This window comes from Oryzias latipes, chromosome 21, assembly GCF_002234675.1.
Source record: "Oryzias latipes chromosome 21, ASM223467v1".
Classification (NCBI taxonomy): Eukaryota; Metazoa; Chordata; class Actinopteri; order Beloniformes; family Adrianichthyidae; genus Oryzias; species Oryzias latipes.
Window position 1 is genome coordinate 23,659,769 of NC_019879.2, and position 72,089 is coordinate 23,731,857.

At 38.7% G+C, this 72,089-nt stretch overlaps 2 protein-coding genes across 2 annotated transcripts; both read right to left on the reverse strand.

Annotated features, from left to right (window-relative positions):
* Positions 1 to 11,745: 11,745 nt before the first annotated feature.
* On the reverse strand, positions 11,746 to 29,831 carry LOC101168002 (protocadherin-17). Its single transcript, XM_004081946.3, has 4 exons — positions 26,209 to 29,831; positions 25,020 to 25,078; positions 24,714 to 24,883; positions 11,746 to 15,398 (listed from the first exon to the last, which is right to left on the reverse strand). The coding sequence occupies exons 1-4, from the start codon at positions 28,675 to 28,677 to the stop codon at positions 14,821 to 14,823; spliced, it is 3,276 nt and encodes a 1,091-aa protein (XP_004081994.1). The 5' UTR covers positions 28,678 to 29,831; the 3' UTR covers positions 11,746 to 14,820.
* Positions 29,832 to 54,985: 25,154 nt separating this feature from the next.
* LOC101167157 (protocadherin-8) lies at positions 54,986 to 58,548 on the reverse strand. Its single transcript, XM_004081781.3, has 4 exons — positions 56,112 to 58,548; positions 55,963 to 56,033; positions 55,637 to 55,770; positions 54,986 to 55,511 (listed from the first exon to the last, which is right to left on the reverse strand). Exons 1-4 carry the CDS (start codon positions 58,470 to 58,472, stop codon positions 55,180 to 55,182), a joined length of 2,898 nt encoding a protein of 965 aa, XP_004081829.1. The 5' UTR covers positions 58,473 to 58,548; the 3' UTR covers positions 54,986 to 55,179.
* Between the last annotated feature and the right edge of the window lie 13,541 nt (positions 58,549 to 72,089).

Below are 72,089 nucleotides of genomic sequence, written 5' to 3' on the forward strand. Positions count from 1 at the left end.
TCAGGCGGGAGAACTATTGTGCTCAGGCACTCTTTAAGGCAACCGTGTCTAGAATGAGTGCACCTCAAGACTCCCTGAAGCGCCCCTTTATGATTTAAACAAAAAAAAAAACTGTACAGTTAAAGAAATAACAGATGATGAAGAAACAATAAAAGAATCATGGACCAAGTTCATGTTCTTTCATGCCTGCCTTTGTTCACGTGTTGATATACAACTGATTCTGCTTATCAGACACACCACAGAAATGTTTTGACGATGAAAAATGCAAGGCCAGAAGTAAGAAAAATAAATAAATGAACAAAAAGTATTTTATTTCTAACAACAGTTGATTGCAAATAGGATTTGGTACAAAAGCAATATCCGGAAAGTCATTGAAGGGCAAAGACTGCCTGAGGATAGCATGCAACATGCATGAACTCTGATCTCTCATGCATGGCTGAATCCAGAGCTACTTTTGATCTACAGCTCATGTAAACCGCAGAGCAAGGCAGTGGTAGAGGGGGAAAAATAAGAAATCAAAACATGAAAAGTGTTACCCCTTTAAATCTCTTAAGGTGAGCAAACCTAGAACTAATGCCTATATTTGGGGGAATCTGAGATGGACCATGATACATGTTGCTCTACAAACCACAGAAAACAATCTGGCACATTTCTCAAAAACACAAGCACCCAAACTCTTCTGTTATTTTATAAAACTCCAAGAGCAAGGCTGTGTGGAAGTTTGGAGCTGAGTCAGTGACCATGGTTAAAAAGAAGGTTACTTCCACCTCTTTGATGACTGTTTATGCAAAGAAGTTTAAAGCAGCATATCCTGCCTTCATGATGACATAATTTTCAGGACAGTCCACAGCAAGCACTTCAAAGGTGAGGATGGCATAGCAGAAACCTGTAGTCCTGACCTGTCTGCAATTTATAATTAGCATGCATATATAACACAAAAAACTACTGCATTGGCATATATCTGTAGACGTGCTAGCATTGCATAAATGTATATAACTGACTGTTTTATACTCTTTTAAATCGAATAAAAGTCTAACTAAATGGAAAAGTATGTTCTTTCCCACTTCATGGAGTCTAAATAATCTTTTTATAGTGGTTTGATGGTGCAGGGTCACTGATTTAGTAAAAAAGAAAAACGGGGACTATTTTTTTCAGAATTTACTAATTTTGGACTTCTTGGTGTCCCATCAGCTATGTTCTTTGATAATCTCCGAATAATAACTCTTAAGAAAATTCAAAGTGACAATCAACTGTCTCTTTTCGGAAAGCAAGCGTCAAGTCTTGTCTGTATTTCATGAAGCAGACGACCTGTGTTACTTAGTGTGGATTGAAGGGGGCGCTATAACAACACTTCATGTGTCAGTGACACCAAGAGTCCTTTTTAGCATCAAGGTAGGAATCCATGAACCCCAAAGAAAAAAGGCACATCTCTGAACTTCTATTTTCAGAGCACCCAGGCTTTTTTGTCACCATCAGTGTAACACAAAAAGACAGAAGTATTTAGAAATTCTTCTTAATGGAGTGTTTTACTCTTTAATGTCAGCAAGCACTGGCCTTTTTTTTTCCCTCTGGGGCAGTAAAAGCTGATCATTTATGTTGTCAGTCAGATAAGAAACATGTTTCTTGTGGAGAACTAATATTGAAGTGGTCGTTTGGGAGCATTCCCAGTGGATCCCTTAACATTTGGGCTGGTGTTACAGTCAGGAAAAAAGGGCTTATGTTCAGACAGAATTTTTCTTCAAACCAGCACCTTTAAAGAAAAAAATCCTCCCACTGAAGCTGCAGCAGATAGCACACTGTTTGGAGTGAAATAGTAGTTTGCCTTAAATAAGGTCTGCTACTATAATATACAAGTTGGTACCAACTGAACTGTTTGATGTATTCAATTTCCATATTAAAAAGAAATGGGCTGGTCGCGGGATGAAAATCTGTCGCACTCTGGCCCTGTGGAAAACTGATGCACAAAAGGCATTTCCATCTACCAAAGTTCAACTGTTCGTTGGCACAGGAGAAAAACACCTGGAGGGAGTAAGTAAAAAAAAAAAGATCATTTTGCTTTTTTCCTCACAGATTTTTTGCTGTTTTCATGAAACTTTTGGAATGTTCAGTTTAAAAACCTTTGAAGGAAACACAGCTCATGTCAGCAGAAGCCACGCTCTCTGGCCTTTTGCACAACAAATGTAGCTGCAGAGACAACTGAGTATTTTAGTGTAAAATAAAGCAGGTTTTGAAGGCAGAACTTCAATACAGATACAAATAAACCTAAAAAATGTTAACAATTTTAATAAGAAATTGATTTCTAAATATTACAGAAAAGCTCCCTATGTTTTAACATGGCAAAACAAGACTTTGCTATGTATTTTTAAAGTTAATAATGCTTTTCAGGTTAGATCAAAGACATCAATTAAACTTAAGTTGTCTTGAAAGGACATTGAGAAAGTACAATGGCCCTGAAGAGAACAAATCACTTAAGGCAAAGACAGGTTAAAATACACAACAAAAATTAAAAAAGAAAAGCAAATATTTAAAAAAAAATACATTTTAGAAATTCAAAACAGGACTAAAACAAAATTTCAAAAAAACAAAAGGAATTAAAAATGAAACATTTTGAAAAGGAAAAGTAATTTCCAGAAATCAAACTCATAAAGAAACCAGAAAAGGTAGGAACTATGGGTCATTGCTGGATTGATTATTTTGGTTGTTGTTTTTTTTTCAAATGCTTCTCCAATGTCTGCATACTAATAACAGTTTTATGATTAGTACGGATTATATTCAGTATCACTTCATACCAAATAACTTTCAGTTGAAATGATGGAGAAATATCATCATGCAATGAGCAATGTCCCATGGTACCTACCCTTCTGGTTTCTTTTTGATTTATGGAAATGACCTTTATTTTCTGAAACGTTTCATTTTTATTTTTGTTGCGTCTTTTTTTAATTGTGTTTTGGTTTCTGGAGTTTTAATTTGATTCCTAAAATGTTATGTTATTTTGTCAAGGTCGCTGTGGTGCAGAGGAAAGGCGACCGTCCTCTGATTGGACGATCGCAGGTTCGGTTCCTCAGGATATAGCGTCACATTCACCTTTCATTTTCTTTTTTTTTTGTTTTCATTTCGAAGTGTAATTGGGTGAGACACTGAAACTTAAATTGCCTCTAGTGGGGCTATAGGTTGGCACCAGTGTGTGAATGGGACTGTGACTGTAAGACTGTAAAGTGTTTAGGGCCTTCAAGGAAGGTATGAAAAACGCTATAAAATTATTTACCATTATGATTATTTGTTCTGTTTGTTTAATTGTCGTCTTGATCTTTAATATGTTTTTGTGTTGAGTGATTTGTTGGTGTGAACGCAGAAATCTCACACACTTGTATTGAGGAAAATAAAACAGCTATTACTGACTCATTTCTTTTGTCAGAATAATCAGTTTTGGTCTGGTGCCTTTACATTTTTTACATGTTCTTACTAGTCTTAATTTGTTTTCATGGTAAACTTTCTGTAGTACAATTTATTCAAGTTATAAACTGGTCAATCAAACATCTGACACGTTTGATTGACAGATTGTCCTGAGGCCGGTTTAAATGTAAAGGGGTTTGGCCTTCTAACATGCTGACATCTGATTGGAGAGAGTTTTTGGCATAGAAATGTAGACTGACATGGATCCATCATGGCTTACTGAGGATGTCCTGTTCCAACATAGCGACGGACATCTACTGAAGTATGGCGACTGAAATTGAGTTTATTTGATTGGAACTAGAAGTAAGTCAATTTCAAAGTGTGACGTCTTACTGGCCTTGTCCAGTTCTCTGTATTCAGTCAATTGGGGCCCATAAGAAAGACCCATTTGTCTCCAATGGTTTGGTTTTGGGAAATGCTGTGAACATAAACAGGCTGCAGACGAAAAATGTAGTATTTTTGAGTAGAGAAATGCAAAACAAGGCATGAGCTGAAAATTGAGGATCTCCCTGTGGGTTGTATTAATCCACTCAACTGTCATGGCACCTTGTCATGCTATTTAAAAAAAAAGTATATTTTTATCACAATTTCATCCCACTCTATTTACATAATTTCTGCAGCTTTAAAAACATTTTTCAACCTTCAGAGCTGACTGTTTTCTCCGGTCGGTTCTGGTCTGACATCATTTCTGGCGCATCCATCGTGCAACAATAAATGCACTGTGCATGTGAAGCCCAGCACTATAGGACAGCCATGTCCTGTCTGTGAGCTTCACAGTTTTGTTTTGTGTCTGATGAATGCCTTTTGTGAGACTCTATCATCAAGCAGCTGCCAGGGAAAATGAAAGGAGTGACGAACTCATCAATACGTGTACATAAATTCTACGGTCTAGTGTGTCACGAGATTACACATAATCATGGATTTCACAAAAATGTGAGCTTCTGCAGTAACAGTGATTGTTACCGTGTGTTTATCTGTGACGATAAACCCCCTGTAAGGGCTGAGTCAGGGGCAATTGTTCTCCATGGAAAATCTCTTACACAAACTACTTTTTGGCTCAATGTGTGAAACAGTGATCAGTGTCCTATAAAGGTTTATATAGACAAATGCTATCTCTTATTTCATTACAAGAAGCTTGACTTGCTGCAATATTTACCCAATGTGCACAGTGTTATGGTTAACCTACTTTTGTTGGTTCAACGGGGGAAGGGTTTCTGGCACCTTCCCTTCACAGTTTAATGCCAGAGGACTCATCTATCCGTGGGTGCATGCGACTCATGATGCGGGTGGGTTCAGATTTTCTTCACTTGTCAGATCTTTCACCAAAGGCTATCAAAGGTGCACGAAAAAAAAAAATAGCTCAAGTGGTTTAACTTTTCAGAATTACGAGTTTAGATGTATTCAAAAACAAAAGTGCTCTCAGTTTTTCAGATGCTTCAATACGGGAAAGTATTACTGCTGATGTCCTTTTGTAAGAATAAGGTTTTATCGTCTTTGGTCGGTAATAAAAAAACCTTAACGTATCATGATGCACTAAAAGATGGATTACCAAAAAAGACAACAAATCTATTGAGTATTATGGGTGAAAAATGTCAGATGAAAATAGCAATCACCCCAAAACCTATTGTGCAGCAGAAAAAATGAACGTATTAAAGAGAGTACTGGTGCAAATGTCTTTTTAGGGGGGTAGAGTTGACTGCCATTGAAAAATGTTAAAGTTCTTAAATATCAAACTAAATGTTTTGCCATATTTGTATTAATGTATATTTAATATTTAATAAAGATTAAAATCTTTGTTTTTGGTGTAAAGTATGATTTTGTTGCAGTTGCTAGCCTCGCTCTCCAAAAAAGGCCCTGTTTTATTTGGAGGATTTTAGTATATTTCCTAATGTCCGTAAATCTCTAAAATTAATTAGTCAGTTTGGAAGAAATAATACCACAACCTCTTGAATTTATAAATATTGTAGTGAGGGGTCTTTGAGCGTGAGACGGATTACAGCAATGTTTCTTGTTCCAAAAGGATATTTATCCCGTGCAGCAGTGGATGCAGTTTGTTATTGACAGTGAAATGCTGCAGTCCTGGTCAGCCAACTATAGGTGACAGATTTTTAAACAAAAAATAATAATGCAAATATAATCTTTTTTTAAAGCTGCTTCTTAGGCCTGAAGGTGTTTAAACTAAATGAGAATAAATAAATAAAAAAATGAGGATTAGCAATGGCCTGTTTGTAACAGATTTGTAACTACATGGAATGAAATTAATCTGATGTGGGATGCTGTTTCCACATTTAGTTTGAAGTAAAAAACATTTGAAATTATTTGTTACAGGAGCTGCAGTGTAGATGTATTTAGCTTAAAGACCCACTCTAACCGTCATCCATTTTACAAGCCTTCCCAGTGGAATTTTTATTATGATTTTGCCATTTTTAGGCAAAATCAAAAACCTGTGTTGTTTTCTAGGACACAGTTTCTGCAGAGCGGCAGTCGTTCATTAGAAATCCGCCCATCATATTTTCTACGTTACTACTAGAATTGTTACAAGTCTTTTTGCTCCTGATTCACAGCTATTTGAATCAAAATGGTCTAAAGAGTCACTAGAACAGCATGTTTTGATTGGAGTGGGTCTTTAACCCTTGTGCCATCCTAGGCACTTTAACATTGGGAATTGGGTCATCTAGACCCACTAGACAGTGCGCTGAACTTTTTTCTTCAATGATTTGTGATCTTCACTGGTGTCCATGGATTACATGAAATCCTCTCCACCTTTATCCACCTTTGTCATGGTAGGGAGAACACGTCAATGGTCATCTTGACCCCGTTGGATAGCACAAGGGTTAAATTTTTACCAATAGTCTCAATCCTGTCTATTTATAAATGTATTGAATCCTGACTGTGTTTCTGTGAATGCCAGAAGGTAACTCTCATACAAAAAATAGGCTAATTAAAAGACACCCTCTAAGTGTGACGCTTGGTTGTGAATTTGTTAAATAAATCAACCAATCTGAAACCTGGATTCAAAACATATGTGGCATCATTCAGAGCTGCTCATGTTGGGCAGGGATTGACAAAAGAAATAAAAACCAATCTGTTTACAATATGAGCTTTTTGAACAAACGCCAAAAATAATGTTATTGGTAGTACTGTATGTGTTGTCATGAATGATCATAATATGGCCTCTTTAACTTTGTTTTTTACACCCAACCTTCAAAGAAAGTGCCGATTTATTGGGAAATTGATGTTTTTAACAAAGACTGGGGACAGAATGACATAAGGTGTAGGCAGACTCTTTTGCAGTTATGGTGACGTATCATCTGCTCTAATGGGCAGAGCTTGAGCAGTAATTACATGGGGTCTCCAAACTCTGTGTACTAATAATCACAAAGGTGTAAACTGACTGACTCCACAGATACAGAAAAGCTGACAGGAGACTGAGAGGGATGTTAGTTGAGCACTCATCTGTACGCACCCACTCAGTCCTCAGGGGAGGTTTAATCAGCTAAACACATGAAAACATCTGTGTGGGTGGATCATGGGTGTTTAAGGGCTTCAATCCTAATAAAACTATTGCTAAACACTAAACTTTTTTTTTTTTTTTTTAATGCAGCTCTGCTCTATCAAACGCTCATGACTGCTTATCTTCATAAATATTGCACAGTGCAGATCACTGAAATCATGGGTGGGATAGGCATAAAAAATACATTGAAGATGTTTATGGTCCCGAGGACAGAAATGTGAAAACATCTGAGGAACTTGTAACAACATACTCTGTGAGCACTACTCCTGCATATTGGAACAAATTTTAAAACAAATGTTGCCAGAGATAAACGAAAAAAAAAAAAAAGCTCAAACAAAGACTCTCAGTAGGAAGTAGAAATCTACATACTTTGTCGGTGGTAATGCTATGTAAACATATGCAAACCTTTAAAAAAATATGAACTTACTCAAACCGAAACCACCTCCAGCCAATGTGGCTGCATCATTAACTGCAGAGCTAACTTACAGAGAATGCTAATGAGACTTCTGCTCTTTAACAGCGATAAAAGGGAAAACGGTGAAGCTTAACATTCAGTGAAGCCTTGTGAAATTCCTGCCGTTTCTTCAACAATGTCACCGAGCTGAACCGGGGAAAGACTCGCTCAAAGATGCAACACCTACTCCTGCATGTCACTTAATCGGCCATCTTATTCACCATCTGGCACTTTTGTCTGACAGGCAGGTTTTGCGCTACACTAAACCGTGTATTGATTCAATAAACTGTCTATTGATTCCAAAAGGTTGGACCTTTTTTCTATACAATGCGTGGCTTTGTGTGGTGCTTTTTTCTTTCTTTCTCGCCTTATTTATGATGGCAGACAAAGCACTTAAAGAGCAAAGCTTTTTAGACTCGGGGCTCTTGAGCATTTGACAGAGCGAATTAGCTTTTCCACTTTATGCAGATATTGGCCCACTTTGTCACTAAAAAGGCATATAGATGACTATTTTTGCCCAATCCAAAGTGAGAAAAGTGTGTCATGACCCACTAACATGAAGGGAAACCTGTGTGAAGTCCTGCCAGATCCTTCCTCGTGCTCTATCGTTTTTTGCAGTGTTGAACATTAACAGTGATTGACAGATGGGTGTGTGTTTGAACTCCTCCCCAGAGGAGAAGGCTGTTGGTAACACCTTTTTAGCAAGCTCTCAAAAAGGAGACTGCTGTGTAGCTGGGACTTATCTGTCAGTTGGGGCTGTAAAAGGGGGTGCTAATTCCTCAGGTTCTAAATGAAAGCAAAATGTGTCTTTTAGGAAGTGGGGGAGGGGTGACACAGTAAGCATCCCAGAATGCCCTGAAAAACTCCACCGATTTTAAAAATGTGTTATAAAAGTGCCTAGGCTTCAACGCCACAGAGCCCTAAATTAAAAGCAATTCAAGTAAATCATTAATTAAAATTAAAATCAAGGATGCATAATTATTTTTCACGTCATTGATTTTTTGAGAATTAAGCAACAAATTAATTAATCTTTTTTTTCTTGCTGTTTTAAATAATCATCCAGAGAGAATGCAAAAACTAACTTTAAAAGAAGTAATAGCATTGCACTTTTTTTTTGTCTAAATGTATCCATTTATTATGTAAAATTTTTGTGGCAACTTTCAAAAACCAACTCCAATAAAAATTGTGTTTTCGGTGTTTTCAACATGTTCTTGCAGTGTTTTTTTCTGATGATGGAGAACACACGTGAAAAAGATGTAATTTAAAATTTAATTTCTGAGTATTTCCTTATTCAAACTGTTGGGAAACTGCAGTAGACGACAATATACAGTTTGAAAAAGAGTGTATTTGTTACCTTAAAAAAATATGGGAGCCCACAAGCTCCCTGCCTCGCCCCACTTTGATGTCTCCACTTGTAGACGACCATTTTTGTCGCACTGGTTATGTTAGGTTTGAGGTGTGATGCTAAGTACACACCGGGCTTGTGTGGTGCATTCAAAAACGTGCTGAAAGTGGGTTTTTGAACATGCTTTCACCATCGTGTTTGCACAGGTCTGTTGCTACACGATATTAGCGCAATTGTTAATGTTTCCTTCATGATTGATATTCAAACGAATGGTACTTCTGTGTTTTGAAAATGATGCAACCCACACATCACTACAAATACTGAGTCCTTGATTGGACAACTGGTTTAACTTCCAGCGCGTGTTCAGTTGCTGCACATGTACATGGAGCCTGAAAATAAACTTAAAAACCTGCACAGCGAAGCATGATCGCGAGAGTTTTGAATGTGGAAGACCGAAACACGCATATATATACATTTACAAAGACTTTTCATTGGAAGCTGTTGCACGAATGTGCATTTCCGAGTCAGTTGTGTACATAGCATAAAGAGGATCCCTCCTTCATGTGGACATCTTTGAGGTTTCTTCTTATTTTCCTCTGAAACCCGTTTTTTTAGGAGCTTTTCTTTACTGAGAAGGAGAGTCTAAGGCACATGTGTCAAAGTCAAGGCCCGGGGGCCAAATGTGGCCCTCCATGTAGTTTTCTATGGCCTGCGAGAGCCTACCAGTTTTTAATTTCTTAAAGTAAAAATAAAAATTGGTGTATATTTATTCATAACTAGGGGGAATCCAACTTGAAATATGAAATTGGTCAACTATAAATTAGGACTTAAACACTGTCCTTGTAACCTAACCTGAAAGAATCAAATGTAAAAGGATTTATGCTAAAGTAACAAGCAAACATGTTTTCCATGCAACTGGAATTGTCACTTCATAATAACTAAATAATGAGTTATTTAACATTAAGGAGTAGTTAAGTTTATTTTTCGTCATTTGGTTACATGTATAAGTTACATTTGGCCCTTTGAGGACAGCCGCTATCTGATGTGGCCCTCAGTGAAAATGAGTTTGACACCCCTGGTCTAAGGGAAGGGAGGCCCAATTTATCTTAGTATGTTTAGTTTAACAATTACCTATTGCATTTTATGATGGATTTGATGTTATTATACAATTACCGGTATTAAACCTGTTGAGACAACTATTGTTTTAATATTGAGCTATGTAAATACAATTTAATTTGATTTAATTGAGTAGCATAAAGGACTGTAAGCTAGTGGGAGAACATGTAAACAGACAGCCCTCAGTTATATGGATGACGGGAAAGGGAGGAAGGGTTGCTCTGCACCTACGGTCCTTCCCACAAGTCAGAGGCAAATTTCTAATAAACTCTTGCTGCTGTGCAGAATCTATGTCCTAAAAAAAGTTGGTATTTTATTTTTTGCACAAAATCATCCCTAAAAGACTACTGGGAACGCTTTTAAAATAGATGAAAAGATGATCAGATAGGTTTTTGAGGAGAGTCAGAGGCCACTCTTTGGCGATTACCTAAATCAAGAACTGTATGGATGTGCAGAGTGTTAGCACGTCCTTAAAAAATAAAAAGAACTTAAAAAATTTACACAGTAATTTAATTGCGATTCCCATTCTTTTCTTCTTTCATTCTTTTTTTGTGTTTTGTTTTCCTTTTCAATTCAGGTGCCTGTTTCATTGACAGCATCATTGAGAAAGAAAACCAGGTGCTCACTTTTCAACTCCAACTTGTACAGGGGTTGCAAGAATTTCAAGTGGTAAATAGCTGCTGTGTTTGGATCAGCACAAACTACTAGACAGAAAACATGTTTTCAGTTTTACTTTGAAAATAACAAAATCAAGGAAAGCAAGGAAACGGTAAAAGGAAAGAAGAAGATTGTTGCTCAACATCCTAAAATACACCTTGATTACCGGTATATCTATGCCTGCCCTGTTGGAAATGCTTTTATTTTTTACATTCCAAAATGATTAATTTGTCCTTTTTGGCCAGATGACTGGTTGAAAATAGAACATGCTTTTTACAAATAGTCTAAATTACTGTTTGGGTGCTTCCTTGGTGCCATTTCTAAAGCATTCTGCTCCATCCATTCATCTTCTAACCCCACTTTATTCCTTATCGTGGTCATGGCGATGCAGAAGCCTATCAAGCTACTAAACGTTAAAGGTGGGATCCACCTGGGACATTTATACAGGACATTACAGAGACAAACAAGCACACACTCACAACTAAGGGACAATTTAGAGTCACCAATTTACCAATGGAGCATGTTTTTTGGGCTGGGGGAGAAAGCTGGAATGCCTGGAGAAAACTCACGCATGCAAACTCCCTGACAAAGTCAGGATTCAAAACTACGGCCTTCTTGCTCTGGGCAGCTCTACATTTTGGTCTAAAATGTAACATTTTTGCTAAAAGTTAAAGAATAAAACAGTTTATATTTTTATTTTGAAAGTAGTAAACAGTCATGGCTTCCTGCTGTGTGAACATTACTACCTCTATCGTCGTAAAGCTACAGCAAACAGCCAGTTAATTTAGCTAAAAGACTGAAACACATGGATTAGCTAACCTCTAACCCTCAGGAAACCTGCAGTATGTCTCTTCCTCACTTTTGTAATGAGATCAAGGCATCATGTGTGAATTTCTCGTCTCTGGAGGGGATGGCAAACAAAATTTACCATCCAAGTGAGAGCCAAGCTTGCTGCTACCCTTTGCTTACTGTCTGCGTTGGGAGCTAAGCTAATTGGCTTGGAGCTATAGTGTCACATTTGCCATGCATACATGAGGCTGATGCATTTTTCATCAAAACTGACTCTTCGTAAGAAGACAATTTCTCGAGGATATATTTTTAATCCATGTTTAAATTCATGAAAACAACTAAACTGCAGGAAACATTTTAGTCCTGTCATGCCACATGAATTCTTGTCTGCCACTCGTTTTTTGTTTTTTTTTTTTGTTTCTAAAAAGGGGAAAAGTTCACAATATTAAATATTTCTGGAAGACTTTAAACGGATTTTATTAAAAATGAATACAGCCATTAATAAAATACAGTATGAGCTCAATATGTTTTACATAAAGTAACTTAAATGAGCATTAACATCTGAAGAGGCATTGCCTTTCCTTCAGCTATTTCAATTAAATTCCAACATTTGAGATGAACGTTCGAATAAATATATGAGCAGGCACTTTCAAAGTCGCCCCAAAGGCACGCTGACATCTCCCAGTTAAATGAAAACTACACTCTCAATATTGTTTATGTTTTGTGTTCACTGTTGTTTCCCCACCAACAGTTCTCAGCCAAGTGGAACCATCTCCCATAGAATTAAGTGGAGGTGGAAGACAAGCTCTTAATCGCCTGTGTTATTGAATTATTGAATTAAAAGCTTAAGTACTCCGGGTGAGCATGTCAATTTTTCACAACTGAATGGTACAGTGCTCATTCCATTTTCATCTGAATGGATCATTTGTGTATGTAAAATGTAGAAGAATGGAGGTATTACACAGATCAGTTTTATTGTCTGTAATTCCTTTTTGCTGTGGCTGTAATCATTCTGAGAGACAAGTCATATTCATCCAACAGCCCATGTGAGTGCTTAATCTGTATTCAGATCCCCTCAGCAACGCTGTACTTTTTTGTCAAGCAGCTGCGCTATAGACCAATGTTAATTAAGAAAGGGGTTTGCTTCAAGAAGGTTTTGTATAATTGTGGCACAAGTAGGAGTTTAACCTGCTTTTCCCCTAAGTGATGCTGCTGGAAATAGTCAGAGGAGCAAGTGTCAAAGCAAATGGTTCAGCCCCCATCCACTTGACATTCTGCTCACCTGTTTTCATCCCCCCTATGTTCTGAAACCCTGAGACTGATAAAGATAAAATAATGCGATGTTTCTGTCTGGATTTGAATGGGATGGGTTGCTGTGACCCACGCAATCTCCTTCTCAAAGAGTATTTCAACTTATGCAGATGAGCTCATCAGAGCAGCCTGCTGAGATGAGACGTTCTAGGTCTGGAATTGTGTCAATACCAGCACCAAAACAAATGCAAATCAAAATCCAAATTAATGTGTTTTCCCTGAGGAGAATCGGAGTCGTACTTATAGTCGGCTCTCAGTAGATGACAGGATTCTGTTATCCAAAGCCCATAAAAAAACAATGCATTTCCAATCTGCTCCCTGTGCCAGAGCACGAAAAGTCAGTGGAGGAAGAACCTAAACTCAGTGTAAAGAAATATTTGACTAACGTGGTTAAAAAATATTTTTTAAAACAGTCTTCTGATTTCCTAGTTTAGTGATCTTCGATGGCGTCTACAAATTTCATTGAGAAAAGAAGATGTAGCGAATATGCTGTAGGTTTTCTAAACAATATTAGTCTGGTCACACAAGTGCGTCTTCTTCTGGAATGAACAAGTAGCCCGGTGTTTGGAAAGCAGGTTAGGTTTAGATAGAAATGAGCAATCGGGGGATTGCTGCAGTCTGGCCTAATATGCCTACAGAGCATGGCCTGTCTGTCACCACATCTACCTTATTTGCATTTGACTGAATGGTAAACAGTGCATAATGCATACAACCGGCAAATTCACAGACGCAGGTTTGCAAATCTAATGAGGCTCACTGCAAATGATAGACATCTTAGACACATTAAAGAGGCACTGTTGAAAAACTTTTTGTATTTTTATTTCTTCTTTTTTTTTTTACACATACTGTACTTGTCATACTTTTAAATTTACTGTTACCTTAATTCATGGCTGCTTCAAGGATTTTACTCCATGACATCTCTCTCCCGTTTTTTGAAGTTTATGCTATCAAAGAATTAATTGCAAAAGACCTTGCTTGTGAATTCTCATTGAAGCAGTAGGTTGAGCATTTTTTTTTCCTTTTCTGTTCAGATTCATGTCTCAATATTTGTCAGATGCATTGACATTAATACAAACCTTCAGGAATACGGACATTTGAAAACACCACAAATGTATTCATGGCAATGATGTATACTTTGAGTGAAAGCTTTGTGCAGAGGAAGTCAACTCATCATCCGTTGAGTGCACTAATCCACAGTGCTTGTTTTTATTTGACTTTATTCAATATAAATAGCCGTGTAAAATGTTGGTTTCTGATTTTTCTTGAGAAGAAGTAGCTTCAACTAGCATGGTAAATGACATGTGTGGGCACACAGTGTACAACTAAGGGATGGCACATTTGCAGAGTTGCTAGTGCTATCTTTCTTGAACACATAAAAGCACCTTTTGCAAAGGAATGCGCTTCTTTCACACAAAACAGACAGCTTCAGAAGTTGTCACCAGTCGAAAATAACCCCTTCCCATGCACACAGTGTATACAAATTTAATAAAGTACACAACAAGTACAGTAGCCCACATTCACGTGTAAACCCAGCTTGTTTTCACATAAACTGCAGAGAGGACAACGACTAGAGTTACAAATACATTCTTAAAAAATTGTTTTCAAATGGTGTTGGTCTTTTTTTTTTTTATGAAAAGGGACATTCCCTGTTGCACCACCATAAACAGTTCATAAGACACTTCACTTTTGAATGTAACTTTACTGATATGTATTTCAGTTGCTTGTGATATTCAGAGAGAGAATCCTTATACACTAAATGGAGACAGAAAGCTTCACCGTACAAAAGCAGACAGGACTCAATAACGCAACAGTAGCAATTTGTTCAACAGCCTCACAAAATTGGAGTTGGAAATGTGTAAAATACAGACATCTAAATTGACAGGTACAGTACACCATGAAAACACTTGAAGTCAGAAAAGCACTGAGTCCCACCCCAACCCCCCTACCCCCCAAATCTTCACAGGAGTCAAGGACACATATTTCACCTAAACACAAGTCACAAAATAAAATAAAAAAAAATAAAAAGAAATAAAGGAAAAACATATAAAGCAGATGGTTTTTGGTTATACGATGTGTGTCTGAACACGTCTGTGGGTCAAAAATAAATCACCCATTGGTCATTACCTGGGATGTCCTCATCACACCCCCTGGCAGGTGAGGGGAGCACGATTGCCTCACCTGTCAGTTCCCAGAGTCCCTCGGGTTGAGAGTGCGATCCGACCCCCCGCACTCCTGGCTGATGACAGAGCTGTGAATGAGGCTGCTTGACAGAGACTTAGGCCTGAGCTCACAGGTCAGGTAGGAGGGCTCCTCCAGCTCAGTGTGCTGTGGGGAGCACTGGCCATCTGGAGGGCCATAGGCACTGCTGTCTGATCCACGGTCCCTCTCCTCTTTAGACTCTTGGTTGGCCAAGTCCATGGGCGTGCTACTCTTGGTGGGACTGCTGGATGCAGATGGACTCTCTTGTAGCGGTGGGCTTAGCGCACGCTGTGATTTTAAGTAAGGTTTGACATTGGCCACAAGGATAGTACTGTCCCGCTGCTCCTTTCCAAACGTGCTGAGGGTTTTTCTGCTGTTGCAGCTGATGGTGCCATAAATCTCTGTCTCTACCATGGCATCCATTCCCACAGGGATGAAAAGGTTGGTGCGATTATCTGCGCTGTCTGCTTGGCTTCCTACCCGTAACTTTGGCATCCAGCATCTGTCAGAATGTCCCAGTGCACGACATTCATCGGTGCAGTGGACTGATTTGTCTTGCTCTGCAAAAACAGTTAAACATTTTTTATTGGAGCCTGCTGGGGTATGAGTATGAACAACCTAGAGGAAAATGTAGATGACATTTTGAAGGATGTGCAGCAATATAAAAATGTAGCAAACAAACACAAATTCTAACGTTTTGCATACAACTTCGGCTGCTTTTCCTGACACATGGTTTTGTATATGTCATAGAAACTCGTAGTATAAAATGGCAACTTCTGCAAAGCTCAAATGTAACTGTTCTTTTAAATGTGCACTTTAGAGTACTAAAAAATAAACAAAAAAACCCACTAACTTCTCTTATTTTGCTAAATATAGAAAATTAATGATTTTTCTACTTAAGAGACACATTTTCCTGCTGTAATATCAAAGTTGTGTAGGTGTTTCCTGAAAAAAATAAATAATCTGGTGCAGAGGAAGTGATGTACTCCATTTGCATTTCCATCAGAAGCAAGAAGCGCAAAAGAAAAAAAAAACTATTCAGAAATTTACATGAGAGTTTTTCAGCATTTCTAAACCGGAGGCAAGATGTTTTTCATTAAATGTTGTTCACACTCAAGAGTAATCATTTTGTCACAGTTTTAGGCTCCAGACTTTCTTATTGACTTACTGGTACACTGATTCTACAAAACAGAGGCCAGTAAAATATTTCTGTGTCCCTTCAATTCCTAAAGAAGAGAAAAACTGACCTTTTATGTTAACCTCAATTGGTTCCTTTTTGGTTTGTTGGTTTTGTTTCTGGTATTATCTTGTTAAAAAACTGTTACTTCCTGTATAGAAAATACAATGACTCTCCTTCCAGATGTAACATGTTACATGTTTCACTTCCTTTTTACCCTATATAACCATTTTTAATATTCGATAGACACATTTCTGAGCCCACCATTTCATTAGCATGATCCTAACTTTCCTTACAACCCCAATGTATAGAATTGGGTCCAAGTTTTCTACCCTGTAGTTCACCAACCCTTCCACTTGAGGCAGTAGAAGGACTTTTCCTGCTCATTTCAAAATAGCTGCTTCCATGAAAACCCCAAAAAACTTTTAGTGTGAAAAGTTTTGTTCATTTTCAAAAACTTTATCAACTTTAACAACCTCAAAGCGGTATTTTGCTCCATTCACGCATCACTGAATATTTGTCTTAAAACCTGCTCTCTGAGCACCAACCCCTCCCAATCCTCCCAAAACTATCAGCTTCTCACATTGTGACGTAGATAAGTGAGGAAATGCCCTTTCCAGGAAGAGTCTAAGCTGCCAGCACCGCCCCCAGGCTAACACACAAACATCCACTTTCTCCACAGAGCTAGCAGTGATCGGCAAAAAACACTTTCCTTTTATGAGCACAATACGGACATCCATCGTTGTAAAAGTTTGGATGTTATTTATTTTCGTGGGCGAAACGCAAACACGTCGCCGAGGCCGGCTCTATGTTGGCGTAATGAAATGGGCGGTGTCCACAAGGAGTGAAAGGGGGTGCCTCAGAGATTGAGTCTTAATTCTGGATAGGAAGATAATCTCCCGAAAATAACCCATATTTTATAAGAAATATGTTCTTTAGTGTGCCAAAGGTAATATATTATCATATAGATATAGTTTATTGTGATAGGTATAAGAAAAGCAAGATATAGTTCCTTTAAATTAACTGTTGTGAGCAAAAACGTACCAAATCACCCAACACATCCTAATTTATAATCTATTTCTATAATTAAAAAATGCTATTTTTGTGAGTTTTATCAAAGAGTTTCAAAAAAATCTGAATTTTTAGTCAATTCCTTGAAGTAGGGGACTTTACAGGGTTAACTGGGTTTAACTATGTTTGCTCCTGGATATTTTCCTGTCACTTAAGTCCCTGTGATTATTTTTTTCTTTTTCTTTTTTTAAGCCTGATTTAGTCTAGTTGCGTGCTGTTTTTCAACCTGTTGTCCTTATCATGCATTTTGATTGCTATATGGACTGCCAAATTATCATCCATCCATCCTCCATACCCGTTTTATCTCTTAGGGTCGTGGGATGTTGGAATCTTTCCCAGCTGACATATGGTGAGTCGCAGTGTACACCCTGATAATGATGCCAAACTAATAAAATATCCAATTAAAATCGGGCTTTAAAAACATTTCCTCCCCTAAAAAACTAAAACACATTAAAGTTTTACCAATTTTCTAATTATTTTAAGAAGATATTTGCTGCATGTACAAGTTAACAATCTTTAAAAATGTTGGATTTTGATCCTGTTTCAAGCCTGTTGATTTTATGATGTAACATATAAAAGATTTAAAATGAAAATTTAAAATAATAGTAAAAAAGTCTTTTTGTCCTACTGCTTTATTGCAGCTTTGTAATGTTTTCACCACAATTTCAAAGTCAACACAAACAGAGGAGAAACAAACAAAAAAAGACTTTTTTCCTTTTGCTGTGATGTAGCGGGTGTCAGGTTTTTTTTTTTTTTTTCTTCTGGGGCCATTTTCACTAGGCTATCAAATTTAATGTGACAATAATGTACTGAAGTATTTTGCATGTAAAGGCATGAAGCAAAATGTCAAAAATGTCTGCAAATTGGTGGAAAATAATAGATTTCCTTCATTTGTTCCACATGAAAATGAAACGGTAATTTCATCCTCCTGTTGCTCTGTCTTGTGATTTAGCTTTACTCTAATAAATGAGTTTTCTTTGCTCTGATTTCCATGAGAGAGCGACAACGTTTTTGGTAAATAAACACATTTACGATAATCAATAAATATATTCAAATTTTTGTTACGCTTTTTTTTTTTTACTTTGTGCTTCCTGTTGGCATGTCAGGAAAGTGGCTAAATAAAAACTGTTTTTTTTAATGGATGCATCTTTCAGCAGGGAGAAAATGTTAGCTGAGTATAATCACAGCAGATAATGCAAATTTTCTCACATCTAACTGACATTTTGAAGTCACTTGACTCTCATGAATCTACATTGCCTTCTGACAAGAAATGCATCCAGTCATTTTAATGGAAATAAGCATCATAATTAATTCATCACTTCATAAATCTGATCAGCTCATCTCTGTTTTGCTCTCATGTTATGCCATGATATTAAAGTGCATGAACGCTGGAGGGATATTGAAACCTGGCTCAGATGACAAGTGTGTAGTATTTATAGGAGGCTACAAATGACGACTCTCGCTCGAAAAAAGTGGATAAATTATTCCAGCTGGCAAAGCTTTCCTTATCCTTGACCAGTGTGCATGAGGAAATATAAAACCAAGAACAAACAGATGCCCTCCCGGTGCCACAGTTCCCAGGGGACGTGGAAATCAGAACCTCGATACCACACATGCAATGCAAGCTCATTTGCAAGGTACATGCAACAGCTACTCTATACTTATGCTAGTCTATTAACACCCACACAAAAGCTCCCACTCTTGCCACGGGATATGATAAAACTGTTAATTATGCTATGACTGGACAGAGCTAAATCGCATTGTTAATTTTACATAAGAACTGTTAGTACTCAGCAATTTTTTTTTAATGGGAAATACATTCCCCCTTTCCTCTGAAAAATATTAATGCATCAGATGGGTTAAAGTTGTGCCTTAAGGACATTGTCTCATTTATCTATAGACTTTATGTACATTATAGCTTAATGAGTCTCAGTTGACATCCCATTATCTCCACTATACTGGATAAAACCGTTTTTTTGTAAATGCAAACCTTTTTGCAATGTTGCAATGTGCGATGTTTTTCTGACAAAAAATTCAAAAGATCTTGCAATTTGTCAGATACAGAAAAAAAAAATCTATTTCATATGCACTGGAAGTATTTTCTGCATCTGTGTTCAACGGAAACAACACACTGACTATAGAGTTGGTTTTTCATCCATAATGTGTAATTGTGCTGAATGTCCTTGATCTAAATACAGGTGTCTCCTGCTTCATCTTTGGATGCTTTGAAAGGAAAGTGAAGAGTCTGAAGAGGTTATATCACTTATCACATCAATCTTGTGATCTTTTCTTAAACCTAATTAATAAGGTTGGGTGTTAAACCCTCCAGGTGTCAAAGCTTCAAATGAAAGCAATTTTTAGATAGTGGCCTTATTCTTGATTGGCCTTATTCTAAATTTTAGAAGCAAAAAATCACAGATTCGAAGGCCAGTTATTTTACAAAAAAAATACATTTGAAATCCAAACAAAAATAAAACTACACCCATAAAATTCCAATTTCATGTAAATATTCTTCCTTTTTTTATCTAAAAAGATTAGGTTAACCCTAACCCTCCAACCATAAACTTTTAAGCGTTCCAAAAACCCGCATTAAGACTAGAGGAGATCTGTCATTTCAAGCCGTTGCTCCTCGTCTTTGGAACTCCCTCCCACTGCCGTTGCGTCACATTAACTCCATTGAGTGTTTTAAATCTCAGGTCAAGACATTTTATTTTATTGATTTCATTACTTGTTTTACTTCGTTTTACTGTGTTTTGTTTTATTGTTATTATTATTATTGTACTTTATTACATTTTTGGGTTTTGATATGATTTTATGCTCTTCTTGTTAAGCACTTTGTGATTCGTTCTGGGAAAAGTGCTAAAGAAATAAAGATATTCTAATCTATTCTATTCTAGGTGTTTTTGACGTGTCCTTGTGTCATTTATCTAATGGTATTAGACATGCATAAAGGAAATTAAGCTCAAAATTGCGTTTTTTAGTGTTAGTGTGTAGTGTTCTTACTGTTGTATTCAAATTGTTATACATTAGGAGTAGATGAAAAGATGCAGTTGGGAAAAGCTTGCAACAGTGACATAGATCCTACAATCTGCATCCACAAGCTCCCTGCTCCGGTCCATTCTGATGGATCCACTTGTAGTCAAATAGATCCATCAACATCTTCGTTTCACTCGTCTTTGCATGGCAACTGGCTCAAAATTGTATTTACCAATATTGCCTGCAATTTTTGTTGCACCGGTAATGTTAGGTTGGGGTTGTATAGGGTCGTGAGCTAGCAGCAGAGTGTTTTAACAGATGGATGTTGAGAATTGGGGCGGGCCTACTCCGTTCCAGCAGTCCCAACCACAACCATGACGTCTTTTTAATTTTAATCATAATTGGTCTTCTGATTTTAATCATAATTAAAAGACCTCTGGGACTCCTTTAACAATAAATCAAAAGATGATCTGAGTGGGAGTTTAAGACGCTTAGCAACTTCAAATGTGACAATTTATCACTTAATGTGTGTACTATATAACAGACTGAAAAATAAGGTGATTTTGAATAACTTGTTGATCCACAAAACTTCCCTTTTCAAAATTAAAGCATACTGTGGATCCTGGATTTTGCTGCCCTTGCCGGGCTATAATTCAATGAAAACTTGACAAAGAAAGTGAAACTCCATCATAAATGATTCAGGCAGGAATTATACAGCTAAAGATATGGAGAAAGAGGGGAAAAGTCATTTTATGGGAGCTGCAATCCAGAACCAATGTTTAAGTCACAGCTCACAAAGGGCAACACTTAGACTTACACAAACTGTAGATTATCATTAGAGCTCGTTTCATATTCTCACTTGATACATGGCCTTAACAAAAACCTTTTCCATTTTAGATGATAGTTTTAGTTGCTGGTTTCAGGTTATCTTCGGTGAGACTAATTATTCATGTTTAATAAATAGTTTTTAAAAAATGTATACACAACACTTTAAAGGCCACGGCAACCTTTTACGTTTGAAAGTGTGTCTTTAATTTCTTCAAATTATACACATTACTACTAATAAAGCAATTCAGGTCACTTTGATGGGGTTTTTAATGGCTCCATTAGTAAAAAAAAAATAACCCATAGTTTCTATTTATTAGGGTAACTTACTTAATGGGCTATTAAAATGTCTGGTATCTTTCTTTTTATTGAATATTTAGTTAGTCACTAAGATACCCATGAAGTATTATTGTAACTTGTTTGTCAATATTTTCCTCTGATCAGTACTATTAGGTTATCAGACATATCAATCATTTGGGAACCAGGTCGTTATTGTCTCTAAATGAAGAGAACTTTAATCTTAGATTAGCAATAACAATAACATTTATCTAATGATGAAATAAATACTTCCTGTCGTGTTAAATACTAGCTCACAGAGTATCTCGCTGTAATTCAGTATTAATTATTCTGACAATATCTGGGTTTGTGCTTAAGGGAGTATTAGCCTAAATGGTAGCTAGATTTGGCAGAACCACAACACTAATTCTGTGCTTCACTGTGCGCTACACGCATTCATGTTCACCCATATTTCTTCTTGGGCAATTGTGAAAAGCATTTTTAAGCATAGATACACAAGGCAGGAAGAATAAGCATAAGGAAGGAGAAGTGGGCAGATGCTGAATTCATTTCCATGGTTCCTGTCTGTGGAGGAGCTGGCAGATGACTAATGCAAAGGGATGTGTATGTGTGTCCAAGGTACAGAATACAGGTAGGGTTTTCTCTTGTCTTTGGAGCACATGTCCCACCATATAGGTAAAACACCAAAAATGTTTTTTATAAATCACTGAAAATACATTAAATGCTTATTAAAAATCGGCTCTTTATGAAAAAAAAAAGTTTTTCCTGTACAAAAAACATGATGTCTGCTAGGGCTGCAGGATTTGAGGAAAACTTGCGATTATAGTGATCAATATTGCGATGACAATATAACATGCGGTATATGAACAAATAGCAAAACTACCAAAAAAACTGTTTCCATTTCACTGGAACATAACAATTATCCTCCAAATGACGCTTGTCTACATAGGGGGTGAGCATCAAACATAAAAGGCCTAAATCTGATTGGTCAACAACGTGAAGGGGTGCATCTGATTGGTCAAATGCATAAATTGAATTATTTGATCCGTTAAATAATTCAAGCTGCCATAAGATTGTTTTTGCACATTTAAGGTAACTATTTATTGCAATTTTCTCCCTCTTTTGCGATATGCATATTGCACAGCTTGATCTCGCGATAACGATGAACTTGCGATATATTGTGCAGGCCTAATGTCTGCACAACAAAGCTACAGGAAAACTGTGTTTCAGACAGCTCTGTTAAAACTTTCAAATGTGAGTTCAAATGTGCAAATAAATTGTAACCTCTCATCTGTAACCCACTGCGACCCTGTCATATCCTCATATTTTCTGATAGAAACTGCTCCCACAAGCTATTGCTCAAATGTACTGACTTAGAAAAATAAATCTATCAGTTAGTAGCTGCTGAATTTGTATTAATAAAAAATAAAAGCCTCTAAAAGACGTACGAGGGAGAGAGAGCGCTTACATCTGTTCTGCTTGTCACTGCCTCTCCAGCACCATTTTACATTTCATCACAGCGTTTTTTTTTCTTTTCTTTTGATTTTAATTATAAATATTATTAACCTAAATTTCCGGAATGTGACCAACGAGGATTTTCCTAACTTTACAATAAAAAAACATTGTTAGCAAGAATGTAAATAAATATATTTAAAAATTAATAAATAAATAAAAAAACAAAGACTGACTGCTCATTATAAATAGAATCAGAGAAAGCCTAGCAACATGCCCACCATGCATCTGGTGTCTGTGAGAGTGAATAAATATTCAGAGTGCATGATAGTGGAAGCTGCACAGGTGCATATATTACCTGTATCAAAGCAGCCAAGAGACTAGAGGGATGGTAAAGGTAAAGACATAAAAGCAATGCTACTTAACCCGCAAGCTTTTGTGATGCTGCATTGGAACAAAAATTCTGCGGTGTCTCCATTTTGGATAATAGTGCTATCTTGTCTAAATCTGCAAAACAGCAGCTTTGTTGTTCAATAAATGTACCTGTATTTGTGCATTTGTGTGTGTGTGCATAGGGGACTTTAAGACCTGTGTGGGTTGGTGGCTGATGTTGTTTGTGTGATCAAGTCTTGGGCGTAATGCATAATGCGGTGGTTCCATCTTTCCGTCAGCAGACACTGACACCATTTAATGTCCAGCTGACCAACCCCAGCAGAGAAAGCCAATTTCATCCCACTGAGACTCTGGCTCCTAGGTCCATTTCTCACACAAAAACAGAGAAAGGCATTAGCAAAACACACTGATATTAAAAGTGACGCCTCACTTGATTTTATTAATTTTATCTTAGAAGAGCAGGTCTATAAATTAACTGACACTGCAGCCGTGTAAGCGTCAGGGCTGAACTGGTAAATATTCCCTTCCTTGCAGACTAAACAAATCTTTCGGTATTTCTCCAAGTGACTGGCCTTAGAACTTGGGTTGAATCAGATTTTGAAATGTACTGACAAAAAAAGTGTGATTGAATTTACACCTCCCACAGAGTCAAGTTTGGTCTGCCATAATTCCTGAAAGCACACACACAAACACGCATTCACACATACATAAAAGTGAGACAGATAGAGGGAGATTTGCAGATACTTCTGGCACCCACAAGAGTGTTTCCATCTCTGCTCTCCTGAGCATGCCGCAAACAAACAGTTCATAGCAATGTAAATGGTGTGGAAAGTGCCGCAGAGGGACATGATGACCACAGTCATTCCCTTGCAAGGCACAGACAAGAAAATGAAAAACATAACCCCTACACTAGAGTCCCACATTATTTTTTATCTTCTCGGTGAGAGTTGCTTTCATATTTTGAGTCCAAATCCAAAACAGCTAAATATATCGGTCTTTTTCAGGTTAGTCAGGTTGAAATAGATTGACAGTCATCAGTGATTAGACTCCTGGCTCAGTGGAGGGTTTCAGAATTGTGAAATATAATTTAACAAGTCTATTTTCAGTTTTTAAGAAAGCACAACCAATAGCTGGGAAAATGGTTCCAAGTAAAAAAAAAGAAAGGAGACTCACTGTCATGTTGCACCAGAAATATCTGTCATTTTGCACTTGAAGGTGTCATGCTTTCTTGTCTCGGTCATGTTTTTAAGACATGAATGCGATGAATCATATGATCAAAAGAGATACAGACTCAGGTAAGTTTTTACCATGCATTCGAGTCTCTTTGATGATTAAATCAGTCAGAATATGTTCCTTTTTTTTTTTTTTTACCTGCAGAGCCAATAGCCTCTTTAATCCCTTTAAACTACCATCTACCCTTCACTCTGGTGCCTCCATGCTGTCTTTGAAACACAGCTCAAGCTGTTTGCAATGTAAAGATGAGCAAAGTAGTCAGCTGCAGCAGCAACAGAGGCAGCAGCAGCAGATTCTAATAATGTTGATGGAAGTGTCTGCATTGACTGTTCCCAGAAGCTGGTAGACTTCCACTTAAACTCTAGCGAGTGGCGGACACGTTCTTGCTGCATTAAATACAAACAATGTCTGGTATAAGAGTCAGTTAGGCATCTTGAAGATGTCCACTCACCCTTGTCAAAAGGCTGGCCATTAACTGCCACCGCTTTCATCTTGAGGGCCTCCTTGGCAGATGTGTCGCAGTGTGAGCCTTTATTAGTATCCTGGTCACTATCAGCCTGGTCACTATCACCATGGCCACTGTCTCTGAGGCTTGCTCGTTCTGCATCCTTAAATGTTGAACTGCAGCCGAATAGAAGGAGGGAGAAATCAAACATAACGTGCCATTAGTTCTATGTGAGAACTTCCTTCTTTGATAGCAGGAGTTAGTGGGCTTGCTATATGTACTGGTCAGGAGGTATTTGGACCCTGCCCTTACCTTTGAACAAATGGCTGCCTGCTGCCAGAATAATTGGGCTCTGAGGAGAAATTTTCAGTCTAGAAATGAAAGTGAAAACAGTATTATGCAGGGGGACCACATTAAAATTCATGACAAAAGCAAAACACAACACAAGATTCAGAAAAGAAAAGAAAAGAAAAGAAAAGAAAAGAAATGCCCTCATCTTAATCTGATACCTTAAAAATGCGTGCAGATCACTTAGATGTTATTAGAAGAATCACAGGGCACCTGTCAGTAATGGCAGGAAGATAAAGTGCCGACCTACACTGCGACCATTGGACCATTTCCTTGGCAAAGCATATGGTCCAAGCATTGGCCACTGTCATCAGCATCCTTTTGCCTCTCTTTTGAAAGTAATGTGTTTGTGTTGATCACACCCACATACACTAGTGACTGGTGACAGTGCCAGGCCTTGTCATCTGTGTTAGTGTCTCCAAATGAGACTGTTTGCGAGACTGTCCTAGATATTTACTTCATTTACAACAGATAATTCTGTTGTGCTAAACACTACTACACACCCATGTTGTCCAATTTGCATGTTAGCTGGCTCATGTGCTCAACCCTGCCATCTCTACAAGGCAAGGCTGGAGCCTATTAATGGCCCCATCGTGCCAATTTTGGATGCGGATGGTTGGATCTGGCACATATTTGTGGAGGGGGGGGGGGCAAAAAATACGATTGTAAGGTTATGCTGTGTGCATCTTGCTGTCTGGTGCACATTGGTTCAGTAATGTGATCGGACAAGCTGCTCAAACACCTGTCCAATTCCACGTTTCAGGCGAGATTTTCCTTTTTTTTTTCTTCTTTCACTCTAAAGCTGTGAATCTGGCAGGGTCACTGCAGCCTTGTTCAAGACTCACACTGTTTTCATGTCTAACTCAGAAGACTTTCAGGTTATGAAGACCAACTGTGCCATTTTTGCAGGAGAAGACTGAGAAGGAAAGAAAAATTGAAACTTTTTTTAAAAAATAGATGAGTGCATTTCAGCACAGGGTTACCGTATTGTGCTTTATATTCAGAGAATGTATAATAAGAATAGTAATAAGTGAATTCCAGTCCTCCCTTTTTTGCAATTCCTTTTCTTTTGTAAGATTTTCATGTCAAAGCAGCATGTGCAGATGAGTGAGAATAATGCTCAGATGATGAATATGAAAGAGCATCCCCTTACCTGTATCACTGACATCCTGTTTCCTGAAGTGTCGGAGCTCAGCCCGGCAAAGCTGGAGTGGCACCCTGACCTAGGGACGGTCAGGCTGTTGGAGGTGGTTTTCAGGTACATGACCTCTGACCTGGGCAGCGTGAGCGGCAGAGGGCTCTGGTAGTCGAAACATATTGGTGAAGTGATGAGAGACGGACTGCTCACCACATTCATCCGACTGGCAGAATCTCTCTCCTCCATCTCACTCTGCACCAGCATGATGTCACTCTTGTTGATCCTTTTCTTTTTTCCCTTCCCCACTGGAGTGTTGGAGTACTCAGCCATGCGGCAGTTATAATTCCCACTCTCCTTATCGTGATGCTTGGACTTGACAGCGATGGCGGTCATGACGGCTAAGAGCATGACAGAGATAATGCAGAGGATAACAATAAGGGGCAGGGACACATCCCAGTGCTGTTTTTCCCCACTCGCGCTGGAACCCCCTCCTACCGCTGTCTCTGTGTTCACTTTAATGATGAGCTTAGCCACGGCAGATAAGGGGGGCTTGCCATGGTCAGTTACCCTCACCACCAGCTCAACTACTGGAGCAATCTCCTCCCAAAGAGCATGGGCTGTTCTGACCTCTCCTCCCACTGGATCTATCTCGAACAGGTGGTCGTCATTTCCCTCTGTGATTTCATAGGTTAAATGGCCACTATCTCCATGGTCATGGTCCACTGCTTTCACTGTAGCTACAATGTACCCAATCCCCACGTTTCTAGGCACTGGGATTTCCGCTGTGTCATTTTGCAGAAGCGGTAAAATAATAACAGGGAGATTGTCATTCACGTCAAGAATATTGACTCGGACTGTGGAAGTACTTTCCATATGAGGGGAGCCGCCATCTTTAGCCTGAACTTTGAACTCGAAGGATTTGGTTTGCTCATAATTAAAGGAGCGAGACGCGTATATGGCTCCATTGGTGGGATTAACAGACACATAGGTGTACACTGACACATCTCCTATGTGTGACGGCAGTATAGAGTAGGTCACTGTTCCGTTTCGGCCTACATCTGGATCGTGGGCCAAAATAGAGCCCAAGTACTCCCCTGGGATATTGTTCTCAGGCACCTGCAACACGTACAATGACTTTGTAAAACGTGGGGCATTGTCATTCTCATCCAAAATTTTTACTGTGAATGACCTAGTATTATTCAAAGAAGGGATGCCATTGTCTCTCGCCACAATTGTCACATTGTATTCGTCTCTCGTCTCCCTGTCTAGAGGTCTATCTGTGAGCAGAGTGTAGAAGTTATCGTTGTTCTCCTGCAGTCTGAAAGGTACATTTCCCAGAACCCTGCACTGAAGTTGACCGTTACGGCCAGAGTCTTTATCAGTCACTCTGACAAGCGCTATGACAGAGTCTGGGGGGGCCGCCTCACTGATGGCCCCCTGCCGGACAGAAACAAAAGTTATAACTGGCGAGTTATCGTTTTTGTCCTGAACTTTGACGGTAATTTTGCAGTGGCCTGGTATCGGGTTGGGCCCCAGATCCTTAGCCTGCACATCAAACTCAATGATTGGATTCTCCTCAAAGTCAATCTCTCCCTGGACCTTGATGACGCCGGTGTTGGGATCTATTGAGAACAAATCTTGTATTCGCTCAGATGCATATCCAGTAAAGGAATAGACAACCTGCCCGTTGCTTCCCTCATCTTGATCGGTGGCGTTCAGATCTATAAGTATTTTTCCTGGGGGTAAATTCTCTGGGATCTCTATCACATACGAGGATTTTTCAAAAACTGGGCTGTTGTCGTTCGAATCAGTCACTCTGACGTTGATCTGCATAGAGCCTGATCTCGGATACTCCCCACCGTCAATTGCAGTGAGAAGAAGGGTGTGATGACTCTGATCCTCTCTATCCAGAGGTCTCTGAACCACCAACTCTGGATAAATTGTCCCATCACCTCTCACTTTTAAATCCAAAGAGAAAGTGTTGTAATCATCTCTTGTAACTTGATAGGTCTTTATACCATTTTCCCCAGAATCTAAGTCATGTGCAATGGTCAGAGGAAAGCGGGTTCCAGCAGCCGCATTTTCCGAAATATCAATATTAACATGATCTGAGGGAAAACTGGGTGAGTTGTCATTTATGTCCTGTATATCAATCTTGATCATGCAGATTTCCTTGTCGTTGGCAAACACCTCCATGGAGAGCTGGCACTTTGGGTTGCGCCTGCATAATGTCTCTCTGTCAATCCTTTGTTTGGTAAAAATTAGTCCACTCTCGGGGTCAACATCCACAAGATGAGGTGCCGAATTCTCCAGCACTCGGAAGTTGGATTTCTTCCCCCTTTCAATAGTCCCATATCCAGCATCTTTTGCTATATTACCTATCACAGTTCCAGGTCCCTGCTCCTCTGGGACAGAATAATTGAGATTTTTTAGAGAGAGGGCTTTAACCCACAAAAGGAAAAAAATGGGTACAGAGAGACGCATCCCTTCTACACAGCAGAGGCAGACAGAAAAAGAGGGGAGAGAAAAAAATCCTCGTTGACTTTCAACCTGTTGATTATGGCAAACCTAGAGAACTAAACCCACAACAGGCGTGTGGTTGACGCTGATCTCCTTCTAATTAGGCATTAAACCCATTCCTTGTCTCATTTCAATCGTCTCTTAACCTCTTTTCACGTGATGAACTCTTTCTGTAAACAAAGATGACCGCCCAACGACACCTGATGTATGAATTAAACATCAAATCCAGCACAGCGCTCCATGTATCCTCCTTTTTTCTTCTTTCCAAAATAAAAGACTTAATTAATAATCGATGAGAATAAAGTATTATTATTCCATAGTGCTTCCAAGGTTAAAGCGTTTGGATCTCTGTGGTGAAGGTTAGACCGCGGCTTACAAAAGCGCATTGCCCTCATGCGACATCTACACCTACTGCAAACACTGACATGGCTATTCAAAATGCAGCATTGCCCCCGATGTTACCATTCACAGCGCATCTACTTTTTTCTCCCCCTCTGTGCAGCACACTGTTGCATATGCGTTCCGTCCGCGTCGCACGCGCAGCCCGTCGGCGCCACAAAGTGGAATAAAAGCAGGATATAATGGAGCTGATCCTCCCGTCCGAGCGTTTTCTCCCTCCCCGTCATTCAAGAGCATCAACCGCACGGATGCGACTTTTGCCCGATGATTGTCCTAGAACCAGTCCAATAATCCCATAATCCAGTCCAATTGGATCCGGTGCTCCTGCATCCTTCCTTCGGACAACACTCCAGGAAAAAAAAAACATGCAGAAAAAGATGCGTCTTTTCTTTTCTTTCCTTCTTTTTTTGCTGGAAGATTTCAGATAATCTAAATCAATCGCTCCTCCTGCGCTCAGTTCTCTCCGCGTCAACTGTTGAAACCTGCTCCTTTAACAGTGAGCCGATCTGACCGGAAACCCCTCGACGCCCTCAGAACAGACTCCTGTGCATCTCTCGCAGCATTTAACATAGTTTCTGATCGTCTTCCAGCAAATGAGTGAACGGTGACAGATCTAGCCTCCGGGGGGTTTCTCCAGCACGTCTGGCAAGATCGCATGAAGAAAGGCTGTTCTAGTGCTACGTGATTCATTTACTGATGTGCGCGCAGCGCGCAGCAGCATCACAGACAGCGTGCTGCTGCTGCTGCTGCTGCTGGATGTTGCACCTAATACATGTGGATGGGGACGAGAGATTATATAGAGATTGATGAAATGTGCCGGGCAGGGATTTAAAAGAAGTAGAAAGGACTTGACAAGTGGTCATTTTAAGGGAGAAGTGGAACAGATGGCCACCGCAGTGTGGAAAATGTAATATTAAAGCTGACAAAACATTTTGTCAGCTTTGGAGAGTAACTGAGAGCTCTGTGTTCTCAGTATCTTTGAAGCCAAGCATCATGAAATAAATGTTCTGTTCTATTACTGACAACAGTAGGCTCACACCTGTCTCTTTTTCTGCTCTTTGTTGGTTTTGAGGAAATTCAATCATAAGATTAAAAAGGAAGACAGACTGTTGGTGTTTTTTCAAGATAATCTCTGTAAAGGACATAAGAAGGCTGCTTATAGAAAGGGGGGGGGGGTAAAACAGGTTTATTTCACAGCTCAAATATCACAGCTGTGTGTACAACCTGCCGTATGAAGCTATCACATTCGCCTACAATGCCTTATCCGCATCAATCTCATATCTTACACTGAAAAAGATGGACTGACATTTAGTGCGCTCAGCACTTCAACAATATGATATTTGCATTTTTGCTCTCTTGACCACGTCTCAGTGAGGCGTAGAGGCCTCCTCGGTGATGCAGGCCCCCTATGAGAGCAATTCTGCCAGGAAGCTGTGTCAACATCAGGGTAAGATCACTGTGGCCTGCCTTCCCATTTAATTTCTTGCTGCCCAGGATCTAAATCAACTTTGAGTTTCTCCTGAGTTCATTTTCATTGTCTGAAAACATGGCTGCTTTCCTCCTCTGGGGAGCCTCCACTTTGGCTGGTCGGGGTGCAGCCTGCATAAATTGCCCATTTCTGCAGGTAAGAGATAAGGACAACAAAGGGAAACTAATTATCATTCAGTCTAAGTTAAAACCTCAGGAAAGAGCTGCTATTGACAATTGTGTCCGCATTGTCACAGTCATACCATTTAATATGATCTGAATTCTGAATGCAATGGAGGCTCATATCCTTAATAAATGGGACAAATCTTAATGTGAAGCTCAGGCTGCTTTGTTCTCCTCCCAGCTGATGACTTTTTACCTCATAAGTCTTTCTAATGAGACCAGAGCCTGACGTGGCGAGAACTACATCCATTAGCACATCTTAGACTGGAAATGCACTGTTTTGCAACAGATTGTTGTTTGCATTTAAGTACACCTCACTCGTGCTGCAAAAGCACACCTGTTGTTGGTCCAGGTGGAAATGGCGAACCGTGGCAACAGTCTGCTCTATTTGGTCACATTTTTTACATCTTGACATCTCACTCATGTGATTCACTTACCACTCTGCACTGGCATGATTAAAGGTGAGATTAAATTGTTTATCATTCTGTTTTTGCCCCTGTCTCTGGTTGCGGCTCACTTCCAGCTGCACACCAGAATACTGATGGTGGGGAGTGGAAATGATGATCAACACAAGCCACAGAGTCTCTGTGAAATAAATGCATAAATGCAGGAACAAGTTGTTCTTGGAACAAATCTCCCCACCAGACATTTCGTAAACATGTTAATTACCTGATTGAAATAGAGGGAGAAGGCAGTTATAAAGGAGACACAACCGCACCGCAAAACCTCAGATGGTTAATAATTTACGCATGACAACAAAAACGAAGCAGCAAAAAAAAAAAAAAGAGGGAAGAGTCAGTCCAATAGCAAATTATTGGAATGAAGTGAAAAGTCATTATATATCTGCTCTGGCTTTTGTAGTCCACCACAGTCTGATTTCTATCTCGTAATAATGATCCATTTTTCTGCATATTCCATGTCATGACTCCTCTGGGGGTACAAGTTTTAAAGGGACAGTTCATTAAATCTAGTATTAAAAAAAGAACTTTCTGCTTTACTTGTAACTGTCTAAGCAGATTTCTTTCTTTTTTTAAAATTCTTTTATACAATTCAAGGTGTTGATAAGTTTTCTAAAAGTTTTGCTCTTCTTCAGCTAGCACAGTGCAATTAAACTAGGATAATAGTGCCTGGCTTCTACTTACAGTCTGGGTTGTACAATCTTTGCTTGTAAGGGACTAATCAGATATATTTGCGGAGCATTCTTTCTTTCGTTTTTTTAAGGATAACATTTTAGATAGCATTTCTCATCTAAAACGAAGCTAACAACAACATTCGGATTATTTACAAGTGCTGTTTTAAAAAAAAGAATTATAGAAATATTTTCTGAGTGAATTAGTAGCCTGATTTGGGCAATATAGTGTACCAACAGTCTGGTGTGGTGCAGGCCTATGACTCCTGTGAGATTTCCTTGTTTAACCCTTGTGGTATCTTAGATGACCCCACCCTTACATTGACGTGTTCCCCCCACCATGACAAAGGTGGATAAAGGTGGAAAAATTTCATGTAATCCATGGACACCAGTGAAGTTCACAAATCATTGAAGAAAAAAGGTTCAGAGCACTGTCTAGTGGGTCTAGATGACCCAACTCCAAATGTCAAAGTGCCTAGGATAGCACAAGGGTTACCCTGCGGTAACACTGAAAACAAACAGCTTTTAGAAGGTTAATAAAAGGCTTTGGTCTGGTCTCATTTAAAGACCTAAACCATTTTATTGTTTCAATTTTTTATTTAAACAAACTAAAAAGAACTTTATTTCTTTTTGTCTACAATGTGCTGTAATGCAATAGCAACAATTTTGTAGATATCACAAGTGGACAGTTTTGCATCCGACTCTAGATATTCAAAGAACCACTCCAATGAAAATTGTCTTTTTGGTATTTTCAACATGTTCTTGTGGCATTTTTCTCATCATGGAGGACATATTTTTAAAAAGAAAATTAGGCATAAAAACATTTTGTGGACCCGGAACAGAGAAAAAGATGTTGTTGGAAGAAGCTTGTATCTGTGACATAGGAGCTACGGTCAGCAGGCCACAAGTTCCTAGCTCTGCTCCATTCTGATGCAACCACTTGTAAACGACTAGATCCGCGTACGTCTTCCTTTTCCTCGTCTGAGCTGGCATGTGGCTCAAAACTGTACGACTGGATAGCTTTGATATTGCTTGCCATTAATGTTACCGGTGCAGGGGTTGGGGTTGTGAGGGGCTGTAAGCTAGCGGGAGAGAGTGTATGCAGATAAATGATGGGCTTTGGGGGAAGGTTTACTCTGCGTCAACAGACTCACAACTCTGAGATGAATTTCGGATGAACTCCTGCAGCTCTGCAGGACAAACATTGTCCTCAGTTTTTTTTTTTTAGTCTAAAAACAGCATGATCCCAATTAAAATACCTTTGGGAACACTTTTTACAACAGATCAAGAGATTATAGGAGTAGGACTTTAAGTAAAATGCTCAATAGAAACTGATTTAAACCTGCTAAATGCTGTATTCAAACACATTTTTAATCAGTACTGTGAAAAAAAAAAAAGAATCCATGGGGTTTTATACTGCCTTAAAAAACATATTCACACTGGCAAATTTGTTGTGTATTAATGGAATTTCAGATGAGACGAGGCTGACACTTGCTCTGGATGGCACGCTGCTTCATTAAGAGGAACATGGGAGCTGTTGTTTATTTTTAGTCAATCCCACATACACCACCCTGCTGTCATAATTCGCTGGCATACCAAATGTGCATTAATCTGCAGCTGAAAATAGTCCTCAAGAAATGCCCTATTTAACAACAAGTCCTTCAAACTGAACACCCAAATGGGTCATTTGTACCAGCCCTCTGAAACCGGCCATAAAAGCCTGTCAGCTATACAGTTGACAGGCCGCAGATAAGCTGCCGAGAGTATACGACAGTGTTGTGGTAAAGGTTTGTTTGTTTTGGGGATAAGACTTTTTTTTTCAGTCTTTGACTCTTTGAAATCCTACTTTGGAGTTAAAATGGTGCTGCCATCATTTCCCAAAGAAGTGCAGAGATAAGTGAGCATCTAAAGGATACAGAGATCTTTGCACCCTGTTGAATATGTATGATGTTTCCAATTCAGAGAACAATATTTTGGAACAAATCACCAGGATTCGGTTTGCTCAGAATTTAACCATAATTTACAGCTGAAACAGAGCATATCTTGAAGTTTGAGCTTGATGAAGCTGCATGGGTCTGCAAAAGGGGATGAAAATAGTGTCTGTTGCAAAAACGAAAAAAAAGATACTCTATATATTTCACAGAACCACTCCAATGAAAATAGTATTTTAACATGTTCTAGTAGGATTTTTCTAAGGATGGAGGACAAAGAAATAAAGAAAATAAAGCTTAAAATTGTATTTCTGTGTATTTCTCCACCTGGCCAGCTCATGCGTGCTGTAGCAGGTCTCTGAGATATATATATAAAAATAAAAAAAACGCCCCTCTCACCCTCCGCGGGTGGTTTCTCCTCCAAGCTCGGGTCCTCTACCAGAGGCCTGGGAGCTTGAGGGTCCTACGCAGTATCTTAGCTGTTCCTAGCACTGCGCTTTTCTGGACTGAGAGGTCTGAGATCTTTCCAGGTATCTGTTATAGCCACTCCTCCAGCTTGGGGGTTACTGCCCCGAGTGCTCCAATTACCACAGGCACCACTGTCACTTTCCATGCTTTCTCCAGTTCTTCTCTGAGTCCCTGGTATTTCTCCAGTTTCTCATGTTCCTTCTTCCTGATGTTCCCATCGCTTGGCACTGCCACATCCACCACAACGGCTTTCCTCTGTTCTTTATCCACCACTACAATGTCTGGTTGGTTCGCCATTACCATCCTATCAGTCTGGATCTGGAAGTCCCACAGGATCTTTGCCCTCTCATTCTCTACAACCTTCGGAGGTGTTTCCCATTTGGACCTTGGGGTTTCCAGTTCATATTCTGCACACATGTTCCTGTATATTATTCCAGCCACTTGATTGTGGCGCTCCATGTCCATGTATGCTTTCCCTGCCAGCATCTTACACCCTGCAGTTATGTGCTGGATTGTTTCAGGCGCTTCTTTGCACAGCCTACACCTTGGGTCTTGTCTGATGTGGTAGATCTGAGCCTGTATTGCTCTGGTGCTCAGGGCTTGTTCCTGAGCTGCCAGGATGAGTGCTTCAGTACTGTCCTGTAGGCCAGCCCTTTTTAGCCATTGGTAGGACTTCTTGATATCAGCCACTTCAGTTATGGTCCGGTGGTACATCCCATGCAGGGGTTTGTCCTCCCATGAGGGTCTGTCCTCCAGCACTGTATCCTCTGTTCTCCATTGCCTGAGACATTCACTGAGCACACTGTCAGTTGGGGCCTTGAGCTTGATGTATTCATGCATCTTGGATGTTTCATCCTGGATAGTGGCTTCTACGCTCACTAGTCCTCGGCCTCCTTCCTTGCGGCTAGCATACACTCTCAGGGTGCTGGATTTGGGATGGAACCCTCCATGCATGGTGAGGAGCTTTCGTGTTTTAACATCCGTGGTCTGTATCTCTTCCTTTGGCCATCTTATTATTCTTGCAGGGTATCTGATAACGGGCAGTGCGTAGCTGTTTATTGCCCGGGTCTTATATATATATATATATAAATGTCAGCTATCATTTTTACCCAAAAATTGTGCACTAGAAGGAGAGCATCCTAAACAGAAAGCTCTCAGTTAATTGAGGGGGAGGGGGGTTCTGCACCAAAGGTCTCGCCCACAACTTGTAGACAAATATCTACTGAACTACTGCGAGAACAGAAAGAATGTCCTAAACAAGTTTGTTTTTTTTTTATTGTTCAAACATGGCATAATCATAATTACTTTGAAAGTATTGCAAAATATCATCAGAGTGGGACTTTAACTCTTTAAATTTCTTTTATAATAGTTCCTTTTTGCTGAGGTAAATGGATACAGGAGTGGATTTATTTTTTGTCAGAATGTCTTTCAGTTTACAAGTGAAATGTTTTTTTCTTGGGTGTAAGTGTGAGTTGATGGTAATGTTTTCAAAAATGTCTGTATCCATGTCCTCGGTGCCAAGAATAATAGCCTTACGCCTAAAGCCTATCTCTGCCACGGTCAATGCGCTTACAGTTAGGTAAGTCCAAAAGTTTTTCCTTGTCATCGTTAGGGCATACGCTAGACTTTAATTGCTTCCTCACTCATGCATGTTGTCCAATACTGAATCATTAAAAACAATATTTATTTTCAGTGCAGTAATATCAAAGACTGAGGTCTAGCGTTGTTCACAGACGAGTTCATTTAACTAAACAGATCTAAGAATAGGTCTGGTAATAAAGTTCATGCTTATATGTTCTGTTGTGTAGCAACATCAAACCAGCTGCATCTGTATCACTGGTCATTTGCAGACTGTTCATTATCAACATGTCTGTCTGTTTGTGGCTCTAAGCTAATTTGAGCTGCTCCTGCTAGACGGCTTCAGTCATTATTGGAATGAGATGGTGACGCCTGCGTTTGGAGATCAGCTCGGATTTTCCAGTCTCACTCACACAAAAAAATTCACTTCCATCACCGATGATAAATATTTTTCGCCACATCTAATTTGGACTGCTTAGTGAGTCTGAGCTATAATCCTCCCAGATCATGATCACCAAGGATCATGGTTTAAGAGTAAATAAGGTTTACATAAACCTTAGAGGATTTTTTGTTATCAATAAGTAGCAAAGGGCTTGTTTCCCTTTTCTATTGTCAGAAAATTTGAACTTCGGGTTCAAAAGGAAATTCATCTCGCCAGGGTTCAGCTTATGCACTTTTGGCTGAAGCTCAGTCATTTGGACCAGTCGGCATTCTGGCAGCTGCATTCAGCTTCCAGGTGTAAAGAAAATTGACCATACTTGTGCTTGTACAAGCTATTTTCTAGTGCATCTATGAGTATCTTGAGAGAAAAAGAGGTTTCTTGTGCTTGATAGAGATGGAAAACTTTTCATAATATCTTTTCTATTTGTTCATTTATCCAAAAATCTGGTCTTTTTTTGAGGTTTTTATTTAAACCATTAAAGCATGAAATGATTCTGGGTTTATGGAGACAAATTCTAATCATGCGACAAAATGAATGCACAAATTTAAGACTGAATGGTTTCAGTGTTAATGAAAAAAAAGTCTCAATTTACATTTCCCACTGTGCTTCTTTATTCGTAAGCTTTTATCATATTAATAATTACAAATAATTTTCCTCCATGTGAGGTTTGACCAATGCTCCTTTAATTATGTGATCTGTTGCACTCTTCGTCTGCAGTTCTGGCAAGGGAATTGGCATCATTTTCATCTTTTACTTAAGTTATCTCTTTATTATTAGTAAGATACACGTGATTTAATTTTCCTCCACATACCTTCCATAAGTTGAGATGAGTTCAAATTTACAATATAAACTATTTTAATGAAGTGGTCCTTGAACAGCTGAGTGTTCGCTGTAGTACCGTAGAGTTTATTTCTACTAATGGAGAAAGATAAATAACAATAATGAGTTAAATGTGCTTCTGCTCCTTTCTATAGTGACTTCAGGATGGGTTTTATTAGCCAACTGGATGCGCTGTCAGTGGTTCATTGATCTGATGTATTGAGCAAAGTTCAGCCATGATAGACAGATGTTTGATCCAGTCACCTTTCATATGTCTTTTGAAACTGCCTGCCCTTTTCCACATAATGTTTCCGCAGACATCCTCCAGAACAGTTCATTAACAAACCTCAAGGCGTTTCAGGTTTATGGAAAGGTCGTTGTCAAAAGAAAGAATGTTGACTTGATCAGATTAAAAACGCAAATAAATTGACTTCTACCTTCTTCTTATTGTCCAGTGTTTAGACAAAGAATCAATTTACCTGGTGCTGCTTTGAATAAAATGGAAGGGTTTGCTTTTGAAGAATCGAGCTAATTCAGGTTTCAAGTCCATGCACCACATTCTTAACCATTTATATACAAAAGACAAGCTTCTGACTTCCAGATTGAAGTTCAGAAAGGGAAGTCAAGTGTAGTTCACTAAATGGCCACTAGGGGCTTCCTCCAGAAGGAATGAAGTTGCTGTTGTACTAATGTAATAAAATTTGAGATTGTGCTCTTTTAATTTAGATATTAATCTTAAATTTTTGCTCCACAGAACCATTACTAGATCCATTACGCTTGTTTGTACAATTTATTCACCGATTTTCCAAAAGGTCAGAGTTTGACGACATGTTGGCAGCAGAAACTGGATCCAAATTAGTCCAATTCAGACAAATAGATCACCATATCTAATATCTGTCTCCTTTACATGGTGCACTACCTAGGGCGTGCGCCCTTTTGTAGTGATGTCTGAATCAAAAAGTCTAAAATCTAAAACCCTAGAAATTTCCCAGAAGTCTCTGTGAAATACCAATGTGCATCGATGCTCACTAGATTGGGTAATATAGACCACAATGCACTGCATTTGAACAATTTTTGACAAAAAAGATTTAAACTTTTTTTTTTTATAATAAACCATCAACGTTTTCATCTTTAGAACACTGGATAGTTGTCGTAAAATGTTCATTTTGATTTGGATTTCTCTCCGTGCAGATAGCCTAACTTCACAAAAGAAAAACAATAACACTCAAAGCCACCCCCCCACCCTCATAAAAGAAAAACTAAGTTGACTTAGTAGTTCATTTAAATGTGCCTGAAAATTAAAGTGGCACTAGATATTTATGGATTTCATGACTGTGTTTTGTTTGACCTTAAGTTAGCACACAAACAGGGAGACACTCTTGCATCTGACTCTTTAAATTTTGCTCCACAGAACCAGAACTATCCATTAGGCTTGTTTGTACAATTTATTCACCGATTTTCCAAAAGGTCAGAGTTTGACGACATGTTGGCAGTAAAAACTGGATCCAAATTAGTCCAATTCAGACGTATAGATCACCATATCTAATATAGGTCTCCTTTCTTCCAATTCTACGATGTTTAAATTTCTAGTGCTTTGTTTGAAAAATCTTTCTAAGTAAAGCCTATTTGGCTTCATAAATATGCAGTAAAGAGATTATCTATAAGTTACGGTAATATATTATTTCTTTGTCCAAGCATCCATCTATTTCGACTCCTGCTTTAAAATATTTAGGATTGCCTGGGGCAGGTGTGCATTACAGTCACCAATCAGTCAAGAATCCAAAGACATCCATGCTTTCATCATCCACTGGTAATCACTAATTACCATACCTGTTTTGCAACAGAAGAATACTGATTTGTGTTTAAGTGTGTTGTTTGTTCCTGGGTTCAGACTTAAACATACAGATTTAAATTTGATTATTTGCTGTTTTTGCTGCTGACTGACAAGACACTCAACAGGTTTCAAAAATGACTGAATTGCTTGTACCTTAAATGAAAGAATATTTATTCTTTGCTGTATCCTCCAAGTTAAAAAAATTATGATAAGATTTTTTTTTTAATTCTTCTATATAGAATTGTTAAAATTGTTAAATTGTTAAAATTCAAAGCAAACGCATAAAACAGGGCTTTGTTGCGTGTCATTGTGCTTGTTTCTCTCTGTTTCTCTCCACTGTTCAGGTGCACCTGTATAATAAACACAAACAAGTTAAACAGAATGAAATAATTTATGGATACAATTCTTCTTCCGTTATTCATTTAAAAATTCAGCGCAGTCAGATTTTAATCTTTCACTGGTAATAGTTAGTCTTCCATTTCTGTAGCTTGACAGTAGGCGTGCGGAATTTGTAAATACACCTAAAAGGCAGAGCTGCTGCTGCTTTGCCTGTTGTTGTGCAAGAAAAGCTGCCTCACACATCTCACAAGCCTTGTTATCACGATACATATTGAATAAATTATTTTTGTTACAGAGCAGCTGCATGTAAATGCAAATCCTCCAGAGTCGATGTGCCAGTTTTCCAACATTTTTTATTTTATTTTGGTAGAAGAACTCAAGCTTTCCTCACTAGAGTGCAAGGGTTAAGGAGTTGATGTTTTTTGCTTCAGAATTTAAAAAAACGTCTCCTTTGAGACTCAGAAGTTGAGACCAACCTCTGCCAAATTTTCAAAACTTAAAACTTGACTTGAAAGCATTGTGAATTCTGAATGATAATCAATGCAGTTTCTGCTGGTGGTCTCCTTAACAAAATGTGCAAAAAAACTATTTATTCTTTAAAAATATTAAGCCAAATATGGTAATCAAAGAATTGTTCATCAATCTGTCTGGTGTGTGAACAAAAAAAAACAGACTTTTTTTTAACAAAGTTCACAATAAATAAAACATTTTGCATTGGAAATAGAATAGAGTAGTATATTATATATACCGGTATATATATATATATATAAATCAACCACATAACATTTGGTGGGTGCGTGCATCTATTTATTCATTACTCCTCTTTTTGTTTATTTTTAAAATACAAAACACATTTTCAATTTTCAGGTGATTTATAAATGAGATGGTAATGTATTGCGTGTTGTTGGTGCGACTAAGCACTCGCACAATGTATACATACCAGTAGATCCATACTATTTATCATTTAATCATTACTGTTAAATAAAGAGTCTTGCATTCAGTACAACAAATTGGTGGTTTAATTGTAAATTGCCCAAGTTGCACAGACTATACAGTAGTGCAAGCAAAAAGAGGAATTACTCCTGGACTAAATATATATTGATTATTCATTCCAGCAATGACCTCGTGTCCTAGCCTGTTAGACCTCAGCACTTTCAAATCCACCACGTAGACTCCAGTTACTGCTCAAATTTCGGAACAAGCTCAGAACACATGTTTGCAATCTTTGATGATCGAACAAATATCATTTTGTTTTGGAATGTTTGCTTTAGTCTTTCACATCGATTTGTGAAGTGTGCAGAAAGCCACGTTTTTCCCTCTGATAATTCAAGTCATGGCAGCTTCCCTGAAGCATTCAAGGTTTAAAAACTCTTCACCTGACTTTCATTGAAATTCAAACCCCCCCTTCCAAAAAAAACAAAAAACAGAGGACACTCCCAGAGTTGGATATTGAAGTGATACTTCAATTTCATGACACTGCTCTGTGGGAACATTGTGTTGTTGCAATTGTGAGGACAAAGGACAAAAGACTGAATGAACAAGAGGAGCAGATAAAATCGGCCGTCTGTCGACACAAGATCAAAATCGGAGCAGGATAAAGGTCATAGCCCAGGAGTCAGGAGATAGCAGGAGAAAGATGAATGAGGCTGTACACCTCTCGTGCTATATGTTACACTCTTTGGTCGTATGGCAAAATGAACTAATATCATAACAACCGGAAAAAAATACGCAGTGACTCCATGAGCAGCACGGCTTAAATTACACCAGCACAAAATTCTGATGAATCATCCCAATTGGTCTCTAATCTGCAAAACTAGACTGAGTTATCATTCCAGTGTCAATTTTACTCATAAAAAATCATAAAAATATGTATATCACCAATCTTGATGTATTTATATACATGCTCATAAGTATGCTCAATTCTAAAATCCACAGATATCTGCAAAAGCTCATCCGTATGTACATGTTATATATGTGTATGTATATATGCTTATACATACTTCTGTCCACTTAAATATCTACCCAACGTCAACACTCTACCTCATTGCTACCTTTTGCACATAATTTGCACACAATTTTTGTACGCAATTAATTAATTTAATAAATTTTGTACATACTGATATATTTTATATTGTATTTTGTTATTTTTGTCTTGCACTGAAATGGCGGTGCTGCAATTTCATTGCACAATGGACAATGACAACAATCTCTGTATATGCATATCTGTCTGTCTGTCTGTCTGTCTGTCTGTCTGTCTGTCTGTCTGTCTGTCTGTCTGTCTGTCTGTCTGTCTGTCTGTCTGTCTGTCTGTCTGTCTGTCTGTCTATCTATCTATCTATCTATCTATCTATCTATCTATCTATCTATCTATCTATCTATCTATCTATCTATCTATCTATCTATCTATCTATCTATCTATCCTAAAATATAAATATGTGCTTGGGTGGTTAATGAGAAATTCTGATCTTTAACTGAATTTGTTTGGCACCAAATTGTAACTCTTGTCTTTTCAAGTTGATTTCATTCCCCTTTAAAGACTGACTCCCATCAATATTGTGTTTTTTATGTCTCAACCCATTTTGTGGTATTTGTCTGATAACAGAGGACGTATTTAAAGAAAAATAAGCTTTAAAATTGCATTTTTTACTTGTCTTTTTCCAGATTGTTGTGGACAAGGAGCTGACAAAAGGAATACCATTTAAAACAAGATGGTATTTGGTACATAGAAAATATGCTGGGCTGAGGGGAAGAGGGGCAGGGTTGCTTTACGCCAACAGTCCCGCCCACAACTCAGAGGGGAAGAAACTACTGTTGCTCTGCAGAAACAATGTCCTAAAAAAACGACACAGTTTGTAAAAATTAGGCTAAAAATGGCATAATCATAATCAAAAGACCACAGGAAATGCTTTTAAAATACACAAAAAAATTATTGGAGTGGTTCTGAAGTTATGTTGTTTAGATTTACAGTTTTTCTCAGTCGCTTTAGTACAATTCTCAGATCAGAATGAAATTCCCAAAACTATTTGTTCAATCTTGACATCATGATGTCACTTGTGCACATCATATAAGGAGTTTCTCACTTCTTTGAACAAGTTGCAATTGCTTTGGTACATCCATGCAAATGATTATGTACAATTCTCTGCTCTTTGCTACATTATCAATTGTTTATGTCATGTTGATCAAAATGTATTATATAGTTCACTGTGCAATTGTCTTACTCCTCAAAACACCTAGTCATTAGTTCATCGTATAAGTCATTAACGGCAAAATGGTTGACCAAGTTGTCATAATGTGACAAACATATTTCACTGCATTGCAAGAGAGGATATTGGCTGTGATATGGGTGAGAATTTGTGGCCTAACATACAGGAACGACAAGAGGTGTATGAAGACCACACCAATTCCTACTGCACTGCCTGCACTGTTGTACAGAATATTGTCCTATCTTTCTTTTCCCTTTGTGTTACTGTTTGTAGTGGGTTTTTTCTATGTTGGTATGGCATGGTCTGTCAGCAAATTACAATATGAACAATAAAAGTGTAAATGTGAATCTTGTCCAGTCTCTTGCAATCAAACAAAAAAGGTGTAACTTACATTTCACAATAATTGTCATAAAAACTTTAGCAATATTTTACATCAGAACCTCCCTCTAAAGTACACAGTTATATTGACAACATGACTAAGTCATTTGACTGTCTTGTTTGTAGACAATGACACAAGGACTTGACATTCTGATGGCACTGACATGTTCAATGACATAAAGACTTAGTTTTGAGAGATGAACTAAAGATTTTGAGCAAGTTACAGGCTTTTGCAAGAAATCCATAGTGTTTTGCTGTTTGTACAAATTGTTTTGAGAAATGCACACACGTATTTGCAAACTTCAATTCTGATCTGAGAATTCTACTAAAGTGATTGAGAAAAACTGTATTATTTGACTTCTTGAACTTGTGCATTAATTTGGTTCAGTTTCCCTGCCCTCTTTGTTTATTTCTTTCTGTTAATTGTTCCCACCTGGCCTCTGTTTCCTCAGTTTCGCTGCACCTGCTGCCTGTTTCACCCTAACCTCATTCAGCATTTAATCGGTTCGTTTTCAGTTTGTCTGTCACTTCCTTGTGTCTGGGTTTTTGATTGTGTTGCCTGGTCATGCTGTGTTATGATTTTTTTAGCTTTTAGTTTGCGTTTTTGCCTTAGTTCCTTTGGTGTACCTCATCTTACTCCGTAAATTAATTAATTTACCACCTGCCTGCCTTCACTCTCTTGAATTGTGGGTCCTCCAGTAACCCAAAACAAGCCACTCTCCTTTTAAATATCAACTTTGTAAGTGGCCGGAGTGTCTCTGGTTAAATTCATTTTTTTTTATTGGTTTGAAAAAAACATAATAAACAGAAAACTCTGGCTCATTTCTATAATTTAAACCAATAAAAATAGTCTTTCGTAAAATGGTGCCGACTGTTGCACTCCTCTAATTTAGACAAACCTTTCCTAATCTGGAGCAGCGTGATAACTGTAATATTAATTTAATTTGCTAAATAACACTTTACATCAACTAAGCAGAATAAGCACAACACATTCTTTTTTGTTGTCACTGAGTGCCAATGTGTTCCCCTGGCGATAAGAAGCAAATAATTTCTTGGCTTTTTTTAAATTATATAGAAAAAAACACAAATATCTCAATTAGTGATGGTGCTGCTCAGGGTTTTGTGTTCAGATGTACACTTTTTACTTTTTATTATTAAGAAGTAAATACAACATTTCTGTGTTTTTGGTGTTTTTCACATGTTCTTATGGCATTTTTCTCATAATGGAGGACATATATAAAAAAAAATTAAGCTTGAATTTGGATGAATCAGAAGCAGACAAAAAACTGATGTTGGAAAAGCCTGTGGCAGTAATGTAGGTGCTACAATCTCCCTGCTCCGTGGATGCTGATGCATCCACTTGCAGACAAATAAATCTGTGGACGTCTTTGTTTTCCTCATCTGAGGTGATATCTGGCTCAAAACTGAGCTGGATAGCTCCAATATTGCTCACCATTTTTGTTGCACCGGCAATGTTACTGTAGGTTTGTGGTGTAAGGGGGGCTGTAGGCTAGCGGGAGAACTTGTAAATAAAGGGATGATGATAAATAGGACTTCTTAACTCAGAAGCGAATTTCTAATGAACTCCTGCTGCTCCGTAGAAACTGTTCAATTTTTGCCTAAAATGGGATCTTCATAATTATAAGAACACTGGGAAATCTTTAAAAGTAGGTTAAAAGATGATCAGAGCGGGACTTTATGAACAAGCTTTTTGGTCAAATAAAACAGAAATGCTATACCCTGATAATCCATGTCTTTGGATTGGTCCATTTAGGCATCCTCCTCTGGTCGCAGCCCAAATCATACAGCACTTGCACCTCACGGACCTTCCTGTTGTCGGTGAGTCTGTAGGAAGCCAATTCCTCTGAAATTGACATGCCTTAACAGTCAGGGACAGCTTCTTGGGACTGGCAGACCAGGGTGATCCTTTTCTGTTTTTGAAAAAGCCAAAAAACCAAAGGGAGCACTCCACCTATAGGGTGATCACTTAGACTCCTTGGTACTCTTCAGTACTCCAAGATCCTTAAGAGATTGATTTGGCCATTAGTCAAACCTCTAACTCATAGGAACAATAGTTCTTGGTTCTGGTTGTACTCGGTGGTTCATTTTAGTTCATTCATCCAATTCACTTGTTCTTTTGTGTATTTGAAAGTGTTCAGTCTTGCCCTTTGCAGTGTTCTCTTGAAGGTATGATAGAAATATGGGGAAAGATGACAGACCAATAGGTGCTGCAGTAATGCTGTCTTAGTAAAGAAGGATCTGACCCAAAAGGCAAAATTCTACATTCTACATTCTACATTCTAATCCATGTTCCAATCCTCACATATGGTGATGAGCTTTGGGTCATAACAAAAAGGATGGAATCCCATCTACAAGCTGAAGTGGGCTTGCACTCCCTTAGAGATAGAGCATAGCAGCTTGGTCAAACAGAAGGAGCTCGGAGAAGAGCTGCTGCTCCTCCATATAAATCAAAGCCATCTAGAGAATCCTAGTTTGATGCCTTCTGGACACCCTTTGTGTTTGGGACATGTCCCAGAAGGAGTCCTGCATGGATCCATGTTTCTGCTGGTAGAGCCTTGGAGTTCCTCGGTAGAACTGGCTGATGAGGTGTTGGTATCTTTGCTGAAACTTTTGACACTGCCACCTGGCAGGAAATAGATGGACGAATAGAAAGATAAACAAAAATGTTGGTTTTAAATCCAAGAAAGACATAGATAAGCTAAAAAGAAAATCCAATTTTTTTTTATTGCATCATAAAAATTTGTTTTTCCACTAAGAGTTGACATTTTAGATAAATGTAAGGTTAGTTTATTAACTTCCCTCTCACTCACCAATTATTTTTTGTAATATGTACAAATTGGACTGACTCGTTTTATAAATATTCAGAATTTTTTCACCTTCCATTCATTTTTTCTATTAGCTCATAGAGTGCACCATTTAAAATTTACATTTCCTACATAAATATAATTTCATGGATTTTTTTTCAGAACCAAAAGACTCAACACAGAATTAAAAACTATCACAAACATTAAAATTTATATCAGTAAAATAAATATGAGGAGTTGAAAAGTAATTTCTTTTTCGAGGGCTGATTCTTTTTATAACTTACCAATGAGTTTAAATTGTAAAATGAGAAAAAAGCCATCAAAGATAATCACATTCATGAAATCACATTAGCACACTTCCTGGTTGAATAGTTAAAGATCATCAGGTCAGTTAAATCAAAATTTACCACTGTGTTGTTATCTTTCAGGGAGGAGACGGGTTCCAACCAATGTTCATGACATGTGAAGACATTTTTGATTGGAATCAATTTTTTTTAAAAAAAAGATGGTTTTTACCAATCCCCTACATTTTACCCCTGATTTTTCATTTGTTGCTTAAAAAATACCATTTTTTTAAATTCATTGACATAGCCAGAATGTATGCACTGTAGTAAAGTTAGAACATTGTATTTATTATGGAGTATTAAAACACAAAGTTTTGACTATTTTTTGGCATGAACACAGTTCAGTTTACATTTTACAATCACAACATTTATGTTGAAAATGGTAGAGAGAAGGACAATAAAATGATCAAGAGACGTGATGTAAAAAAGAAATATGTTTGGAAAAGAAAGCTTTGGGCAGAATGTTGGATTTTTCTTTTATATCATGTATTTGTTGCATGTTTTCTTGCTCTTCCTGCTTCTTTTGAGGAATTTTAGTGAGCTGTCTTAGAAAAAAAACAACTTTGAATAAAAAGAAAAATAACATGTTAGATCACTTGGCTTTGGTTATCCTTTCAAAGCACAGGCAGAGGTTCCAAAACATGTTCCATTAGAGCTCTTAGAATGTTTTACCACAATTACATGAGCACAAGAGTTCAAAACAACATTTTTACATGCAGATTTCTTCGTTTTTCTTAAAGTAAACATTTTTATCTTTTAAGAGTAAGTCTGATATATAAATCAGTAAGAACAAACATAAAAAAATGGAAGAAATACCAGGGACTCCGGTAAGAAGGTGAACGTGACAACAGTGTTTGTGGTATTTGGAGAAATTGGTGCAGCTATTACCCTCAAACTGGAGGAGTGGGTAGCAGATCACATCTCAGTCCAGATATGTGCATTGGGGACAGCAAAGACACAGGAAGAACCCTCAAGCTCCCAGGGCTCTGGTAGAGGACCAAGGTTTGTGTGAGAAACTAACCGCAAGGATTAATTCCCCAAAACTTTGGTTCGTGGGTCATGATTTTGCTTTACTTCAACTGGTGATTTGTGTACAGGGCAACAACCAAAGCTGGGGCGTTTCTATCTATCTATCTATCTATCTATCTATCTATCTATCTATCTATCTATCTATCTATCTATCTATCTATCTATCTATCTATCTATCTATCTATCTATCTATCTATCTATCTATCTATCTATCTATCTATCTATCTATCTATCTATCTATCTATCTATCTATCTATCTATCTATCTATCTATCTATCTATCTATCTATCTATCTATCTATCTATCTATCTATCTATCTATCTATCTATCTATCTATCTATCTATCTATCTATCTATCTATCTATCTTATATATATATGCATATTTATGTGTGTGTGTCTGCCTCCTTTTATCCTGTAACGGTTCTTTATTTTTCGGCTACTTAGTCACAGATTGCTATGCACAGTTTTACCAAAGCTGACATCGGCTTATTCTTCACTCAAGTGTCCCACATACAGTGTAAGAGAATTGCTGGTTACGCTGCTCTTACGACTAGCAGAGAATCAGCAGGTTAGAAAAAAAACAAAAAAATTCCCAGGAGAAATGATTCGAGGCATTACAGAGCCAGAAAGGCGAACAAAGTGAATGCAGTTTCAAAGTGAAAATAATGGAGGTCATGTCGTTTGATGCACCAAAACCAGTCATGAAAATAACTGGGTTGATGATGGAATCAATCACACATCCATGGCAGTGAATATTAATATCGATGTGTTTAGCTGTTCCTTGAATAAACAGTGCTAACATCAAGCTTTAGCCATCCACAGCTCCAAACAAGAACGAAGTGAAAAAAAGCTTTCTGCAGCCACACCGGGTGATATCAGCTGCAATAACATTTGAGATGTGACGGATGTTGATTTTTTTCTGTCTCTTATTTGCCGCTGTGCTTCTTTTGTGCTTCTGTTGTGACGAGTGATCGGGAGGTCGAAACAGAGTTTGTCCTCTGATATCACCTGCCAGTCCGAACACGGGAATTGTTCACTCAAGGTGACATTACTTTGGTGTCTGTATTCAGCAAGCAACAACATCTTTGATTTTTCTTTTTTTTTTCCTGTGAGCTAAAATTCACAACAATATGCTTTGACAGGAGTCGTAAACATAACTAAAATGACCCAGGCTGTCATCTTCAAAGTAAACAAAGAAAGGCCAAGAAATAAATAAAAAAATATACAATAAACCTCTGCTGTTTTTTTGTTTTTATTATTCAGAGTTTAAAGCTTTTAAAAAATGACATGAGCCTGCATTCTTACATAAATTGTTAGTGTGTATTTTTGTACAATGTGGGGGATTACCAGAAAGCAAAAGCCAGGAAAGGAACTGCACTTTAAAAAATTATGTACCGAAAAAGGATAACAGTTATTTACAATTCTAGCATGATTTTGGGAGTGCTCATGTCATTTCCTTATTAATTCCGAAACTGCACTTTATCTCTGGCCTGGAAAGTTATTTAGTATGCAATGGATCAATCACCATCCTCAAAAAGTAATTTAAATTAACTTCTAGGATATATATCTATCCAGCAAAGTGGTCCAGAGAGGCAAAGGACTATCAGAAAATTAAAAAGGACACGTCATTCTTAAACGAAACTGAAATATGATAGAAGTGAACAAAGACGCACAAAAATCTCCAGATTAACCCTGAAGTACTCTCTACTTAAACATTGTGGAGTTTTTCCTCCCAAACTTAAATTGGCAACACACTCACTAAACAGGAACAGGATGATAGCTTAACATGCTGCTAATCCCTCATTTATCAACAAATATGTCAGCTACATTCATTATTTATTAAAATGATGCTGAAATTATCAATACTTATCAAAAAGTAAGGGTATTTCTCATGCATAAAGTGAGCCCTGGGTTCTGATTTGAACAGCCAAAACCTTTGTGATGCATGTCTAATCGCAGGTGAAGCATCGTTTAAATGGAAAAAAAAACTGGGGGGGGAAAATGGATGCTGGTTGGAGATGCTGCAGTGCGGAGTCAAAGTGTTTGAATTTATATCTGAGATTCTTGCCATTTTTATGGAGAGTGTAATTTGTGCAGCAGCATTTCCGGAGCAACAGCATGTTATTAGTTTTGACAATTTTCAGTCATGTTAATCTTGGGGAGGAAGGAAGCCTGCATGCCACCTCGTGGGACGTGAATAACCCACATATCTCGCCACCAATTAGCATGAGGCTGTACTGTAAAGTGACAGGAAACTAATTCATAAATACTGTAGCAACATGATAGAGGAGGGAAGCCATCCACGGAAGAAAAATAAACTGTCAGTCCCGTACAGATAGGAGAACATCAACAGAGCCTTTCCAATTACTTCAAGGTTAACTGTGAAGCACTAATAACTTTAGGGAGCTGAAGAAACAAAACATTGCTAGCTAATTACATAAGCAAGTCATTTAGACTGATTGATGCAACATATTACTCTGTCCTCCCTCTCTCTTGCTTTCCTTTAATGTCTCTTTTCCTAATTTGTTCTTCCATATAGCAAAGAAAAGGACAAACGCTGTGTGGGTTTTTTTTTTCTGCTTTGGCTGCTCTTTTCCTTCCAGGATGGCCCACAGTGACACAATGAAATGCTCTCCCTGCTCAGCTGTAAACCACAATCAACTGGAGAAGAACTGGTGCAGATTTATCATCATCAGCTCAGGACCAAAGCTTCTGTGTGGGAACTGACACTGCGGGCGAGGAGCTGCAGCCAGGGGAGTGTCGGTTCAGTTTGAGACCAGGGTCAGCCACTCCGGTTGCAGAGGTGGAGCTCATGCATGCATGAATACGGCGGCAGATTCAGTTCATAGTTGTTAGCCGGCGCGAGGTGAAGCCTCTGTCAGTGTGTGAAGTTGGAAGACGGATCATTTGTGTCGATTTTGCTGTTTCTCTGGCGTTTTCTCCTGTTTGTCATACAACAGATATTGTTTGCTGAAAGGTGGATAATAAAAACCTGTCATGCAATTCCAGTGGAGATGTGGACCTACTTATAGATTGTAATAAATGAACCCACTGATAATTTTAAATAGATTACCCATCAACCTTTTTTTACATACACATGATTTCAAGTTTTAACGACTACAGTGGCCCTGAAGTGCAAATCACAGCAACATATCACTCAACAAAAAAAAATGTTAAAAAAAAATTAAACATTAAAAAAAAAAAAATCACAAGACAATTAAAAAAGCAGAACATATAGAAGAAATAAACACTACTGTTGAAATCAAAACAAATTTTCAAAAACCAAAACACAATAAAAAGAAAATGAATTTAAAAAAAAAAAAATATGTTTTGTAAAACAAAAGTATTTTTTAAAAATAAAAAGTAAAAAAAAAAAGAAACAAAAGGAGAAATCAGAAAAAGGTAGCCACTAAAGGTAGCCACTAATCTCATCGTTTATTAGATGAGATGTTTGATTTTTGAATTTTGTTGGGAACTGGTGGTGTAGGAGCCAAAATGCAGGAATCCAGGCTTGGTGGCAGAAACTAAAATATTTACCAAATTAATTGAAAAGTGACAAGGCAGAACAGAACCGATAACCTGACAGGGAAGAACTGCAAACCAGACACTTAAATAGACTGAGAGTATTCAACTGAAATGAAGACAGCTGTGCATCATGCAAACCTGAAACTGGTGTGACTGACGGACGATTCAAAACAGAACATGAGCAAAAACCATGACATATCTTACAACATAAAAAAACAAAGTTCACAAAACTTACTATGTCGAGTATTTTCAAATGCATCTCCAATGTCGGCATAGTAATGAAGGTTTTAGGATAAGTGTGGAGCACATCCAGTATTGCTTAATGCCAAATAACTTTTGGTTGAAACGATGGACAAACAGCATCATCCCATCAGTGATCTCACATAGTACCTGTACTTACCTTTATTGATTTTATTTTTTTATTTTTTAACATTGGATTTTGATTTTTTGGAAAATACGTTTGTTTTCATTTTCTTTTTACAGAAACAGAAAAAGGTAGGTAGACAGGTAGGTAGAAAAATCTCAAACGTTATCATCCAACAAGTGATATCCCATAGTGCTAACCTTTTCTGTTTTTTTTTTGTTTTTGTTGTTGCTATTATGCCAATTTTGGCCAAAAATCAAAAAACCTGTGTCGTTTTCTAGGACATAGTTTCTGCAGAGCAGCAGTAGTTCAAGGGACCATTGGCACCCCCCTCTTCCCCCTCCCTGTTGCTGAGAGCTCTCTGTTCATGAGCTCTCCTTCTAGCTTACACTTTTTAGGTAGAAAATGAATTCTAACATTTAGCTGAATCACAACAATTAGAAAAATCAGTAAAAATAAATCCGCAAAGATGCCATTTCAAGCTTAGTTTTTTCTATATGTGTATCCTCCATCTTTAGAAAAATACCAGAAGAGTTAAAAACATTTGAGTGGATCTTTAAAGGCAGAAAAGAGAGAATATCAGCCTCATTCCATTCCCTATGCGAGTTTGGTTCTTGGTTGGGCTCCAGATAAAGATGAAACAGCAGTATATGGAAGTGGTTTCACAGGATTACTAGCAGATGCGCTTCAGAAGAAAATGAGCACTCCATGATCTGATTGCTGAACCCTCTCAAGATGTGCCCGTCCTTTGTTTGTTCATCAGCCTTGAATGTAACACATCCCGAGCCTTTCAGACGAAGCCGCGCTAGATGAGGAGGGTTTTGAATCATCGCACACTCCTTTAACAACACAGTGTAAACAGGACAATAGCACTGTTTGATGAACTTGTCACCAAAAAGCCCCAGCCCATGCAACGAAGAAACACATCTGAAATGGCAGTGAAAATGTGAAAGTGCTGATTTATTATTTCCTCCCTGCGTGATGCTGCCGCCGAACACAAGCTTCCTGTGAAACTTAGAGGAACTCTATCAGAAACGGAGGTTTTGTTAAAGCCCAGCAAGAGCTCATGAATAACAGTGGCCTGCCTTTGCAGAGAAAAATCCTCCTGTTTTCAATATGCCCGACACTGCAGCACCACATTAAATGTGCTATTTATTTGATCAAATTATAGTTTTTATTTGATCTGAGCCAGATTGATGCATGTAAAGCTCATGTCTGCGAGCATAAATGGTATTAATATGGGCTTTAATTTCTCCCTGTTCCATAGCATAATGTTTCCCCCTAGTGGTATTGTGCTGGCATGAGCCTGTATATGAAGAGTAATTAAACATGAATGTTTTCTAAAAGCAAAAGGAAGTCTGTGAGACAGTTTTAAAGCCACATCTAAAGCTATCATAAAAATGGAAAGTGATCAGGAGCAGATTTAGTTTGATTTCATTGCGTCCATAACTTGATAAAACCTCATTAGAAAAGATTTTTGAACCCCCTACAGGGTTTTCTTCAATTGACAAAACTGTGTGCATATGAAAAAACAACCAGTCAAGCAGTACTTCAGAGTGGATCTTTACCATATGAGGCGATATTCATGGAAATAAATAAGAGTGATGACAAAGCCCTCGCAGTGACATCCTATAATTAAATGTGGAAGAAATTGTTGCTTTTTCACATGCCCACAACATGTCCCGTGTTTTAGGCGGCAAGCATGATCGCGGGGGGAAACTTGGTTTGATAAAAGTTATAAATGCGCCTGACATTTTAATGGTAAATGAATGGAAGCAGAGCGCAGCATCTAGACAAACTGTCAAGGGGAAAACAAATGGTGTTATTTTTCCACACCAGCTCCACAATTCAAAGCAGCCAAAAGTCAATACTCGCACTTGACAGTTTAGACTAACATGAAGACAAGTTGCAAGAAGTACAAAACATTGCATTATGGAATGGGCCTAAAGGGGCACACGCCATCAGTCCGGAATATGTCCATCTTTGCTTGCCGTTGTCATCAGGGGATTTGGGTTTCAAACTTTAGATGCTAAGAGGCAATTACATGATAATTACAGTGATACAGTTAGCTGTTTGTTAAAAATAAACCCAACACCACAGGTGCAGAGGCTAGAAATGATGTGAGCAGATCTGACTCATTTGTGAGTGGACTGCTGATGAGCTGAAAAACAGCTCTGCAATGTTTGCCTTTCTATTACCAGGGGAGGTTTCAAAGGTGCTGCAAGAGCTGCTGCAGGACATTAATTCAAGTCCTTTTGGATATAAATGAACATTTTGACCGTCAACAAAAGCAGACAGGCATTTTACTCGAAATATTTAGTAGCGTAACGTGTCAGGTCAGTGCACAATGTATTTGACTTACAAGGAAAAATATAAAGCCATGGCAGAGGGACCCATATTGTATTGATTGATAAATGCATTTCCCTCTGTTTACAATTGGCTATCTGTCAGAGCCATGAACTTCACTGAGAGGACAAATATGACCTTCTTTCTTATTGCTTCCCTTTTGTACTCCATGGCCTTGAATCCTCAAGTTAATATCTTGGTCATTTTCAAATTGTCGCGGCTTTGCCGAATAGAAGTATTAAATAAAAAAGAGGTGGACAGGACAGCTTAGATATGGAATTAGTTTTATTCATGAGGCATATTGTAGTATTATGTGAGAACTCTGTTTAGTGCTTTGCGCTTACGCAAAAGGTGTCTAATCCACTCTATTCTAGCTTTTATCACAGCTATCAAAAGCTAAAAAAGCATGTATTTATGATCATGCAAATGAGCAGTGCTCTTAGCCTCCATTTCCTGCAGATGAACAGAAAACTGGAAATGAAAAGTAAAGGCTCGCTCTGCCATCAGATTCCTCTGCTCTTTCTCTGCCACACTTTTGGAAATGATTTATTTTCTCTCGAGGTTGGTTCCTTACCTGGCTTTTGTATAATTCGCAGCAGCCCTCGACTCTTGTCTCATTTGTTCTCATAAATCAAACACTAATTCAAACTGACCTTAAAATTAATGAGGACAGAATACTGTGACAAAACCTGTGCGCCAACAGATGAAAGTCAGCGGGAATGTAAAATTGTTTAAAGTTGTGACTTTCTTCTCAAGCTATGCGCCACACAAGTCCACTGAGGTTGATAGAACAAACATAAAGCAGAAATTCTCACTTGAAGCTGTTCATAGAGAACGTGAAAACATGCATTTCCCCGTGGACATGTCCCCTTGATTAAAAGATAAATTCATCTAATGCTTTTTTCTTGCACCATTTATTTGCAGACTTTGAGGGATTTTGAGACTAAAATGCTCTAAATTTGCTTTCATACATCATGGCTCCATCATGAGGTTGTTAACACACAAGAGCTGTTTGTTTGTTAAAACTCCCCCCAAAAAAATGTACATTAAAATGGTAAATAATCTAAATGTTGGTTATTTGGGGGCCGCTCATTGTTTCATGGCCTCATCTGAGAGTGCTGTTTGTCACCAGTGTGGGATTTAAAACTCATCAGTGTCTCATCAATAAATCATTTGAGATGAGAAACAGTTTGCACATGCTCAGTGTGTTCATACGCCAAATTAAACTCCAAAACAGCACAACTGCAAATGTGAAAATTAAAGCTGTGCAATCGGTTGTCATAAACGTCAGGGCGTTTGAAAAAGAAAGAAAAACAATGTTTCAGTTTACATTATTATCTTACTTTCTATGCTAGGCAGAGAGATTCATTAAAGTCTGAACATTTGCTAGTCAAAGTGATGACTGACAGGCAGGAATTAGCACAGCAGTCTCATGCATTGTGCTGTATTGTGCAGTTAGGAAGAGAATTTTAAACAGCAAATTTCAATTTGACAGCAGTCTAGATGATTTTTGAAGATAAGGGTTTACTTTTTTGGGATATATAAAGCATTTTGCAAGAAACTGAGCTGCCGTGAAGTCTTCAAAGGGGCAGCCAATTTTACATCTTCTGACTGACATAAAAGGAGGTTACCTATTTACCTTATTCAAATAGAAAAACAAATATATAAGCTTTTTATTTAATTTGGTGAGATTTTAATGAAGAAAAGACAAGTAAGCATCACAATACACAAAACTAAAATTCAAGTATAAAAATGTTCCCAAACAAATATTTACACTTCTGTAATCTCATATTCTGAGATGCTGGAGTCATTTACATCCTACAGATACATCTCAAACAGCTCACCGCTTTTTTTCAAATTTTCTAAAAGATAGTTGCAACTTCTAACTCTGTCGCCACAGTCACTATATTAGGACTCTGCTTGTGTGCAGGAGCCCCCGCCACTGCAGCTTCATGCTGCTGCTGATTGAAGTAGGACGGAAGGGTCCCAGACTTCGAGAACGTCTGCATGCTGCTTCGTGATTTCGGCTGATTTGTCCCATAACCACAGTCATTCCTGTTGCCGTGATGATTGTTGAAGACGGGCGCTGGAGAGAAGCCCATTGTGTACGCTTGATCCCTGGAAGCTCGGAGGCTCTGCAGCGGGATTGCACAATAGGTGCCTTGGCAGTCTCCAGAAATGCTGTTTGCAGCACCTGAAACGAAAGTGAAATTCAAAAAGGTAACTGCTGATGCTGATCCTGCGATGCCACTGATCAATTGTAAATTTGAAAAGTTTCGCATAGTCGTGTTTGATTTTAGGATTTAGGAGAAAGCTTACTTTTTAGTCTCGGCTGAAAGGTACTGAAGTTCTTCTTGCCCCCATCCCCGCTGATGTCAGAGTCACTGTCGTTGAAGTCGCTGTCCCCTTTCCCGCTGTCCTTCACGCTCAGCTGGTCATTATTGTTGATGCCACTGTAATCAACAAATACAGTATGAACCACATGAACTGGGTTATTGATGTCCACTTTTTTTTTTCAAATGTAGGGCTCGACTTGCCCATCTAACCTCATTCTACAGTCATGCCACAAGCAACAAACTGAGTGCTTTTGAAGGACACTTGCTGTAAAGTGTTACATATCTGAGAAAAAAAAAGGTTTTTCTTACCTCACTTGCAGGCAGTATCTATCACCTTGCCACATGGATGCGGGCTGAAAATGCTTGGAGGGCAGGAAGATCTAAAAGGAAAACACAGTGACCTTAGTTTCTGGCAGATACATCAAAATATGACACGGAAAATCTTCCGAGCGACTTACTTTTGTGTCTGAGTCTCCACTCCTCTCCTCGTACAGGCAAGAATTGTCCAGCGACAGAGACGTCCCCTCGTGGAAAAATCCCCGCTGGCCTGTGTAAATGTTTGGCTCTGCTAAACTGAGCATGGGCAGAGGCCTCCCATCAAACAGGTTCACTTCTCTCTTGCTGCCATGGCTTCTCCTCCCACGACTCAGTTTGCATGTGACAGTCACAGCTATTATTGCAATTAACAACAATGCACAACCCCCACTGAGCATGATAATAATAATTAGCGGCCCATCAAAGCTGAAGCCTTCCTCATCACTTGACCGCAGCACAAGGATGACTTGGTCTTCGGCAGGCTCTGCGTCTGAGATGACAAACCTAATCGTGGCGCTGCTGGAGAGCGGAGACCTGCCGCCGTCACTCACTGTGATTTTTATTTCCAGCACGTCCCCATTTTCAGCTGTCAGCCTTTGTTTTAGAGCAATCTCTCCCGTGTCTTCGTTTATCGTAAACAGCTTGGGGTCACCTTGTACAATATGGTAGGCAAGCTCGCCGTTCAGTCCTTCGTCCTCATCTTCAGCTGATACTTGAAGGGCAAGATAACCAGAGGGTGCGTTGTAGGGCAGAGATATATCAGCTGAGTTATTCAGGAAGACAGGGAAGGTGAAGTATGGATAGTTGTCATTCTGATCTACAACTCTGATCTGGATTGTTGATGTGCTGGAAAGAGGGGGGGAGCCTCTGTCCTCTGCTTGGATGACCACCTCAATTTGCTGCAACGTTTCAAAATCAAACGACCTCAAAGAATACAAAGATCCTGAGTGAGAGTCCACAGAAACATAAGTGGAGACTGGAGATCCTCCTTCCACCTCTGAGTCTATGAGTTTGTAGGAAACTTTGGCATTTTTTCCAGTGTCGGGATCACTTGCAACAACCGTGGTTAAAAATGAGCCTGGAATATTATTTTCCAGGACTGAAATCTCATAGAGGGGCTTGCTGAAGAGTGGGGGGTTGTCATTCTCATCAGTCACGCTGATGGTGTACTGCCTGACAGTTTTAAAAGGAGGCTGTCCCAAGTCCTCTGCTACCACAGTCAGGTTATACTCTGGGATGCTTTCTCTGTCTAAAGTTTTAGTGGTGACGATCATGAACGTGTCTCCATACGCCTGCTGAAGGCTGAAGTGCTCGTGCCCGAGCAGGCTGACGCGCACGTAGCCGTTGGAGCCAGAGTCTCTGTCCGAGGTGCTGATGAGAGCCACAAAGCTCTCCGCGGCCGCAGCCTCGGTGATGTACGCCACCCCGTCGCTGCTGGAGGTCATGGGTTTGATACTGATCTCCGGCGCGTTGTCGTTCACGTCCACGACTTCTATCACAACTTTACAGATGGACGGAACCGAGTTCTCACCTGAATCAGAGGCTCTGATTTTCAGCTCGTAGGACCTCCTCTTCTCAAAGTCAACGCGCGCCTTTAAAGTCACATCCCCGGAGTGAGAGTCGACGTGGAAAATGCGAGCAGCCTCCGTGGACACGCCGGTGCCGAGCGCGTACACAACTTCCCCGTTGACGCCGTCATCCGGGTCGAAGGCGTGCACCCTGAGGACCCGGTGTCCCACCGGAGCGTCCTCGTTCAGCTCAACATTCAGAGAGCTGTGCTCGAAGACCGGGCTGTTGTCGTTGAAGTCCAGAACTCTGATGTGCACGGTCATGGAGCCGGACTTTGGAGGCTCTCCTCCATCAGACGCAGTCACTTGGATTGTGTAGGAATCTTCAAGTTCCCTGTCGAGCTCACGCACCAGCACCAGCTCCGCAAACTTTCCCCCGTCCTCCCCTTCACGCACTTCCACGGAGAAGTGTCCGCAGGGGGAGATAGTGTAGCTCTGGATGTAGTTTTCACCTACATCCTCATCCACTGCCATCTGCAGGGGGAATCTGGAGTCAAGGGGCACATTTTCTACGATCTCCAGACTCGTCTCGTTGAGTGGGAAGCGAGGAGAGTGGTCATTGATGTCTTTCACCTCTATCTCCACGTGGATGAGCTGAAACTTTTCTTTGGACAGGGCCACGATGTCGAAAGTGATGAGGCAGCGGGGGGACCTGGGGCATAGCTGCTCTCGATCAATCGGTTCTGCCACACTCAGGAGTCCGTCAGACTCCCTCATCTTAACCACGGAGGAATTACTCTCCTGCATGAAGCGGAAGGACGTGTCCGGGTCATCTCCAGGATCAATTTTTAAATCCTGAGACAAATTTCCAATCTCTGTCCCGGGTGCATCCTCTTCAAAAGTGAAATACCTTGTAGTTGTGCAACCAACGGAGTGTGAAAATACAGCGAGCAGCAGAAAAAGGCCAACTGTTGCAGCTGCGCAGTCAAATCCCATGATGAGGAAGGAGCCGCCGAAAAACGCACTTAAATGGTGCCAAATGGCGGTAACACGTCTCCTGGGCCAGAGTCAGCACTGTGTTGTCAGACTTAGCTGGGACTGTATAAGCTCCAGTGTATGCAAATGGGCTGACCAGCTGACCAATGGCCTTCCAGGAGTGCGCCAAAAGCCAAACGTTTGAGCTTCAACTCACCGTTTGGGCGCAAATGGCTCATCAGATAAACTGATTGTGGCCCTTCAATCCACATGATGATATTGTTACATAAATTAAACGGCAACTAATCAATTAACTTAATTACCTGAGTGGCTGCCAATTAGGTTAGCATGCAAAAGGAAGTTCAGGTGCTGGAACCTTCAACAACAATTATCTGCGTTATGTTGTTTGAATAATGCAATAGGCTACTCATGCCTTATATTATAAGTTTCTGCATAAAAATATAAGTGTGCCACGTTATGTAAAACAGCTAAGACAAATACTTTCCTCTATAACGTAAACACATAACAATGATTTGAACACATATTAGTGGAGTTTATGTTTCTTTTTTTTTTCTTTTTTTTTCATTTAAACTTGTCCTGTCCAACAGCTAGGCAGGCAGAATTTATGTTCCAGCACTTTTCCAGACTTGATAAAGCAGAAAAATCAAATATGTTAGAAAGGAAAATATATAGTTTGAAAATAACTGTAGCAAAGTGCTAAAAAAAGTTAAAGACAAAAGGATATTTTACCAAGAGCAAGACTTAATGGATTTAGAAGCATCTCTGTATAGGAACAAAAGACAACAAAACAAACACTGAATGGAACAAGTCCTCTGGCAGAACAGCATTTAAAACAACATTGATTCATTATTAATGCACAAAGCAGCAACAGCAGAAGGAGAGCACATTGGTTTGAGTACTTTGTTCTTTTAAAAGGAAACTTTAGGGTGTCAGTGCATTAAAAGGCAACTCCACAGCTTATATGAAGCATATATGAAAGTCTCACTGTACTTGCAATGTTTCCAAAAGTTATAAAATAATGATAGAAGATGTTTTAAACTACAGCATTTGTGATGGAAAAAAAAGTATTTTCTTTGAATGAAAAAAAAATCATTTCTGATAAGCAAAAACGAAGAGACATATTTAAAAATGACAGGAATGACTTTCATATTAACTGACTTGTTTAAAACTCTTTTCTGGTTTAATCTCCTCTTTTCCACACTACATTTTGTGTGTGTGTGTAATTTAAAGGCCCACTCAAATGAAAATTATGTTGTGGATGTTTTTAACAAGTTCTTGTGGTATTTCTCTCACGATGAAAAATTCTAATGAATGAGAAGGTGTGTCCAAAATTTTGGTTTGTACTGTATATAAAGTAAGTCTAAAATTGCACTTTTGGGTATTTCTTTATTCAAATTTTTGTGAATCAGGAGCAGACACAAAAATGCAGTTGGAAAATGTTTGTACTTGTGACACAGAGGTCATTATGGCAAACTAGAGGTTCCCTGCTCCGCTCCATTCTAATGAATTCCATTGTAGATGTAGATCCATGTACGTCTGTTATCGTCTGAGCTGGCATTTAACTATAAACTATAACTATTGGATAACTACAATTATTCTCGCCATTTTTGCCGCACTTCTAACGATAGGTTGGGGATATGAGGGGCTGTAAGCTAGCAGAACAGGGTGTAAACAGAGGGATGATGGGAAGTGGGGGGAAGGGCTTACTCTTCGTCAGAAGTCTCGCCCAAACCTCAGAGTCAAATTTTGAATTAACTACTACCACTTTGTAGAAACTATGCCCTAGAAAATGACACAGATTTTTTTGATTTAGCCTAAAAATAGCATAATCACAATCAAATTACCACTGGGCATGCTTTACAATAGATCATAATTTAATTAGAATGGGACTTTAAATTTATATTTGCATTAATTCACAGTGTTGCTTCCTGGCTGCCACACACCACTCATCGGTTTCCGCAGCGTTTTTCATTTGTTTGTTGCCCAGTTTTGTCATTTGATGCATGTTTTGTAGGTGTTGTTCCACTTTATGTTGACTCTTTAAAGTGGTTTATTAAAGCCTTGCTTGTCTTTTGGTGCTTATTATATCTCACATCAGTAACTATTTGAGTTTGTCCTCGGTTTTTGTCTGAAACCTTCATTTGACTCCTCACTTATGGTCACCCTCAAGTGCAAAGCACAGCAACAAATCGTTCAATGCAAAAACATATAAAAATTCACAACTATTAAAAAAGCAAAACTCAAAAAAAATAAAAATAAAAAAACATTGTTACATTTTAGAAATCAAAACAAAATAGCAGAAGCAAAAAGACAATTCCAAAAAACTGAAACAAAATGAAACGAAAAATTGAAATAAAATGTAAAAAGAATTGAAAGACAAGAAAGTACTCTGGGACATCACTGATTGGATGACAACCCGGTTCACTTTTTCAACCGGATATTATTTGGCATGGCAATATTTTCCAACAGAATATATTTCTTTACGAGGCCTATATCATGCTATTCTTAACCCTTTCAGAGGAAACTATATCCATGTATGATAATATATTACCTTTGATCCACTGAATAATAATTTTTTAAATGAAATGTGAATTATTTTCACAGCTCATTTTCCTCCCTGGGAGTAAGATGACTCAATCTCTAAGGCTTCGCCTTTCGCTCCTTGTGGGTACCGCCCATTGTATGTCATCAATTCACAGTCGGCCTCGGCACCGTGTCTGCGTTTTGCCCACGAAAACAAACAACATCTGAACTTTCGCAAAGATGGATGTGCATATTGTGCATATAAAAGAAAGGCATTTTGCAGATCACCGCTAGCTCAGCGGAAAAAATATGTGTTAGCCTGACAACGCAAACTCCTCCTGGAGTTCCCCATGTCGTTTTCGTGGGTTGGGAGGGACTTCTGCTTAAAAATGCTGGTTTTTAAAACTATGCTCAAAAATGTGTGAATGGCACAAAATACCACACTAGGATTGTTTTTTGTGAGGAATTAACATTATAATACACTTAAAAGCTCAAAACTGTCCTAGCTCTTTCAGCTTCTGGCTACACCCACTGCAAAAGTAGGGTATTTCCTCAATCCACTCTTTACAACAGTTCAGGCAAAGCATTATCATCCAATCACTTAGGGCCAATAATTCTTTCTTTTTCTTTTTTCCAGTTTCTTATTTTGTTAGATTTTTTTAAACATTTCATTTTGATTTCTGGAAATTAATTTTGCTTTCCAAAAGTTTTTTTGATCTGTTGATGTAATTTGTTCTTCAGGGCCTCTGTACTCAACCACAAGAAAGTAGGTGTCTAGTTTTCTTTTTCTTTTTTTTCAAACCAGCTGTACCTGCTGTTTCATCTGTTAGAAAACAGGAGGTGTAGAAAGCCAACAAAACCAGACACCAACAGTTTGATTAGTGTTGTGCTTTGAAACCCTACAATGTTAATTGTGCACAGAATATCAAGGAAACTGTGGAACCTGGCGGTATAATCAAGATTGTCTGCTGTGTAATAAACACCCAGTTGCACTTAATTTGCCCCTTTTCAACTGCAGTTTTGTAATAGAAGCCTTGAAATTTGGAAAAGAGTGCCCTGACTGCCACTCCCACCTCACACAGACTCAAAATACACACCGGTGAACCAGCATCAGCCTGATAGCAACAACAAAAGAGCTTGAGTCAACCAGACCTTTGGTCAGCCACATGGCTGATTAGCTTCTGCTGATTAAAAGGTGCCTATGGTCCTTCAAAAGGCTCTTGACACCTCACAAAAGTTTGGGTTAAATCTGTCTGAGCCCCCCAAGAGGGCGCATACAGGGAGGTGTAAAAAAACACACGGCAAAGCCCCAGAGAGACCAGAGACACTTGACAGTGCGAGGGGTGATAAGAAGCTCTGTGCTCCCATATTTAGAGTGTTACACAAGCTCAATTTCACTCATACACTAAATGTGAAAATTGATTCTCTCTGTCAAATAATAGCGCCTGGTGTTCTTGGCAGGACTACCGGGCAAAATTAGGGGGAAAAATAGAGGGAATAACAAAACCCCTGAAATGCTAGAGAGAAACCAGTTCAGCGAGTTCCTGAAAGCTGTGGCATATCCATATTTAACTTGCTTCAGTCAGATCGTATTAAAGCAGAAGTGGCTGAGCTGGTTCTCAAATCAACAGGGCACCGAGTCAACAAGTGGTTTTCATATATGTTGAGACCTATATTGTGCCACAAGTCATCACATCAAGTGGTTTTCAAGGTTGTGCGCCTCGGCAGACCGATGCAAAATTCAGCTCAAAATCCCAGCTCATACAGAGGCAGCATCTCCTCTGCCACTTAGCAAACCTTTCAAACAAATGCTGAAATATTAAACCCAAATCTACTATTGATGTCTTAGAATACTGGTTCTTTATTTGCATGTGTCCTCTAACCTTTTCCCTGTTTCACTCCTTTATTAAAAACCTGATCATGCTGAGCTGGTGAGGAGGAAGCCACCAGGGGATCAAACATGAGACACTTTTTTTTCCATTAGCAGACACACAAAGCCTTAAGCACAATAGTCACATGCTGGCTGGGTGTTGAAATCCAGGATTTTCAGGCAATGAGGAGTCAGAAGGTGATGTAGAATTATTTGCCAAATTAGATGTTTGCACAAAGAGGATTATGGTTTAATCTTATCAAAATGTCTTAAACTTCCCATTCTGAGCCTGTAACAGTTTCAGAGTAACAGCTGGTGTGAAAATGTGTTTGTCTGGTACACATATAACAGTTAATAGATCAGCTATGCTGGCAGTGATGACCTGTTCAGTGGTGTGTCTCCTTTTTATTATTTAATAGAACTGGCTACTTTAGCATCAAATCTTGTCCACATATTGATTTGTTATAGAAATATGTCATTATAAGGTCAGACGGGGTTGAGCCTCAAACAAAGCGAGGCTAACACAGGAGTGATACTTGTTTGTCACTTAAGTCAGGTGCTTATTGCAGATCACAGGCTGATTAAGACCTGTGCGGTGGCAGTAAGAGCCTCACAGCAGATTAATGGCTTATACCATCTGTTCTCTTACTGTGCTGATTTTAATTAATGTTAAGAATATTGCTAATCTTGCTTTGCCAATCAGCATCACAGTGCCATATCATAAAGTCCAGAAGTCAATCTGATCTCTGCCGTGCTTTTGACAACACTTTGAAGGCCATTTGAAAGTTGCACATCCCTCGTCTCACACACCACCAGGCACTGAGACAGAGAAGGCATTTGGCAACAGTTGGAGCAGTAATCCTGGCATATGTCATAAGGAACAAATGTCTCAAAAGCCCACCTTTTGAACTGCAGCCCCCACGTCACCCACGCTACAAAATCCCCCCAGTTTTCTGTCACAGATTCAAGTTAGATCTTACATAAATATGTTTTAAAAATTGGGAATATAATGGAAATTATAATTTGCACTTTTTTTTTCTCTCTCTCTTGCATGGATTTTGCCTCATGTTCTCTAAAACCTGTAATGGGAAACATGAATCACAGCTATAAATACCAAACATCTGCATAAATATATCAAATCAGAGTTATTGGAAGACTCATAAACTGCGACAAAACTCCCAATTTGTATGAAAAAATAAATAAATTGGAAACATGAGATAATTAAAGAATAAAAAAATAAAAAAATAACCCTTGCTTCTCACAATAATATCTATTTCTAAATTTACCAAATTCTGAGGTATTTGACATCAAGGCTGAATTCTTCAGTTAAGTAATCTTTTATACTTTCTGTTATTTGGATCTTTGAGTGTTCGCTCACAAAACTATTAGGTTTTCAGATCCCATTAGAATAATCTCTCCACAAATAATCTTTAATCCTTCAGAGTTCAAACAGTACAAGGAAAAGCAAGGGATTTTTAACTTTGCGTCTTTTTTTTCTTCAATTTATTTCATTCTTATTTTGTGACCAGCAACACTTTAGATAAGAAATTGGTGCTTTTAAGTTTTTTGCAGGTTTGTAAACTTGCCAATCCTTTTGACAAAGCGTGAAAGGCATTCTGGTATTAAGGGGTGCCAGGTGACAAAGTGTTTTTTTTTTTTCTTCTTTTTGCTGCAATCGTGCCTTTACCCACACTGGCTTGGTGCCCAGAGCAACACACACACACACATTTACACACAGTCATATTTTCAAGGCATTTGAACTATGAGAATGCTATTTTTATTACAGAACGCTCTCAAACACAATGTCAGAATCAGGAATCTGAAATAAAGTAGAGGTTTTACCCTCAGTTTCTCCTGTAGCACAAGAAAAAAAAAGAGGGAAAATCTTTCCCAAAGGGTCCAGAATTGTTTCAAATCAGTTGTGAACAACCCCCCCCCGGTCATAACAGATTAAAGTGTCCAATCATGTGGGGTCAGTGTTGAGACAGTTTTCAGTTCAGAATTCTCCCCACATTTTCCGTTGATTACGTGTGATTACGGCAGTCAGCCAGCCTGAGACCTGTTCCTTCCTCTGTCACTTTTGTAATGTGAGCCGAATGTGATTATGCCTTGATTTGTTGAAAAAGGGGTTGTTCTGAAGGCAGCACATGTTACACTAAAATCTCAATAATTTTCGGTGATACTACCATTATCAGGTGTGAATAACTTTTTCAATAGGGCCTGACATACAACACCATCACAGAGCTGCATTTTGGGCTTGCTGAAATCAGATTGGATGATCTTCCTGGTCCAAAACCACTTGAAGGCCTTTCTACCAAAAAGTCTCTGGAACTGACTTCCTTGACCACAATACAAACAATTTATGGTCTTTTTCTGTGTAGTGGTGCCCAATGGTGCTGACATTTCAAATCTTATCCAATGTTAAAAAATAAAAAGATAGATGGTAGTGGAAGGTCTTATAAATGTTGTACTAATAACTGTTTATGTTGTTTAGTAATACAATTTTAAAGGGCCAATATCATGCAAAATCAACTTTTTTTATCTTTTAAGTGTATTATAATGTAAATTCCTCATGAAAAACAAAACCCAAATGGTATTTTTCTCCATTCACGCATCAGAGTATTCTTTAGAAAACCTGCACCCTGAGCACCAGCCCCTCCCACTACACAAAAACAAGTGGGTTATCACATTGTGATGTAGGATAAGTGAGAACAGCCCCTTCCAGGAAGAGTCTGCTCTGCCAGCACCGCCCCCAGGCTCACACACTTTCTCCGCAAAGTTAGCAGTTATCGGGTCAAAAGTTTCAGGCTCTACAATATGCACATCCATCTTTGCAAAAATTCAAGTCGGGTTGGAAAATGAGCTGCACAAATAACTCATATTTCATTAAAAAATGTTCTTTACTGTGCCAAAGGTAATAATTATTATATATAAGTGTATAATTTACTCTAAAAGGCTTAAGTGAAGCACGATATAGGCCCTTTAAAATTTGTCCAATTTCTACAAAAAGTAAATATTTTCACAAATTTTATGTTGCTGTAAAAAAGGTTTAATAGTACCAATAATTTACTTTTTAGAAATATAGAAGTTAAAATGCTTTTATTTTTAAAGAAACACAATAAAAATTGTGTTTTTATTGTTTTGAACATCTTCTAGCAGCAAATTTCTCGGCATAAGTAAAGAAAATGAAGTTGCTATCTCTGATTTCTGTATTCAAATCGTTACGAATCATTCATTTATTCAATAATGTTAGGTTGGGGTTGTGAGAGGTTGTAAGCTAGCGGGACAGAGTGCGTCGTGTCCGTCATCTCCCATCATCCCTTTTGATCAAAAAAAGGGATGATGGGAGATGACGGAAGGATCACTTCACACCAACAGTCTCGCCCACAACTACTGCCGCTCTGCAGAAACAATACCCTTGAAAACAAGAGTGTTTTTTTTTATTTGACTTAAAAATTCCATAATCATAATTATAAGACCACTGGGAACACTTTTACAATAGATCAAAAGATGATTGAAGTAAGACTTAAAAATGCTGTTTTCTCATTAGAAAGTTATATTTATCTCACTTCATTTTGTTATTTGTTTGCAAAAAACAATAAATCTTTATAACGTAAAGATTGCATGACAATTTTTAGTATTTTTGTAAAAGTAACTAAAAATAATAGAACTTCATATTTTGCATTATTTGAGTTTCATACTTTATGTGAAAAACACAGCAAATGTTGAAAAAGCTTGTGAAACAGCAGTTTATTTCAAGGTGACAGCCAAAGGCGAGCTTTTTTCAGTCAATGGGATGAAAACCAGCCTCACAGCACACTCCTGTAAGTGGATTTAGACATGAACAAAGGTGATTTCAAGGCTAGTTTTCCGGGCTGGCCTCACAAAAGCACGTGGTATGTGATGGAGGCACGTAATGTGGGTCTGTTCTCATTTCACGTTTGTCCGTCATGCCAACCTGCTTGGTTTCCAGGGTTACGAGTCCCGCCCCAGGCATCGGTGACAGCAGCAAAGCCTCTTTGAAATGAAAAACCTGGACATTTATTTTATGAGACAAACAGAAGGAGATTCTTGCATCATTATCCAGTCATTGTCAGCCTACTTTGATTATGCATTGCTGTGAAAAGGGAAACGCCTTTAGTGTTTTTTTATAGCTTCAGAAAGTAAGCTTAATGAAAAGTTTTTGGTTCCTAAACATAAATACACAAGATAATCAGAATCAGTTTTTTGATTGTTGGAAGTCTCTACTATAGTGGATTATTTTTGTTTTTGCACTTAAAAATGTGTCTAAAAAAATTAGCTTTGATTTTTTTTTTCAGCATGTATATGCAAGTTAAGTGCAAAAAACGTTTCTTTTTACTTGGCTACGGTTGTAAACAAACAAACAATTAAACAAAAAAAAAATCTGAATATCGGAATCAACGAAAACACATAAAGAAAACACTAACATTTCAGAATATGTTTTAAGTCCGTGGTGGTAGTTTCATGGTCTATCAGTCTGAAATGCTTGATGTTGGACCTAAAATTAAGATTGTATAGTTTTAGAATGCTATATCCTATTAAAATGCATGTTTTTACGTCTGTCAGAGAGTCAAACCACTCAGATAAAAGTGTGACTGTAGGCAACCTTGTGCTTTAGTAAACACCTATAATTGAATATATGAGATATGATCTGTCCTAGGATGATTAGTTTAAGTTTTGGTTCTATGTAAACAAAATTGTCAGTTCAATTCTTAATTCAACATCAATGTTCTTCTATGAGTTACAAAGATGTTTTAAACTGAGAAACTTGTTGAGGTTTAGGTTTGTTTTTCCATCATAAATCTAAAAAGACAGAAACCTTTAAGCTCTAATGTACTTTCAAATTCATGAATGAAATTTAAAAGCAGCATAAACTTATCTTAGTTCTTCAAATTAAAATTAAAATCCAAAAACCAACGAGCTCCATGCCTGAGAAGTGTAATTTCGTCACATGCTGTTTTGTGGTATGCTTAACCACTGATAAACATCCTGCCTGCTTGTTTGAAACAGTTTCCTTGCTGCTAAACGTCTCAGCGGGTTCTTGACTGATTTGTATTCATGATGTAGCTTTTTTTAAATTTAGATAGGCACAGACTTTTTTTCTTTTTTTCTCCATGGCTGGAGAGTTATCAAGTCATTGCAGGCTAACACCTTATCAGTTTCCTCATCTCACTTTAACCTTAGGCGCACTAATAAACTGGGGGTATACATGTCAGTACCCTGGCCTTGAGGGTCAGGTGGAAGGTTTAATCTCTGCCATTTGGGCTGTCTGAGAGGCAGATAAAACAAGATTATCCTGTGATTGGTGCTGGTCCTTGGTGAGATGAGAGGGTGGAAGCATGTGAGCAGCAGCTGTGAAGGTGCCAGATACTCAGACTGGTTAGTGTTCTCTGTTGCTTTTGGCACCTCCTGTGGCGTCACAGGAACAGAGACCCCCCCCCTCCCCAATGCAGCCCATCCTCATAACTCTCCAATTGGCCAAATGTTTGACTTACAGTCCCTAATTATGCTTCACAATATGCCTTTACAAAGCGTTCAAGGCTGTATAAATCCCATAAGAACACGTGACCTTGGTCCCACATAAGTGCTCCTCCTGTCTTTTGAACTGCATCAAACTTATGTATTCAGATCGTTTTCTTGAGGGATGAAATCTCTTTTGCTCCACTCCCAAAATTCAGGCCATGTGAGGGGCAACTTAAAAAGATAGATTTGTAAAACAAAGATCAATTATGGAAATAAATGCATAAAATTAGAAAAATCTAAGAGAAATCTTCACACTTTCACCATTAAATTAATTAGTCTAATAGGGCAAGGCATGAATAATAAAAGGTTTCCTTCTAATTTGATCTCGGTGGACTCCACGTTTTAAACAAATCCAGAACATTAATATGGATGCCGTGTAAACATGTTTCCAGGATTTCTTCATGTTGGCCACAAAAGGCTGAGACTATTAAGAAATTTGGAAAGACAGATTTTGTTGTTTAAATCTCCTAAAAGCCAAAGCAGATCAAAAGAGGCATTAGTATGCAGAGACAAATCATGTTTGGCTGAGGTTCTTTCACCCCCACTCAATTCCAGTCATTCCCTTCTGTGTTGTAACTAATGCTCGCTGCCCTGCTAAAACTGGAACAACAGTTGCAAGCCTGCCTTTTGATTATGCATTTCTGAGAAATAATTGAACATATTTTTTTTAAAGATTAACAAAATAAACAGAAATGAGGCGGCGAAATTGCTGCTCAAAGCAGCACGCGAATTTATAAAGAGAAAATGAGAGGGGAATCATTATATTCTGTCTCACTGTCCTTGATAAAAATGTATCCAGCAAAGGATCATCATGACAAAGAAAACAAAGCAGGATCTGGAATTGAGGGCAGTCGTTTCAAAACAGGGAGTCGCCCTGCATGTTTGGCTAGAAAGCAGGTGTGAGAGTGCCATCTACAGGCTGAGGCGTTGGCACTGTCACATTTCAGCACTTCTGTGTTCTCACAATTACAAGAATGAAGCTCTTTAATTGGCAACTAAATCAAGAATTCCCCTTTTACATTTCTGATTTAAAAAAAGCCTTTTACTTGTAGACCCTTTGTGTTTGTATGCAGTGTGGCTTTCTTGCTTGTTTTAGACTTTTCTCAATAAAGCCTCCCTTATGAATTTTTACTTAATTATGTCACCACTTCACATTTCATGCCTCATATTGAATTTCACTGCCATAGGTGACATGGGTGAGGTTCCCAAAGATCAGTATATGATCCTTCAGGGACGTTCTGCACATGATGACTGTATGATACAATTTGATGCAGGATGTTCTTTGATTTCTATTTTCTTCAATGCAGCTTGAGTGGTCATCTGCTCTGGAATTGCATTGTTTCATTGTATCTCGAGCATATAGGCTGTATATACACCTGCGATGCATTTTACCATGACTTGTTGGCGTATCTGATGAGCTAAATAAGAATTTCCTCTGCAGGCCAGGCTCTGAATAAATTTCATTTCCCAGTATGGTTATATTATTCAAAGCAGGGAAGATAAAGTATAGCCTCTTTGCCTGTTGGTTTGTCCATGATTGCATTTATATGTGCCTCGGTGTATCACTGCTAATTTGTGCCTTTTTAAGGACTAGGTCCCTCTCCTGCTACTTGAATGGATTTCTCTTCGCCATGTTGTCATCCTAGAATGTCAGCTCCTCAAAGCAATTTCCTCTCAGCCATTATCTGATGGGTGAGAATGCTTTCCTACTGGCAGTTACAGATCATACTCAGGTTGAGCTGGAGCTGGCTGTTAAACACAGGACTGGCTCCTTACCAAGCTTCAGTCTGCCTGGCTCTGACAGTCCCCACAAGGCTGGCCACTGGGGGCGGACTGTTGGGCCAACTGGCCTCTGAGGGGTGTAATCACTCCATGTGACATATTTGCTGTAGGTATCCATTTGCTCCACAGCAAAGCAGAGGAATTGCACTGCTTTGTCAAGTTAGACCAGAAGATGGCAACCTTGAGGTGGGGAAAAAAAACCATTTGAAACACTTTATTACTTAAACCCTACACCGCTTAGTGCTGTAGAGAAAGAATAGGAGGACAAAACCATGGTAGATTAGAGGAAAAAAGATTACCAAAAGCTTATTTTATCTTAGTGATCATTATCATATGTCCTTGTTGTTTGATTATATATTTATATCTATATTTTCCTCACCAGCAGACCAAAATAACCAGAAATATTAGTGACACCCTACACCCCCTTGACAAATTGAGCATGGGGTTTTGTTTTAGCATGAATTTTTAACTATTCATAAACAAGCAAGCCCTGTGAGCAGAAGAAATGTTTAAAGATTCTTCATGGAGACAATACGCTCTTTTTTTTAGCCTCAATTAGGAATGCAAAAGCCGCGGCTAAGGCTCTGAAGAGGATGCCTACAGTGTGTGCATGTGTGCGAGTGGAGCACAGAGATAGATTATTGTTGAGGGGCATCAGCTTAGGATGCTTTGTTTCCCCGCTGTGGGTTGAGAGCATTGGGGAGTTAAAGCATTCCAATCTGGTCTTGGAGTCTTGCGGTGCAAAGGGTGTTTGGAGTACGCCTGGTGATAGCCGATTCCATAGCAGGGCTGATTCTCAGGGTAGTCATTGTGTTGGCAAGCGAGGAGGTTAATCAGATCTCAGATATATTAGGACCAGTTGGTACTTCCATAGGGCCCTATGAAAAGAAAAAACATAAGCTCTCCTAAAGCATCCGGGCTATTTCCAGACTTGATAGCAATCTGTGTTGGTATACATCTGAAGTGACTCGATATCCTTCAGAGCAAAATCCAACTTTTTTTTTTTATTTTCATTAAAGGTCTGACAATTAATTATCTGAGATTAAGAAATTCTCTTCGAGGACTGCGGGCACATTTCCATGTCTGCTTTGTTTGCTGAAAAGGGCAGATTAGCTTAATTGACTTTTTTAAAGTATTAAGTCAATTAGTAGACATTGTGTGAAGATGGGATCAGTCTGCAGAAAGCAGATTGTTCGTTATCATTCTCTCCTTAAGACCCACTCTGATGAAAATTGTGTTTTAACATGTTCTTGCAGGATTTTTCTGATGATGGAGGGCATCTATGAAGAAAATTAAGCTCAACATTGCATTCCTGAGTATTTCTTTATCCAAATCGCTGTGAATGAGGAGTAGACATAAAAGGTAGCTTGAAAAAGAGCTAGACGGACACATTGGTTGTAGAAGAGAACTGAACAGAGTAACCTCTCGCCCCTCACGTTCCAAATATGAAATACTGTTTGACTTCAAGAAGCCAAAATCCCATAGACTTCTTTTGAGAAATAAACAGCTATTACTCAGTCATATTTGTCAGAATAGCCATTCTTGCTCTGCTATAACATCTTCTTGCTAATCCTATTGTTAATTCATTCATTTTCTAAACCTGTTTTGTTCCTTTAGCCCTTGTGCTATCTTAGATGACCCCACCCTTACTTTGACGTGTTCTCCCTACCATGACAAAGGTGGATAAAGGTGGAAAGATTTCATGTAATCCATGGACACCAGTGAAGATCATTGAAAAAAAAAGGTTCAGCGCACTGTCTAGTGGGTCTAGATGACCCAATTTCCAATGCTAAAGTGCCTAGGATAGCACAAGGGTTAGAGGGCCCACTTGTGGGCGAAGGCTGGGGATCCTGGACAGGTAGCCGGTCTGTCACAGAGTCACAAATCACACATCCATT

Bases quoted from the DNA above. Each gene is read 5' to 3' on its own strand.
- LOC101168002 (XM_004081946.3), bottom strand. From the start codon at position 28,677: ATGCGTCTCTCTGTACCCATTTTTTTCCTTTTGTGGGTTAAAGCCCTC. The intron at 24,884-25,019 runs GTAAGGGCAGGG...ATTCGGCTGCAG, and splicing joins AGGCAGCCATTTGTTCAAAG to TTCAACATTTAAGGATGCAG. The intron at 15,399-24,713 runs GTGAGTGGACAT...CTGTTTTTGCAG, and splicing joins TGGCCAGCCTTTTGACAAGG to AGCAAGACAAATCAGTCCAC.
- LOC101167157 (XM_004081781.3), bottom strand. From the start codon at position 58,472: ATGGGATTTGACTGCGCAGCTGCAACAGTTGGCCTTTTTCTGCTGCTC. The intron at 55,771-55,962 runs GTAAGAAAAACC...TGTTGATTACAG, and splicing joins AGATACTGCCTGCAAGTGAG to TGGCATCAACAATAATGACC. The intron at 55,512-55,636 runs GTAAGCTTTCTC...CTTTCGTTTCAG, and splicing joins CTTTCAGCCGAGACTAAAAA to GTGCTGCAAACAGCATTTCT.